This window comes from Xenopus tropicalis, chromosome 6 (assembly GCF_000004195.4).
Source record: "Xenopus tropicalis strain Nigerian chromosome 6, UCB_Xtro_10.0, whole genome shotgun sequence".
NCBI lineage: Eukaryota > Metazoa > Chordata > Amphibia > Anura > Pipidae > Xenopus > Xenopus tropicalis.
Genome location: NC_030682.2, coordinates 102,783,971 through 102,856,059, shown reverse-complemented (window position 1 = coordinate 102,856,059; position 72,089 = coordinate 102,783,971). Strand labels below are relative to the sequence as shown.

Genomic DNA, 72,089 nt, shown 5'->3' with positions numbered 1-72,089 from the left:
AAGCGCTGCAGCTACCCCGGGCTGGTGCTGTTCTCTCTGAACAGGGGCACCAGCCCGGGGTAAAAGGTAGGCGATTTAAGTCATTTGGGGGTGCCTAACATTTTGGCTCCCCCAAGTGACTTAGCCTTTCCTTGTTCCTTAACGCACGATTCACTAAAAGGATACTTGCGTTAATTTAGATGCGATATTGTTTGCGTTATTTAAGTCGCGATGAGTGTTTTTCTTGTGTTATTTTCCGTGCGTGCGTTAATTCCCACTGCACACGATATATTTCGCCGCTTGCTATATTAGTGCACGATGTAACGCACAATTTAACGCACGTAACCATTACGTTTGTAAAACTACTTTTATGAAAATGACCATTTCCCTGAAAACCGGAGGCTGCATCACTCTAGGGCCAACACAGACTTGAAAAATTCCAACTGCAAAGTCCATGTTGTGTTGCCAAAAGCTCACCAACCAGAGCTCCCGCCCCAGGAACAAAGGGTTTTTCTTAGAGAGGAAGTCAGATACCAAAATACATTTATATACAAAAGGAGACAAGAAATCCTGTGTTTCTTTTGATATAGGTTTCTGTGAGTGCTTATGACTGTATTCACATAGACCTTTCTGATAAAAATAAAAACTTAGTAAATAAAACTTAATTTTTATCTTTCCTTCTCCTTTAATTCACTTGTTGTGTAGCATTAAAATCTACTAGCACTGAATTTACTTGGGACAGGGTAGTTGTGGCTATAAATGTAAGCCACCTAGGGAACCTTGAAACTAACACCAGATCCAGGTTGCTGGTAATTCTAGGGTTTCCTTGTACATAACTGTTTGCAATTTTTTAGAGCAGGCTGAGTAAGCGCATTGGTGCTTTCAACAAGATGTCAGGGAACATGTATTGATGAAAGTACCTTTGTAAACAGCACCTAAATAATTTATCCATTCCATCCATTTTAGCACTTTGCACATTGTTTGCTTGTCTTGTAAATTCATTAAAAAAATATAGTGACAGATTCAATTTTCTAACTAATGAAGATGTGCCAGCCCCCAGATCCACTGTCCTGGTGATGGCTCTTTGTTAGTGATGAGCAATCTGCCCCTTTGACACACTGAAGTCAATAGGCGACAAATTGTATGCACGTTTTTGTATCAGTGACATATTTGTCTTGCCGATTTTTTTGTCTCTGCAACATTTTAGTCTTTGGGACATTCTTGTCTTGCTGACTTTTTTGTCATGGCAAATTTTTGCTGCAGTTTTGCAAAAAAAAATTGGCAATTGTGAAATGCACAATTTCGCCGAGAATCTATGCCTGGCAAAAAAAAAATCATTTATCACTACTGGTTTTATCAAAATCTCTGTATTTTTGGATCTCCAGCAGCCAAAATACAGTCCAGCCCCATCGCAGAGCACTAGCTCATTATCACATATAGGAGCTATTTGTGCTCTGTGAAGAACAAGCAAAGGACAGCCTCCCCCCTTCCCGAGCTTGAGGTGGGTTGAGACATTTACTTCTTTCTATGTGTCCTTGTGATTGATAGGGGTAGAGATTTAAATGTCCCAGAGAACAGGTTTAAGGATATTTACAAGGACTTAGGTATAGACAAGAGTGTGCACTTTCAACCTTGTTTCTGTAGAATTCCTGGTTGGGTTAATAGCACTCCATCAATATTTAAGTGGCAGAAAGTAACTTGGCATAAGGGGCAAAAGCAAGCAAGGACAGACTTTAGTAAAATGGCTGACACTAGAGGTGGACAAGAAGGTTCTGACACTAGGGGGCAGATTTATCAAAATGTGAGTTTTGAGCTTAATATTGTACATAAAAACTCACATACGTTCTACACATTCCTAAGGGAATTTTAGAAGTCTGTTTATCAATGGGTGAAAGTAAGAACTCACCATTTGATAAATGTACTTCTAAAAATCCCACAGGAATGAATAGAACATAGGTGTGTTTTTATGTATTAAGCTCTGAACTCACATTTTGATAAATCTGCCCCTAAGGGTAGGCAAGCAAAACATTCACCTTGTGTGCTGTTTTGGGGAGTGAGGGTGCATTCTTTGTCTACAGCCCCTGGTTACTCCTGTCCCTAGCTGGTAGTATACTGAATACTCTTCCTTATGGCTGGCAAGCTTGGTTCCTAGCTTGGCAGAGCCTTCTGTGGCACATGAGGTCTATGGAAGCTATATAAATGCCAGAGCCACCAGGGCAGAGAATGGAAAAGGACAGACAGATGCTGCTTCTAATAGCAATTATGTATACATATAACTAAAAAACTGAGAATGGCACAAAGGAAAAGGTGAACAAAAATCTATTCCACATGGTGAAAAGAGGGAAGAATTGCATATTATATTTAGATATTAACTCTATCTGCAGTAGGTATCCCCCTGCATTCCATATCATGTACCTTAAATGCACACTTTCCAGTACATTTGTAGGCCAAATAGCTGTGTTTTCTAAATACAATGTCACAACTAGTGATGAGTGAATACCGTGAAGTGAGTCCCGTTTCACTTAGCAGACAAATTTGCGAAACAACCAGAAAATTCGCAAAAAGGTGGAAAATCAGTAAATCGTTCCCATTTTGACACGGCCACTCCCATTTTGCTGTGCCTGCTCCCATTCTGCCCCGACCATGCCTATTTTTGACCATGACTTTTTTTGTGGCAAAGTTTTGCGAAACAATTCGCCAATGGCGAAATGCGAAAATTTGCTGCAAATCCATGCCTTATCACTAGTCACAACAGGTATAGGATCTATTATGAAGAATGCTTGGGACCTGGTGTTTTCTGTATAAGGGTTCTTTCCATAATTTGGATTTCTATACCTTAAGTGTATTAAAAAATGAATTTAAACATTAAATAAACCTAATAGGGTTGTTTTGCCCCCAATCAGGATAATTTACGTCTTAGTTGGGATCAAGTACAAGGTACTTTTTAGGATTTGTACATCTAATTTTGTCTGCTTGTTTAATAATCTGACTGAGCAAGTCAGTGGCATTATGTATATATTAAGAACCGCCATGTTTGTGTATGCACCGCAATGTTCTTTTGTGTACATCAGCTATGTAACTGTCAACTCCACAGTGATATTTGTCATAGTTGCGTGAAAGTCTCACATCTTCCTTTCTGATTCTTGTTTCATTATATTATAATGGAAAGAAAAGCTTTTAAAGTTCTTTATGTCTCACAGCTTTATTTTGTTAAAAGTCCCTGGTGACACTAATAAAGAAATAGTAATGATAACAGTTAGGGATGTTACTTGTATGACAAGTTAATAATGTACTGCTAATTACTGAAGCAATTGCACTCTAATATAATTGAATGCTAATGTTATATTCTACCAGATGACTATAGATAGATACTGTGAAAAACATTTTCTGCAAAGCCTGTGAACCTGCTTAAGGCAAAATGGTATTGAAAAAAAACCCAACACATAATTGAAAAATCTCTCATAAATAAACATATAATGCATTCGGACAGCCTCAAAGGAAATACATTTTATTTGAACTTACACAAAACATTCAGTGACAAAGCACTATGTACTGTACAGTATGTTCATTTTCTTTTATCTATGGCTTATTCACCAAATTGAATGGGCCTTGCATTTAGAAAGCACACAAACATAATTCTTATTCTTAGGAATACTTTTTTTCTAGTCAAAAATTCCATCACATTTGTTGCATACTAAAATCTATTTTTAGTCACTGATATTATCACCATCATTTTGCTTTAGTGATGAGCAAATTTTTTCACCAGGTATGGATTTGCAGCAAATTTCCGCATTTCGCCATTGGCGAATTGTCTTGCAAAACTTCAGCAAAAATCCACAGTGGAAAAATTTGCTGCACATCAAAAAAAAGTGTTGGTTTCTTTGAAATGGGCATGGGTGCATCAAAAATAGGTGCGGGCACGTCAAAAAGAGGTGTGGTCGTGTCAAAATAGGCACAGTCACGGCAAAAAAAACCCGTGTGCGACAAAAAATGTGCGCGACAAATGCGTTTCCTGTATTTTTCGCCAAAGCTAATTTTCTTGCTGTTTCACAAATTTTTTGGTGAAGCGAAATGGGACAGATTTGCTCATCACACTGCTCCTGCACATTTTCCTACAGAAGATGGGTTGTATAATCTGGAAAAATTCCGTTTCTACAAAGTTTTGAAGTAAGCAACTAGCCTTAAGTGGTGCTTAATGCTAAGAGAGGGAGCATGGGTAACTAAGGGTGGGTGGGAATGGACACTACAAGGGGCAGTCAGATTTTGGAGTGCAGTCTGCTGGACTGCCTATTTGATTTACTACTGACTCCAGTCCATTTACACATGGACTGATTTAAAAATCTACAGTCATATATTCAGTATTGGTTATTGGGTAGGGAAGAATTCTTCTCAGATGTAACACTGTGCAAAGAGCCTCTAACCTTGCTTTACTGACTTCCTATTGTTTTCATTCTGAAACTCCTGAATCGGTCAGTTTGTATATAATTGATGTGTGTAATGTATACAACCCTCTATTGACCAGAGCTGAAGAATATGCTGGTACTTGATAAATATGTGACAATAATAGCAAAAAGGAACACTGGCATATCTTTTCATTGTTGGGATGACAGATTTAGGTGTTTGTTTATTGAACTGAAATCTAATGTAAAATAACTCCAAAGTGTGAAATAATACCCTGGACTGAAAAGGGCAAGAATCAGCTTGTTTCACCTTTACTTTACAAACCCCAGAGCTCCCCGACTTATTTAACAACTGACAGTTTAGAGCTGACAGTCTCAGTGGGAGGCTGCAAAGTTCTGAGCAGAATTTAAAATTCCTGCATGGTGGAGAACTCCTATCGAGATCATCATTTACAATGGCAAATTCCTCTAATATAACTGTTTGTTATTTACTGTTAAGGGTCAAGAGATTTTATGAATCACTAAAAGCAATACAGGCATCATATTTTTCCGGAGAGGCTCTTTCCAGCCTCCTTGCAGTGCATCCATCATTACCAGCAGTTTAAACTTGGATTTATGGTCATATTTTCTGAAACATCTTTATGTATATCTTTATGTATTCTTGAGAAAGAATAGATGAAAATCTTTTTTACAATTAGAGATTACACTTGGATAATTCCGTTATTCTGCATTATTCTGAATTATTCAGAATGTTTTGATTATCTGTATGTTTGAATGCAATAATGTGTGTATAAATTACCATCAATAAGATAATATCTTTTAATGACCACAATGAAACAGTACAACTTAGCGGCCAAATATTAACTGATTATTTATTAGGGAAGCTAGCTACATGCTAAGGTGAAGGAAGAGGACTTCTACCAGTGGGAGGCATTTCAATAACTAATGTTGAGAAAACAAAGTCAGTAGGATTAAATGATATATACCACACAATAGTCAGGGGCTGCATTAAATCTGCCCATTAATACAGTAAATCTCATTTACGTCTGCAAGCACAGTAAACCAAGTGCAATTTTGAGTAGAGGCACCGTGTTTTTTCCAACAATGCAGCTTTTTTACCTAGAATTCTGCCTTCATTACAGTTACAAAGGATTGATTCTCTTGATGCAATTGCACTGCATCTACCACAGTCACATTTGCCTAAATTTATGCAATTGCATATAGCAAATGGGACACACTTTCATGGAAGTCTGACTGGCATAATTTCCTGTGTTGGATGTGCAAATTAAGTCTGTGCCGATTCTTTTGTTGTCAGTGTGTTGTGCCTATTGACGCTGGGCACAAAGGGGACCCTGGAGGAACTGCCAGGTCAGGAGGCGGCGATAGTTTCAGGGTTTCCCTGCGTCAGAAGGCAGTGAAGAACTGATTGGCAACTGCAACTATAGTGCAAGAATTTGATGGAAGTACCTTTAATGAAATTAGTTTTCTATTGACTGTAGGGAAATTGTAGTGACCGAAACTGTGCTTGTAGATAAAAAAGAGCCCTAGGGTTTTTGTATTTATTGAAAAACTGCACCACATAAATATCAAGAAAACTAAATATTGAGTACTGAATATTTTCACTACAATGCTATCTAAACAATAGTTTCTTTCATTGGCAACTAGAAAATATTTAAATCATCTTAATAAGTTGTAAGCAAAGGACACAGCTGCATAGCCAGAGGTTCCATGGGCTCCCCTTACTCCCTGTTGTGGTTGTGTAATTCATTTATTAATTGCTATGTTTCATATAGATTGTAAGTTGTTTTGGTCAGGGCCCTTTTTGTACCAGTTATCAGTTGCATTTTTGTATGTAATCTGTATGTTCAGTGTATACATCAATTTATTATCAATATGTGTTCATAATAATAAAATATGAATCATCTTATCCTAACACTGTGCAGAGGGATACTTTATTTAATGGATTCCCTGCCAAATACCTTGGTGTAAAGGGATACAAATAGTAAACTTAAGGTGAGCTGCAACCCCTAAGCTCTATGGCCCAAAGGCAGCAATACAGATAAGATATCGTTCCTACATTTAGCAAGAGACCTTTCGTGTAAATGAATTCTAAAGCAATATATCTTTCCTGTGCTGAGTTCCCAATGACTAAAATATAATTTGCTAATCTCCTGTCTGGATGAAAATCCTTGCCAGCAGTCATATTGGCTTTATATGAATATACTTGTCCTTGACTCAACGTATAAACCATGTTTTGATTAACATTTAAAAATGTATTGCATTTATACAATAAAACCTTTCTACTTACTGTATTCCTCCTTTCATTTTCTTTTAAAGGGGTAGTTCAGATTAAAGTTAACTTTCAGTATCCTACAGAACGACTTTTCAATTGGTCTTCATTTTTATCATTTTTGGATGATTTGCTTTTACTCTTTTGCCTCTTCTGTTTCAAATGCTCTGTAAGACTACAATTGTTATTTTTACAAATGTATTGATTATTTTTTTATTCAGGCCCTCTCCTGTTCATCTTCAAATCTGGCATTCAATCCACCATCTCAAATTGCCTAAAATATCAGTCTACATTATACTAAATGTAATTTAATTATTAACTGGTTGTGTATGCAGTTTAGAGCTGAAATACGTTGAATCTGTATGCAACCTGGACTTTTACACAGGCCAAGAATCTGCCTATGTAGTACCTGTATGGCGCTAGCACAAACACTGCTGCTTAGATAAGGGAGGAGTTTTTTTAAGGTAGATAGGGAGTGCTGAACAACTTGCACAAATAGGAAAATATGTTTGTTTGTTTTTTATTAAATCAATAGACAGAATGGAATTTACAAGTTCTACTTAATGGGGCACATTTACTAATCCACGAACGTCCGAAAGCGGGTGAATGCGTTTTTTTCGCAATGATCGGTATTTTGTGCGATTTTTTCGTCGCCGTCGCGATTTTTTCGTATTTTGTGCGACTTTTTCGTCGCCGTTATGACTTTATCGTATATTTTCCGCGACTTTTTCGGCGCCGTCGCGAAAAATTCGGATTGGTTTTTCCGCCGTTTACAATTGCTCAGTACGAAAAAATTGCGATGGTGATGAAAAAATTGTGCAAAATACGATAAAGTCGTTAAGAAAAGTTAAGCAAAATACGAAACAATCGCGACACCGACAAAAAAAAACCCGCAAAATTTTCGTTTCCAATCAGTTTTTTTCTCATTCAGGATTCGGATTCGAGGATTAGTAAATGTGCCCCAATGTGTGCTAAGTTTTTAGATGTATACTATCCCTTTAAGATTAAATTACATTGATTCTTTAAAAAAAAAAAAAACACACAACGAATATTGTTGATTATTTTTGATTCTATCTAATTTTTCTTCCTCGGTTGTACCCTTCTCCTTTCCAAAATACAATGGGGGAGATTTATTAAGGCACAAATGCTCCGAGCGTATTTTCGGCGTTTTTTTCGACGCTTGTGCAACCTTTTCAATCATTCGGTATGAAAATTTCACGACTTTTGAACCGCCAATACGATATTATCGTGACTAATACAATTTTTCGAGCATTTTTGTGATATTTGCTATCTTCAGAAATTATTGTATCCAATCCGAATTTTTCCCATTCGGGATTCGAACTCGTGTTTTAATGAATCGGCCTCTATGTGATAACTATGATTGGAACCACTTACTCCTGTTTATACAATATATTAAAATGAAAAAAATAAATAAAATATGCTTTTTACGTTCTTAGTCACACTTTAATATTTTGTAGCACTAAAAATTGCAGCAGTGATAGCTTTGGGGTAAATATATATGAGCATTGCATTCTGTGTGGGAGTGATTTTAACCCATTTTTTCCAAGCTTAAATTTACTTAGCTGAAATAGCTTTTCTTGCTGGATTTTGCACTATACATTTCCTTCTTTTTTTTTTTTAACAAAATGCCCAGTTCCTGCTAATAAAAAAGCAGCCTCACAGAATGGTGCTAACGCTGTACTTTACTGTAGCTGCAATGTTTTCTGTGTTTGGACAGTGTTATTGCCAAACATATTTCATACGCAACATATTGAACTTGAGAAAAAGTACTTGCTTTCATTTATCTAAAAATCTTTTCTGACATGGCATTGTTACTCTGGTGCTCTTGGTACTGTGGTTGACCCACAAAGAGACATGAAATGTGTTGGAGGTAGAGTGATGGCGTAGGGCCTGATTAGTTGACTAGCAGCCTGTTGCAAATAAGCAAGACAGCAAAGTTTAAAGTGATAATGACACTGAAAAATTACTCTACTAAATATTAATGTACATTAAAATAGGTCATGTTGGTCGTTTTTCACAGATATGACTGCTTTTATTAGTAATTGCTCCTAAACCTGACTGTTTTGCCAACCTGACTGTCCCTTCTCAACCTGTCAGTTATAGCTTCTAATGCCAATGGATTACTGCTGCTCCCTCATAGAGAAACACGAGGGATCAGATAGGGAATGGAAAAGCACCAGGCAAATATTTTTATAGCAAAATTATAAATAGTATGCAAAGACATTGTTATGAGAGATGTAAAAAAATGATTTATTTCTGGTGTCAGTATCTCTTTAAGAAGTGGCTGGGGATGGCAAACTACCAAACCACAGAACCCCTGTCTGAGCATCCAGGCCCGTTTTACGGTTGCAAGGTCTGCTGTATAGGTATTTATGCCACTGAGCAAAACCATTTTTAGCCTGCAAAAGCACTAAAGCTTGGGAGAAAGTTCTTTATTCAGGAGGTCAATAAAGCAAAGCACAAAGCCAGTGACTATAGCAGCTCAATATAATAAGCTGAATTTCCTGTAAAGGTGCAGTCAAGAGAGGTTTTTGAGTGCAAGATATAAACCAGAATTCCCACATAAAAGTATGAAAATATAAAAAGTAGAATAAAGTCTAGTGTTAGTGAGTTAGCGCATTGTACTAAGAAAAGCAAAGGAGGGAAGGAATACAACAGTTACTGCTGTTATTGAGACTATATACAGTACACAGTATCCTGGCTGGAAGATGATGAAAAATGTCACCATCAAATAACCAAAGAAAATATAAAAAAAAAAAATATTTTTCATTTTTGAGTTCCAAACTTCCATTTTACTTGCCATACTTTTTGTTATACAGGTATAGGACCCGTTATCCAAAATTTGGATCTCCATATCTTAAGTCTACTAAAGAATCAATAAAACATTAATTAAACACAATTGGATTGTTTTGCCTCCAATAAGGATTCATTATATATTAGTTGGGATCACCTACAAGGTACTGTTTTATTATTACAGAAAAAAAGGAAATCAGTTTTAAAATTCAGAATTATTTGATTAAAATGGAGTCTATGGGAGACGGGCTTTCCGTAATTTGGAGCTTTCTGGATGACGGGTTTCCGGATAAGGGATCCTATACCTGTATTTGAAAAGGGAGTAACACATTTGTTATTTATTCTCAAGCTGCAGAGTTAATCCAATTTATATGCCACATATGTATTTAGACATATATTAGCCTGTGCAGAAAGGCAGCTCTGCAACAGTGATGATAAACAGTACTTATTCTGTAACTGCTCTATTAAATCTGACTTTATTATTTGTAGAAATTCACTATATGTGATATTTGATTAATTTTCATGCTGCATCTACACCAAATATATCAATGAATTTAAAATTCAGGTATTGGGGATCTCCTTAAACTAAAATTGAAATTTTGAGTTTTGTAAATTGACTTACTTATTATGTAAATCCCCTATAGCATGTACACACAAAATCTGAATTAAAGCTTTTTGACTTCAAAGTTTATTTTCATACAGTGACCTATGCTTTATGAGGCATAGCAGGATTAATGACATGTTTAGCAAAAAGATTGCAGAGACCCTTCCATTTCACTGACTTTATGTTCATACTCAATTGCTGCTATAAGCACTACTGAAGCCAGGCTCATTCCAATCTACTGCAGTTGCCATGCTGTGGTTGGAATAGTGGAATGTCAGGTAGAGGCAATGTAATACAGTTGGTAAATGAACATTTTTGCCAGATATGTAATAATGGCAACATTTTGTGAAGCTGCTGCAAAATTTTGCTGCATATTTTTTTTTCCCCCACAATTCAGCCAAATTTTGGAAGCAAAGTTTTGCATTCCAAACAATTGAATCCAATGGGCTAAAATACATGCAAGTTTTACAATTAGAGTGGGGATAGAATAATTTCTAGCTCTCTGCATTAAAATATACAAAATTGTGCATTATTTTTGTATAACTGCATTTGCAACTGTGATAGTAAATGAGCCATAGATCCATGGGTACGATCAAGCCTTACAAAGTTTTTTACATAGATTTTTACAACAGTATTGCTATTTATCATGTTTTTTAACAAGCTTTCAAAATATTGAATATGTCAAGTCCTGTCAGTAATTATAGATTAAGATTTATATGGAATCATTGAGAATAGTTGATAATTTATGAAGAAATTAAAAGTCACCAACTTTACCCTGCAGCCTCCTGCTTTTATACATGTCATGCAACTTCAGTTTGACTTCCAATATATTTATAAATTTTAGGGGGGGGTTATATTATTCATTATGATTTACAGAATTTGTATGTGGAATGATCACTTTTTCACAATGTTCCACTTCAATCTGTTCCTTCTTTTGTCTTTTTCCTGTTATCTCCAAGCAGTCTGTTCTCCCTTAAGGTCCCCATACATGGGCCGATTATAGCTGCCGATTCGGCAGCTTATCGGCCCGTGTAGGGGCAAAACTGAGTGGCCTGGCCGACCGATATCTGGCCAGATATCGATCGGCCAGGTTAGAAAATCCAGTTGGATCGGGGACCACATCGGCTTGTTGATGCGGTCCCCGAACCGACTGCCCTATTGCCACGTGTAGAATTCGATCATTTGGCCCCAGGGCCAAACGATCGAATTCACCCGCATGCCTCCCCAATATCTCCCACCCGTAGGTGGGGATATAGGGTGAAGATCCGCTCGCTTGGTGACATCGCCAAGCGAGCGGATCTCCCGTGTATGGCCAGCTTTACTGGCAAGTACCTTTTGTTTAACTCTGTTCTGCTTTTTGCTCTCCTTTTGTTCTCACCTCCAGTGATCAGCAGCCATATGGAAAGGGAGCAGCAATACTGGAGGGACAGGGAGCGGGATCAGAAAAGGACTTGGAGGGAGGAGTGGGACTAGTGGTGGAGGAAGCGGGACTGGAGGGGGTGGTAGCAGCAACAAAGGGGGAGCAAGCGGCTTAACGTCAGGAGGGAGTGAGCAGGGACTAGAGGTGGAGTGAAGCCTCCAGGACTCCTGTCTTCTTACAGTGTCCAAGCTTCACTTATGTTGCCTCTCTGCAACTCCTGTAGGTTCTCCTAACCTACACTTGAACACTCTCAAACTTCTATCTGTTACACAATCGCCCCAAATTTTCACGCCGCATTAGGACACAGGCTGTCCTTGCTATTTAACCCTCTTTGGGGCCGATTCACTACAGGTCAATAACGCTTATCGTATGCTTTTTTGCATTAAGTACCAATTAATCAAAGTCATTTTGCATGCATTAATCCGAATATCGCATGCACAAAAAACGCATCATCTCAAAGCGTTATTTCTAATGCATTGCATTAATTAGCGAATAGAATAATACTAACGCATGATTCACAAACACATATGAAGCATTAAACGCGCAAAATATCGATTTAAACTGTACAAATATTAACACCTACTTGGGGTAGGCGGTACTTAAACAACATTGCGGTTCGTGAGTTTTTGGAAACACAAGTCTGTTACGTTTGCTTGTCTCTTCTCTCTTGCACCTCCCACTCCCTTCTGCACCTCTCCTCCAATCTTTGCTGTAATCTGAGCTACCAGCAGCCAGAGCTGCCTTGTGGAAGTTACTAAGACCAAGCTAAAATGGCAGCTGCTATCTTAAACAAATGGAGGGGGCTTCAAAGGCTGTTTACACAGGTATGGTAAAGCTTTCTGCAGAATAAATATAGCGTTCTAGCTTCCACTATTGTGACTAATCTATTGACAATAAAATGCCAAAATGCCTTTCTTCTCCTTTTAAATTTCACCTTCCTACATATGCCCTATTGCGACGGGATATTACAAATCTCAGAAAAGTTCCATGACAATGTATTAGCACAAGGCTCGAGGTCTTTTATAAAAATCATGGAACTCCAAGGTGACTGCTAATATCCTCATGCTTTCCAGCAGGGGGTACATTAGCATCAGAATGCAAAGACAGTAAATCTAAAAAAGAATTTAGCTATTCTGAATTTGTTCAAACTCTTTGATTTCTTTTTTCTTCAGAAAAACAATAACAACTATACTATCTGCAAGTCACAAGCCTCACAATATAGTTTGCTTTACACACTTATTAACCACATTTATCCAATACATTTAATACAGTACAAAATTGATTGCCATGGCCATGGAGCAGTAATGAAATATCCCTTCTCTGGAATCTGCCACTTCATGTGGATGGAAAACATCTGTCAGTGGCAAATACTTCTGGGTAAGTGAATATTAATCAGAAAAGCCTACTTCTATGGTTCTTAGCAGTGTGTGCCTACCAGCATAAGTAGCTGTTGTTCTGATTTAATTGAATGGAAAGTACTTGCACATGAGCATTTTTGTCACCCCTTTTCTCCCTGAAGGGATTATTGAGATTGAAAAGTGCTGTATGCCCAGGGCTAAACATTCAGCACATTCCTGATTTCCTTGTAAGTCATTAATTTTGACTGTAGTATTATGGTCTTTGATAATGGACAATGTCTGCATTGTACTTTTTTTAGTATTACTTTTTTTGTTCTGATGCCTTTTATTTGGTGTTTTATTGACATACATTTAATGTAAGCATTATAATTACAGTACTTTATAACTGATATTAAAAATAATTATTAACCACGTCTATTTACTATAATGACTGTGAGCATTCTTATCACATTGTAGCTGCAAGGGTGTATTGTATGGAGGCTGCTTTCATCCTTACCAAGACAGAGATTATTTTCATTTTATTTGCTGAATAGAGTTCCAACTTTTCTGCTGTTTAATGCTGGATGTGTTTATTAACAACAATTTCTGAGCAGACTCTCAGCTTTTATATTCACAGAGATAGACTATCACAGTACATGGTGCTATATTGGCCCACCAATACAAAACACCACAACTTAGGTATCACACTGATCCCTTCACAGGGACCCTACTGGCTTACACCTGGACACACACCTGAAGTATTCCTTTAAGTTGGGTTTAAAAAAGACCAAAGTCCACGAAGTTCAACCCTTCCAAATGAATCCAGCACACACACAAACCTATACTGACCTATTAGACAGTGCTGACATACCTCATGAAAGCGCTGAGGGACTGTGGAGCCAGCCGGGGCTTAATTCCCTTCAGCACATGAGGAGTTAACTTGCTCAGCTACTGGGCGGGAAAGAAAGACTCATTACTCACCCCCTCCCCTTTTGCCTGTCAGCTCTCTCCGAAGCAGCATCTCACCCCTGCAACATGGAGCAGCATCTCCTTCCCCCCCTCCCTGTTAAAGCGCATTTAGCTAGGGAACTATAGGCCTGTAATTTTGCTCAATTTACATGTTTTATGTTTTCTTTTCAGGTTCTGTTTATTAAAAAAATCAAAAGATTTATATATGTGTATATATAATTTGTCTGTCTTAGCAAAGGGCGGGTGATAGTCCTTGGCCATTTAATTTCTGGTGTTGTTTGGTGGTTTCCCACTGTGTTCGCAGTGGCTGGCATTCGTTATAAAACAGCTAAAAAGTTTGTTGTGATGTTGGTAAAGTTTGAAATACATGGCAAGGACTATTTCTGATGTTGGACTCTTTAATAAAGCTGTGGCCGAACTCCACCCACAAAACGGTTTCAGTGTGTTTTTCTTGTGTCATGTGGTTATATTGGGGGATAAGGTTGGAAGGGATGGAATAAGTCTCCGCAGTCCTATACTCTCACATACATAAACCATATATACCAACATCAATACTAATTGTAGATTTTAGTATCACAATATTGTTTTCTTCAGTCTTGGAATTACACGACCACAACAAGCAGGCTGGTGGTATTTTGTGAACACTGTTATTAAGGAAAGCTTTGTATCATGCCAAAATCTTGTTTATGTGCCAAAATGGGGGAGCTGATGCTTATGCCCATGCACTGGCTACACAGCTACACAATTAGATGGTGAGGAGGAAGGGGGAAAGCGAAATTTATTGTCTGCCCTACCTCTATGCCTAAGGCATAGAGGCAAAGAAGGCAATATATGATTGACAGCTGGGATTTTTAAATGCCTTTATAATGGGTATGGATGTGTTAATAAAAAAAAAGAAATGTGGGTTTCATGCTTAATTTGAAAATACTTGTGTTATACCGCTTTTTATGTCTGGGTGAAGTCCCCTTTAAAAGGTGAATAAGGAGTTGTTACCTGCTGATTGGTTGCTATAGATAATAAGAGCTTGCAAACTTAATAAAAAGTAAGGGTGTGTTCTCAACTATTATGGGCCAAGTACCCATACCCCAAGGAGCATGTTCAAAAAAATGTTCAAGTTATTATAACTATACCCCTGTTTATGTTTACGCCGTGTAAAGTACTGCATACATTTGTGGTGCTATATAAATACATCCAGGGATCTAATTATATTATACCATATGTATCCACATTGATGGGGGGTGAAGGGGGGCACTTGCCTCTTTATGAAGTTATTATTTTATAGCACAATTGTCTCCACATAGACAATGCAAGACATAAACGTTATGTATACAGACAAACATTGGACTAGAATAGATGCACAGTTACCACTGGATATTGTTAGAAGACAGTAGGAAGAGAGTTTTGCTCATAAAAGCTTAAAATTTAAGACAAAGAGGAACTAAGATATATGGTGACGGTAACCAGTGTGGTTGTAGCTTTCCTGTTGGTTAGCACAGTAATGGGGAAGAGTGTAAAAGCAGTAGTTAGTTTGTGTGTGGTTTGTGTGTGTATGTTAAAAGTAAGGTGGTTAATAAAATCAGGACTGCCCCGTGAAAATCTGGACAGTTGGGAGGTATTGAGTAATTATTATTTACACACTTACATTTAAACAGGCCCCTGTCAGTGGTGTTTAACTCCTTGTTATTGTACATAGGCTTAGTCTAGGCAATAGGTTGCTTTTGTTTGCCCCCGCATAGGCAGGTTTTCAATAAGGCTAGGGGAGGCTAAGGCTACCCAAACCTGCTTAGCACATTAGAAAAAAAAACCTCACTATGTACTTGACTTTCTTTGAGTAGGTCCGTGCAAGCTCCGGTTCTGTTCTTATCAGCTGTACTCTGACTGGAGCTTGCTTCTTGTGGCTTCTCCAATTAGAGTGCAGCTCTCTTGACAGACAGTGAAATTGACCAATGAAGCCACAGATGTAGGCAGGACTGGGGAGAGGAGGACAGTGCCGAAATCAAGACTGATAAGAAGGTTGTGCAGGCTGTTAACTTTACCTGAGAACCTCACTAGCTCTGTATATTTGCTGCATATTTTATCCCACTCTCACAGGTACTATGCTGTATCTGCTCTAAAAACTGACTTACTAGCTGAAACTGAATATTTTTATGTAAGTTGACATCTGTAATATCCTTTTAACACTTTTTCCAGTCCTAAATTAACCCTTTCCACCTCAAAAAGCTAATTGTTCTTTTATATTTCTTTTTTGTTTGTTTTTGCACTTGTAGATTTTTTTTAACTTTTATCACTGTTTTGTTCATTTCTAATTAGTTACAGTGGAGCCCTCATGAGACTGTATAGCTGGGAAACAAACCCATGTTAAGTATCAGTGCCAGTGTACCAGTGCCAGGGCCTGAATATCTGCTATCAGGACCCACTGTTTCTCACTGTATATAATTTGCTGGTTTTGTAAATATAGACTGCATTTCACTGTATATAATGTGCCTGGGGTGTCACTACCCACTGCCTTTCTCGCTTTAAAACTAACTAAAACAAATTTAATCTAACTGATCACAAACACAAATGGAAGGAGAACCCCTCACAGAAGTGCATGTATGAATACTTTTATATCCTAAACATTTTAGGGTGAAAAAAGCACTCCCACCCACACTTTTGCACAGTATCCCTGGAAGTCGGTGGGAAACACAAAAGGTAGTTAGGAGGTTCATTTTTACAGCAGCAGCAAATCCACTAAGTCTTACATTAGCCTTAGGTCATTCTATGTATGGCCCATTTTAAGCCTCCCCAAGCAAAAAATTCATCCTCCACCTATGCCCCTTCTGGAAAATTTGCTCCAAAAGTCCAAAAGTGTGATGGGCTTTCTATATTCTTTGAATAATTACATGACATGTAGTCATAAATAAACTGGATTATGTGCGGTATATATGGAATGCATTGCCTGCTCCACTAACATATTATTTTTATATCTCTTTACCATCTTCTGTGTCCAACATTCCAATATCTATTATTGCTATTATTAAGTACAATATTTAATGTTTAATTCATAAAAACAGAATGCTTCTCACAGGATTACACACCATGCACACAAATCAGCTGCTTGGTACTTGAGGTTTTACCCTGATATTAAATGAAATGACGCTCATATTTTTGTTTTGTCAACATGGATTTTTATTTTTAATGATAATTACATGGCATTGTCTTTTACAGCAGAAAAGGCATATTAAGCATAATCTCATATCTATATCTTTTCATCACAAACACTTTATTAGGGACATATTTATACAGAGATTTCATCCCAGGAATGTTTTTACTTGGGGGGAACCTCAGCACACCACCAAAAATATTTCACCATGTGCCATGAAATGACCACACTGTGCATGCCCACCACCAGAAATGACATAATTGCGCATTCAGGCACACTTTTCTTAAGCCTCTGAATGATCGCTGTGTATGTGCACAAGCCCCCACTCGTGTCACTGAATGCTTACTGTGCATGCATGCATTAAACTTAATGGAGAACCTAAGAGAATGACAAAAGGCAAGGAGGCAAGTGGGAGGGGGTCCAAATCAGGTGACTCCCGGTGAAATTGAGTAAGTCAACATGCTTGTGTATATATAGGCACCAAAGGGCCCTTTCCTAGGGTGGCAGATTTAGTGTGGGGGGTGACTCTGGTGCCTATACCTAAAATAAAATTCACCCCTGAGTAAGGAATGGGGGGTATCCTTCTGTTTTGTGACTGGCACATCATTAGTACACAGACTGTACTGTGCATGCCATCAGTCGGAGGCCCTTGTGCCATCCCAGGCACCAGACCTTGGACTCATCCTTGTCCTTTATCAAGCCTATTCATATGTACAATGCAAAGCCTCATGTACCCATTGGTAGAGGAGAAGCCAAATATTACATATAAACAGTGCATACTATTACTAATATTAAAAAATCGCAAAATATATTGAGTTCATATTGTTCTTTTTCTCCTTCACTACCACCGTGGACGACTTATGCTGGATCTAGAGGTTCCAACATTTGGCAGAGACACCAGTCTGGACAGAAAGGAACCAGGGTGTGCCTGCCCCCCCCACTTCTAAACTGTACAGCAGGGCTGCCCCCCTCTGTGTGCCCCCCCACCTGTATGGTTACTGTGACTGTTTACCTTTGTGTAAGATTTAAATGGTATCAGTAATGAGATTAACAGTAACGAGATCCCCTGTATTGTTTAAACATTTAATCCCCTGTGTTGTTCACACCTTTTAGTGCCTGAATTGTTCACCCCCTGCATTGTTTACACCTCAGTGCACATTTTTCACCTGTTCACACCTCAGACTGTAGGAGCAGTGCCAGCATTGTATGTGTGCCATACTGTGCCTTCCCTATGCTGCCTGTGTGTGCCATACTCTCCCTGCCCTATCCTGCCTATGTGTGCCATACTATGCCTACCTATGCTGCCTGTGTGTGCCATACCCTGCTTGCCCTATGCTGCCTGTGTGTGCCATACCCTGCCTGCCCTATGTTGCCTGTGTGTGTCATACTCTGCCTGCCCTATGCTGCCTGTATGTGCCATGCTCTGCCTGCCCTATCCTGCCTATGTGTGCCATACTATGCCTACCTATGCTGCCTGTGTGTGCCATACCCTGCCTGCCCTATGCTGCCTGTGTGTGCCATACTCTGCCTGCCCTATGATGCCTGTGTGTACGATACTCTGCCTGCCCTATGCTGCCTGTGGGAGGTGAACCTGGCAGGGGTTTGTTCTGGAACATTGTTAACATTTGGAAATAGTTCTTATATGGTCCCTAAGGTATATAACAATGTGCTGGGGGTTGCTGTGATACCTACAGGGAGGAGGAGTCATATGGATTCAAGAGTGCGTCTTAATATGACATAATATGATTATTTCACATATGAATGAAGGGTGATATCCCTACACCAACCATTTGGGTTTTTGCTGTGCTACCACCATTAATGTGGTGATGGTCTTAAAGGCTCTTGTGAAAACATGGGTGTGGTTTAAAGTGTGTGCAGTTTAAAAAAAGGATGAGTGGCCAAAACTGGCTTCCATTATCGTCTCTCTACCATGTAGGCCAGAAAAATTCCGGCCCTCGGTACCACAGAAATTGAACAGCACTGCTGTACAGGAATCGCCTTATGCTCTGTAATTCCTTCTTTTACTATCTTCTCCACACATCACCGACATCTTATCCCATAAATTATATAACTGGACCCACATGTACGGTATAGTAATCCTTGGCAGAAATATTTATCCCTGTATGGGGGTGGGTAATATTTGGACCTTTTGTTAAATTGTTGCAGCTGCACATGCCAAACAGGGAGGAGATCCAACTCATGGAGGAAATCGTTGGACCATTTTCCACTGAGGACCTTTGTTTGCCTTGACTTATAAACTTATCATTGTGTGTGTGAGTATGTGTGAGCCCCAGTTTGTAATCGTTTACATTCAAAACCATATGGGGCACATGTCTGCAACACATGCAAGTGTTTCTGTTTTGTTTACTGCCTGTCGCCAACAGCTCTTGAATTGTTATGTCCTCCACTTCACTGAATCTTTTTATTATCAGATATTTGGGGTTAACGCTTTCCATTAACCTCTGTGACATGTCATTCATCCTGGTATTACACTGCTCTCCATTAGATGCAGTACGTTTACCACGCTTAAACTAAGGGAACAGCATGTTACATCCACAAGATGAATATAGACAAAATCTGCAATATACAGATTGGCACAACATTGCTTCCCATTGCTGTACCCCCCGAGTCACTGGGACATGAAAATTTGTTAGGCACACCTAAAAGATTTTCAATGGTTAGAAAACGTTGTACAAGTTGTATCTGTGATAAAATGGCCATCCCTCAGGTATTTCAATCAAAGGGAGGCTTGTATTTTACGCCTGGTCAATGGCAGATGTTAGGTTTAGGGCTGCCTTAAAGGTCTGTAAATTGCACTTCATATTGCACATTTATATTTATAGCGCAACACGAACATCAGTGCTAGGTGCAGAAATCAGTTCTCCTCCAGGTAAATCAGCAGCGTTGCAAAATAATGGAAACGGACAGAGATACTGCTCTCAGTAGCAAGTACACTTACAAACTTCAAACTGTGTACTTACTTTTTAATGAATATACATTGGAAAGTTGTTTAGAATGCCATTTTTCCTCAATTCTTTCATTATGCAAAAACATAATGAATAGCAACAATTATAGAAACACATTATGCTACTAAATCTATTTCAAAGTTTTCATTAAAACATTATTTTTGGTGACATGAAGTGCTTTACTATTACTATTCTAGTCTCTTATATATCTTTTATAAATAAAGATTGGAAGAAAAGTCTGCTATACTGCTCTATGCCTTACTGCACTTCAGTTGTTTTGAGTGACAGGCCCACCTAAATTCATTTCTATTCATGAAGGAGGTATGTGGGGCCAATATAGCATTTGTGTGTGTGGGAAATTAACCCTTAAAACTTGCTTCATATTGGGAGTCTACCGCCATGGGGTGGGGGGGGGGGTAGTCCTGGTGCCTTTTTTGGTGTTAGGGGACCCTGGCCATGCTGCATTTACTTGATTAGCTGCCCCCCCCCCCCTGCTGTCAGTGAGCTGCAGACCTAAAATGGGAGAGCAGGAGCTCCTGTGCCTGCATGTTTCCATACTATGTAGGGGGAAGTCCTGGTAGAGCGCACAGAGAATGGATGGGTGAAGGTCTACTAGCTAATCGGGTATGTGTGACACTGCTGGGGCCCCTTTGTGGGGAAGGTTTGCGACTGGGTTGGGGGCCCCCTGAGGTGACAGCCATGATGGGCCCCAGGCACTGGCAAGTGTGCAAATGAGCAGAGCACAGCGCCAGTAGGCACAAGGAAGCCCTCTCCTTACCACCTGCCATAGTCACCCTGAGCCCACCGGTGCTCACTAACTTGCACGTCTGAATGTACATTCTTCCCCTTCTCCCTTGCCAAATGCAGGGAGACTTATGCTGTATTCATAGGGAAGGCAACCCATTTTGGAGTGCAAAATCATGCAGCTGTTCTGCAAAGTGCAGGAATAACTCATGGTAGTTTGCACCTGTTTTTTGCACTTTGCACCTTGCCTACCACTCTTTAAATGAGGCTTCATATTATTGTAGCAATTAAAATATTTTCCTTTTTTTAAATGTCTTGGTTTAAAGGAAAACTTAAGTTAAAATCACTCAAATGTTATAATCACATACCTGATACCCCGGACAGTGTTCCTGTTAGGAAAAAACCCTGCCTGCCCAGGGTATTTGTGTATAAGCTTATCGGCACGATCTTCCTTCCTATTCTGTCTTCTTTTCTCTGGACTAGGCAAGAGCAAGTGCAGTAGATGGAAGAAGCCAGAAGAACTAAAGAAGATGGCAATAAAGACCTTCTACAGAAATACCCTGGGCCATTGCAGTTTGTTTGAGAACAGAACTACCGGCCTGGGGTATTAGGTAAGCAATTAAAATGACTGGGGGTGTGTCTAACATTTTGGCACCCCCAGTGATTTAAACTTTAGTTCTCCTTTGAAATTCCCTTTGACACATAATAAGTTATGCTTGTTTAATAGAGTTATCATAAGTTATGCTTCATTGTAAACAGGCTGCACTTTTTTGCATTTACTGCAAATAATTTAAAGTTTACCAATAATACAATACAGTGTGCTGAGATTTCATAATTCTCCAATTAAACCATAAAGTGGTAATTTAAATAAAGTATGTAGAAACACTACACAGAACACTACGCTGAATTGTAATTAAAAAAACATGCATATCTTTCTATACAACTGCAATTGATTACTTGATGCAAACGTGACATTTGTGCAATAGTGATGACGCTGCAAACCCTGGTTAGAATTAGTCAGTAAGAAACATATGAATGTGTAAAGTAGCTTGGAAAGCAATTTACCTGCATCTAATGATGCCAATATACTGAAGCAAATTCAAGCAATTAAGCTTTATATCTATAAGGTTATTTTCCAAAGGTTGCCCTGTTTCATTATCAGCTCATATTTATGGATATTAGCAATGCTCTATAAAGCTAAGCTTAAAACATTGGTAGTAGACATTTGCTTTTAAAGGGGTTGTCCCCCTTAGGTTTAGCTTAAGGAAGTTATACAGTGGCCTATTCTAAGCAACTTTTCAATTGGCCTTCATTATTTATTTGATATTGTTTTTGAATTATTTACCTTCTTTTTGTGAGTCTTTTCATCCTTTACATTGGGGTCACTGACCAAAGCAGCCAAAAAACTATTGCTCTGTGAGGCTACTAGTATATTGGTTTTTTTTATTGCTTATCTTTCAATTAATTCTCTTTCCTATTCATATTCCAGTCTCTCATTTAAACAACTCCCTGGTTGCCAAGGTAATTTGGACCATAGCAACCAGATAACTGCTGAACTCCAGACTGGAAAGTTGCTGAAAAGGAAAATAATTAAAAAAGTAAAAGTAATAGAATATTATTCTCAACATTATACTAGACATTAACTCAAAGGCTCAAACTGCCAAGAACATACAATACTGCCGGTGCAAAGAGTCAGGGCCACCAACAACAACCTCAGCAACACGCCACGGGTCTATCATTACAGTCCAACTGCACATATATATACTGTATGTATATATTTTTTTTTTATTCATTTTACTTTTTTTTTTACTTATTTTAACCCAAAATTTATCAGCCTGTTAAGTGGATCAGGTATTTTGACAGATCCATTTTTCATTTTGTGAATTTGCAATTTTTGTTATTTTATTGCATTTTTCATCCCTGCATTATGGTTTATTGGAATTTGTTAGTTTGGAGTAGAAATACATATTTAGCCATTCTAGATTTATCAGAATGTTATTACAAAAAGATTGTTTTTTAAAGGTCTCCATACTGTTATGGGGTCTTATAAGACATAAAATGCAGGCAGAGTGTTTTGTTTGCAGAAGCTGAATTGCCAGCCAAGAAAATTTATATGCACAATTTTTACTCTGAATTCCTCCCTTGGAGAATTAAATTACTTGGGAGACAAATCATTGCAAATCTCCCAGTGTGCCATTACCCTTCATCAGAGATATAAGCAGGGGGCTTTGTAAACACGTGGCACATTTGCCTTGAAACAGAATTTACTGGGGCAAACTAATTCTCCATGACAGTTAGCCAATAAAGGTATCACATTCAGACTGTAGAGACCTATTCCCTCCCTTACCAAAACTTAGCTAACTGAACCAAGCGAAATAAAGAACACCAGGACACATGAGTGGGGTGCAGGTCGGCCACAGCTTTATTAGAAAAAACACACTTCCTCTATAGTCCTTGACATCTGTTTTTCCACATGTACCAAAACATCTTAATGAACTTCTAGCTGTTTTATAACCAAATGCCGGCCACTGCAAACGCAGTGGGCATGTAACAGACATCAATTAACACCAGAACTATCACCCGCCATATGCTGTGACAAGTTTTACGTATAACGAACCGTGGTTGGTAAATTATATATGTATATATATATATAATATATATTTGAGAAAGGCTGTGGATGCAGCCGAAACGTTAGATGTTGATTTGAATAAACACCTCTACATTTTCTGTAAGACCTGTGAGTGCAGACTCTCTCTACAGCTACTCCATCTATTATTTTGGGACTGCACCCAGGCTCCCTTGGACCTACTTATACGTGAGTGCCTGTCTTCTTGCAATATATATATATACACATATATGAGGTCTGTAATGTTCCTTTTTCATATTTTGTAATAAAATTTATCTTTTTTCAAATATTTTAAATCCTGTGAGTGCTGACACTTTTTTGTCTTATCATATATATATACATATATATATATATATATTTTTTTTTTTTATTTATTTATTTTTGTAAACAAACAATTATTGCCAATTTGAGTTCAGAACAGGGTGGGCTCCGGTCTCAGCAGTGTGGGAGAGGAGCCCAGCGCGGGAGAAAACGCCAGGTGGAAGAGGAGGGGCAGGAACAAACAAAAACTATCTTTACTCTGTGCGGAAAAGCTGGGATGGGTGAGTTAACCCCTTATGCGTGGGGGTCATTAGCATATTGCTATCTCCCCAGTCCCTCTGCGCTTTCATTAGTCCTTTCAGCGCTCTCCACACCACTTTTGCTATGCTTCATGTCAAAAGTTTTACCCTGTAACTACAAAAAACTTTATATGGTTCATCCAGTAATGCATGGATTCAAGAAATACACGTAATCTAACTTGGGTTATTTTTCTGATGGCACACCTATGAAACACACAATGCCCACATTGGTATATAGTACCATATTTAAGAATGATGGGTGTTAAAAGGCCCTTGATACAATTGTACGGAAACACAGACAGCATATAGGAAGCCCTGAAGCTATAAACGCAGGGGCTGCATGACAAGGGATCCGAATGACCAGCAGCCAGATTACACTGGTTTATGTTTAAAGATTGAAAAATCAGATGCAGCTGTGATTGGGTGAGAAGCAGTATGTTAAGGAGGGAAAAAGCTGGGCTGGGGGTGGAGAAGGATAGGGATATGATGTCACAAAAGAAGGAGTTCACTTCCTATCTTCTGAACAGGTAGAAACATGAGGCAGAGCTCTCTCTGTAATATAATGTTATTAGCTGCAGTATATACACACTAACTCCTCACTATACTGCTGGCTTTGGGGGTAGGACTATTTGGGCAGACTGTTTGTTAGGCTCTTGCTGTTTGTTTGCAGCTTTACAGCAGTTAATCTCACTGTAGCCACTCAGGCAGCATGGAAGTCAGCCTGGGCCCAAAAATGTACCCTCTCTATTAAATAGGAATACAGGCTGTGACATTGAGCTGCAGCTACTGCAACTCATTACAGTATACAGAGAGCTATAGTTGGAGTATACAGAGAGCTGTAGTTGGAGTATACAGAGAGAGCTATAGTTGGAGTATACAGAGAGCTGTAGTTGGATTATACAGAGAGAGCTATAGTTGGAGTATACAGAGAGAGCTATAGTTGGAGTATACAGAGAGCTGTAGTTGGAGTATACAGAGAGCTGTAGTTGGAGTATACAGAGAGCTATAGCTGGAGTATACAGAGAGCTGTAGTTGGAGTATACAGAGAGCTATAGTCGGAGTATACAGAGAGCTATAGTTGGAGTATACAGAGAGCTGTAGTTGGAGTATACAGAGAGCTATAGTTGGAGTATACAGAGAGCTGTAGTTGGAGTATACAGAGCTGTAGTTGGAGTATACAGAGAGCTACAGTTGGAGTATACAGAGAGAGCTGTAGTTGGAGGTGGGGCTCAGTTGGTAATAAGGCAAAGCCTGAATTCAGTAACTTTCCTGGGCTTTGTTTTACTAACACTACGTATTATACAGTAGTTCTATAGATATAATCATTTGATTCAGCAGCCTGCTGTCAGAGTTTTACCTCTAAATTTACTGGGCCTTATCCAGTTGCGGATGTCATCTATCTATATATTATTAACCCATGCAGAACCTGCCAGATAGCCATCTAGTTATTTGGACAACATTCCTGTAGAGGCTACACTCAGGCTGTGTACCTAGGGCAGAAGTAGTTCTACTGTGTTTCGGCACACACATATATATATATATAGAGAGAGAGAGTGAGGGAGGAGGGGATTACAGTACAATTGCCCCTGTGAGTGTATCATGGATGGACCATGTACAGACCTCTCTCTTTTACATAATGTTATTAGTTGAAGTATATACAAATTTACTCCTCATTATACTACTAGCATTGGGGGTAGAACTATTTGGGCAGGCTGCTCAATAGTCGTTTCCTTGTTGTTGCTACAGCAGTTAATTGCACTGTAGTCACTTGGGCAGCAGGGGAGTCAGCCTTAGTCCTAAAAGGCATCCTCTCTATTAAATATAGAAATCCAGGCTGTGACACTGAGCTGCTGCTACTGCAACTCATCAAAGTACACAGAGAGCAGTAGTTTGAGTTTACAGAGAGGAGCTTAGTCAGGAATAGGGCAAAGCCTGAATATAGTAACTTTCCCAGGCTTTGGTTTAAGAAGTCTGTACATTGCATGGTATTTCTATAGATATAGTTCTCGATTTAGCAGCCTTTAGTAGGATCCTTACCTCTAATTTATTGAGTCACAGATTTCAGGTCATGCTCAGAGGACAATCCGCTGCTACTGCAGACAGAACCTAAATATAGTATAATCCTCTATTAGTACAACTAGTAGGAGTCCAGATACTGATGGGTAAGTATAAAAAACAGAGCCTGCCTATTGTAGCTTAGCTGGGATGCAGCCGACTGTTAGCGAGGCAGGTGCTTGATGGGCTTGGGTCCCACAGGAGTGTTGACAATTGGCTGCCTGGTTACACTTGCCCACCCAACCCTAACGGTTGGGTGGCTGGCATGCCAGGTAGTCCATGAAGGCGGATGGTGGTTTATTACTGGCAAGCATTCCCTCTGAAAAAAGGTTTGTATAAGAAAGCCACAGCGCCTGTGAAAATACCATACGCTTAGCACAATGTCGCTTGCAGTTTCAGGGCACTCAGCTTGCAATTGGGGGGTAGATACAATTTCACCATATCTGTGCAATTATATAGAATTAGCAACCCCAAGATTATATGATAGAGGCCTGCTTACTGTAGATTATATGTGTATATATATATATATATGTATGTATATATATGTATATTTAAACTGATCACATAGCTCCCTGGCACAATGCTAGCCTTTAATTCATAGAACTTATTTTTAAATTTTCTGGGCAGAAAGCAGTTCCCCACTGTCAGTATATGATTTGATCACCTGGGGGGGAGGGCATACAAGCAGGCAAGAAACTAATAGCCCCCATTCTCGACAAGGTTATTATTTCTTTCTTTCTATGGCTAGTTGTCACTACAGTGACTATAATATCAAAGCCTAAGAAAAAGTGGTTGGTTGGCCTTTTTCCCTGAGCTGGGGCCCTTATGAGCTAGGCTTGCAAGGTTGGATGGAGGTCTCTGCACAAAGGGATGGGCTGTGGCAAAAAAGCACAGTAGTCTGTACGGGAGCAGCGACAGGAGCAGTTTGGCCTTACCCTCAAAGCTGGGTATTCACAACGTGGAAGGGCTGCTACGGAAGCAGCATGGTGGAGTGGTTGGTTGGCCTTACCCTCAGAGCTGCGGTAGTGTGTACAGGAACAGCAAGTGTACGGGAGCAGCAACAGGAGCAGTTTGACCTTTTCCTCGAAGCTGGGCATCCACAACGTGGAAGGGCTGCTACGGAAGCAGCATGGTGGAGTGGTTGGTTGGCCTTACCCTCAGAGCTGGGGTCTCTGAGCTGGGTCTCCACATGTGTGGAAGGGCTGCTATGGAAGCAGCATGGTGGAGTGGTGGTTGGCCTTAACCTCAGAGCTGGGGTCTCTGACCTGGGTCTCCACATGTGTGGAAGGGCTGCTATGGAAGCAGCATGGTGGAGTGGTGGTTGGCCTTAACCTCAGAGCTGGGGTCTCTGACCTGGGTCTCCACATGTGTGGAAGGGCTGCTATGGAAGCAGCATGGTGGAGTGGTGGTTGGCCTTACCCTCAGAGCTGGGGTCTCTGAGCTGGGTTTTCACAGTATGGATGGGCAGCTACCGGACCAGTATGGCAAAGTGGTTGGATGACCTTACCCTCTGAGCGAGGCAAGTACAGCCGGAGGGAGGTCTCCACAGAGAGGACAGGCAGCTATGGAGCAGCTTGGTAAGTGGTTGGTTGATCTTACCCTCTGAGCTAGGCGTGTACAGCTGGAGGGCATGGTAAGTGGTTGGTTGACTTGTGCTCCATTGTTATTAACAGAAGTGCAAGTTTGGTATCCAGGATGGAATCAGATTGCCTTTGAAAAGCCGTGTTTGCATCCTAGTCTACCACATGGGCAGAATACATGGTAATTTGCAGCAAAATAATGCTACAAATTTTTAGTCTCTTGGCCAATAGAATGCTCCAGTGGTTTTTGTTTTTTGTGCTCATCAATCCTCTAGTTGAGAACTATTTGGGCTGATATGCCAGGCATCCTAGTGGGAAGTTTTGCCTTGCTGTAACGTGTCCAAAAAATATACATCCATAACTGGCCATATTGGTAATTGCACATGGTCATGGATTTAAAGGTATTTCAATAAAGGAAAGTATTTATTTATGTTTGCATACATATGATATTTAAAAAAAAAAAAAAAAAAAAAATGATTTGTATTTATACCATAGAGCTAATGGCCAATTTTATTCTATCCTGTGGTACAGTATGTGTGATACAAAAAGAAATGTTTTATAACATAGTTAAAAATTTATGGTGGGGACGAACCCAACTGAAGGTTTTCAGTTGGGCTCGTTGTGGCGGTAGGACCTTGCCAGAGTACTGCACAGGAAATTTTAGAAGAGGGAGAAAGGAGCTTCTCTCCTTTGACTGCACGGTGGGTTGATTGATACAGACGCTACTACTGCTTGTGCTAGGTGACAGCCTGCTTGGATTTCCTATCATCGAGGCACTGCAGATTCAGGACCGGCAGCAGGGCTGCTGAACTTCTCTCATGGTGGGAGATGCAGCTCCTGCTGGTAGCAGAGTTTGGGGCCATCCTCTCTGTAGGTAGAGGCAGCCTAATACTCAGTGGTGGATATAATGACATAGTGCTGATCTCAAGTCTTCAGTAAGGAACAGCAGAGCATAGTAGCGATCTCTTATGGAATTCTGGCTTTGAATATTGCCTTGGGGTGAGGCTGGCAAGGTCCTATTTATTTGATAAAATGTAAATAAATGCTGTGGCCTCTTTTTACCCATTTCCGTCTCCTGGTGTTTTATTAATGTATGTAACAATGGGGTTCAGAGGGATGGCTGAAGGCGAAGGGAAATTGAGGAGTCCCCTTGTCAAGGAAGCCCTGAAGCTATAAACGCAGGGGCTGCATGACAAGGGATCCGAATGACCAGCAGCCAGATTACACTGGTTTATGTTTAAAGATTGAAAAATCAGATGCAGCTGTGATTGGGTGAGAAGCAGTATGTTAAGGAGGGAAAAAGCTGGGCTGGGGGTGGAGAAGGATAGGGATATGATGTCACAAAAGAAGGAGTTCACTTCCTATCTTCTGAACAGGTAGAAACATCCCACCCACCCTCCCTCTTTTTTGCATATTTTGTAAAATGCCAGGATATTTTCTTTTTTATGCTCTCATATTATCTGTTAATAACAGAATGTGAATGTTTTCCTATATGCACTGTTATATTGTGGTTTTGGTAACACTATACAGTATGAATGTGAGAGTCTGCATGGTATTATTTATGTTAAATAAAAGTGAAATCCTTGATCCAGGGAATTTTCCGATCGCCAGGTGGGGTCAGGAAGGAATTTTTTCCCTCTTGAGGCATAATTGGCACAGGCTTCAGGCTGGGTTTTTTGCCTTCCTCTGGATCAAAACAGTGGATATATGTTAATGTATTTTAAGTTGTTTCTGTCACAGCAGCAGTAGGACCTTGCCAGAGTACTGCACAGGAAATTTTAGAAGAGGGAGAAAGGAGCTTCTCTCCTTTGACTGCACGGTGGGTTGATTGATACAGACGCTACTACTGCTTGTGCTAGGTGACAGCCTGCTTGGATTTCCTATCATCGAGGCACTGCAGATTCAGGACCGGCAGCAGGGCTGCTGAACTTCTCTCATGGTGGGAGATGCAGCTCCTGCTGGTAGCAGAGTTTGGGGCCATCCTCTCTGTAGGTAGAGGCAGCCTAATACTCAGTGGTGGATATAATGACATAGTGCTGATCTCAAGTCTTCAGTAAGGAACAGCAGAGCATAGTAGCGATCTCTTATGGAATTCTGGCTTTGAATATTGCCTTGGGGTGAGGCTGGCAAGGTCCTATTTATTTGATAAAATGTAAATAAATGCTGTGGCCTCTTTTTACCCATTTCCGTCTCCTGGTGTTTTATTAATGTATGTAACAATGGGGTTCAGAGGGATGGCTGAAGGCGAAGGGAAATTGAGGAGTCCCCTTGTCAAGCAGCAGAACCTTTTTCAACTAATGCCAGCTGTAAGATGCTCTCCATATTAAACATACTATGAAACTCCATGAAAGAAAAATATGTATTGCCTTTAAAATGTAACATCAAGCCCTAAGTTCCTAGTGTGATTGCCTTGTCTTGGGGAAAGAAAAAAGCACAATCATGACAAATGATTGGTATGACTGTAAGAGTCACCGTCCACTGATGCAGAAAAAAATAAAAGAAGAACTGCTGGTGTTTTAGTTCATTTAAATGCACTTATACTTCCAAATATATTGCAAAGCCATGTGATGAAAGGGGCAGGAGTAACTTCCCTCCTGTGAAGTGTCCCTACCACTGTCATTCTGTATTTAGTTATTCCAGGAGCTGACTTAGAAGTGCTGTAAACCTAAAGGTCATCTTGTTACTTTTGTGTGAGCAATTACAAGTATGGATCTTTTCAGGTTATTTGAGCATCATCCACTCTGCTTTCTTCACACCTGCTGTGTAATGTGTTGTTTAACCAGTCATCTGTAACAGGGGAACAGAGTATTGAAAACTGATCCTAAATATATGACATGCCAATAAATAGAGAAACATGTGAGAGAACAAAGAATGATGTGCCTTACTGATCGAATCGTGTATGAAGTGGTGAGAATGAATGATTGCTGATTGATCTGAACGCTAAATACAGTCACATCATCATCCATCAAGTATTAACCATCAAAAACACTTCTGTCGTCATACGCAGCTTGAGTTCAAAAGTAAAAAATAAAAAATGAGTCAAATTCTTGTTGGTATTAAATCATTTTTGTGACTTAAAAATCAAAGTTTTTACATTTACAGCATATTACTTCTACATGTGGTCTGTACTATGTTTGCCTTTGTAGTGTCCTTGCTATACCGAACCAAAGTGTATGGAGATCATAATTATTGCAAAAGACCTTCAAGTTCAACGTTTTATGCCTATATATCCTGCCTAACTGCTAGTTGATCCAGAGGAAGGCAAAAACCCATTCTGAAGCCTCCCTAGTTAAATGCCTCAGAGGGGGGAATAATTCCTTCCTGACTCCAAGATGGCAATCGGACCAGTCCCTGCATAACATGTACTATGAACTATCTCCCATTCCAATGTATTTCTTATTTGCTAAAAAAGCCATTCAACCCTTTCTTAAAGCTATCTAGTGTATCAGCCAGTAAGACTGAGTCAGGGAGAGAATTTTGACAAATTCACAGCTCTCACAGTAAAAAACCCTTTCCGAATATTTAGACGGAACCTCCTTTCTTCTAATCAGAATGGGTGCCCTTGTGTCTGTTGGAAGGACCAACTGGTAAATTGAGCGTTAGACAGATTATTATATGATCCCCTTATAAATTTATACATAGTTACTATATCACCCCTTAAATGCCTCTTCTCCAGTATAAACAACCTCAACTTGGCTAGTCCCTCCCCATAACTGAGACTTTCCATACCTCATACCAGCTTAGTTGCCCTTCTCTGGACCCTCTCTAACCCAATAATATCCTGTTTAAGCACTGGAGACCAAAACTGCACAGCATATTCTAGATGGGGCCTTAAGTCCTCTCTAAAGAGGAAGACTAACCTCCTCCTCCTGCAAAACTATACCCCTTTAAATACATCTTAAAACCTTGTTTGCCCTTGCAGGAGCTGCTTGGCATTGTATGCTAGAGCCAAGTCTATTATCTACAAGGACTCCAAGGTCCTTCTCCATTATGGATTTGCCTAGAGCAATCCCATTAAAGGTATGCATATTTGCACATTTTTACATCCCAGATACCTTGTCTTTATAAACATTAAATCTCATCTGCCACTTAGCTTGCAATATTAGTAATGGGTGAAATGCCAGGAATGGATTTGTGGCGAATTTCTGCGCTTGGGCATTGCTGGATTTTTTCGCAAAACAGGCAAAATTTGCCATGGAAAAAAATTGTTGCTACATGAAAAAAATGTTAAAATGTGCTTTTCTGTAATTCAGGGTCTTTGTTGCCCCAATGTATATTTGTTTTTTTTGCACCAAACATCAAATAAAATAACATTATGCTCACTATTAACCTAGGGTTCAACCACTTGCACATTTGCTGTACGTTCTGAGTTTTTAGAGATCACTAGATCCAGTACAGCATGGTTCCTGGTTGGCTCCTTCTCAACCTGACTAAAAGTTGTCATGCAGCAAGTTTATAAACTTGTTCCCATTTACTGTCCTGACAGTACTATTGCCCCAGTCAATATCAGGGTAATTAAAATCCCCCATTATTATTACTTGCTCCAAACTAACAGCCTTTTCTATTTGCAACAGGAGCTGAGCCTCTTCTTCACTTACATGTCTATAGCATACCCCTACAATTATTTTGCTGGACTCTTTATTTTGGCTTTTAAATGTGATTCAACCACGTTTCAGCAACTCCAGTCACATTTAACACTGGTACCAGCATGATAATTTTGCATATACAACTTATAGCCCCCCCTGTCATTATCAATCTTCCTTTCCTATGCCCATTATCTCATCTAACCTGTTATGCACAGAATTACTCACTGCCCCCCCCCCCCATGCTTAGTTTAAACACTTCTTCAACCCTCTAGCCATTCTCTCCCCTAAAGCAGCTGCTTCCCATCTCTGACAAAGAGCCTTTAGCCAATTGAAAAATCAACCCATTTCTCAAGATCCAAAAGCCCTCCTCCCAACACCAATCTCTCAGCAATGCATTAATCTTCTTAAAGGAAAAATAAAGTCAAAGTCACTTGGGGGTGCCAAAATGTTAGGCACCCCCAAGTGACTTTGACCGCCTACCTTTTACCCCGGGCTGGTGCCCCTGTGAGGAAGGAACAGCACCAGCCCGGGGTAGCTGCCGGCGCTTCCTTTTCCTGATTCGCTGCGCGCGCATGCGCAGTAGAGTGAAAAGCCGAACTTTAAATGTTAAAGTCGGCTTTTCACTCTACTGCGCATGCGCCCACCGCTGGCACTAAGGAAAAGGAAGCGAGGAAGACGGAAGCGCTGCGCTCCAGGTGCCCCGGGCTGGTGCTGTTTTCTCCTAACAGGGGCACCAGCCCGGGGTACGAGGTAAGCGGTTAAAGTCACTTGGGGGTGCCTAACATTTTGGCACCCCCAAGTGACTTTGACTTTCGTTTCCCTTTAAGCTCCTGCTGCTTCCTTAACAACGCACATGGCACAGGTAACACATGTGAGAAAATTACCTTGGAAGTCCTTGCACTCAACCCCCAGGGTGCTCTGAGAGTCAGCATGCACCATACATGTCAGTTCAGAGCTGTCTCCCCAGCACTTTCATCCAAAATAGCAAATCTGAAGGTTTGGACAAGCTGTGGACCAGACCCCCTGCCCCATTCCCTACTCCTGACACAAACCTGTCTTCCTTATTAGCCTCCACTGTCCCTTTTCTCCCCTTACTACACTGGCTCCTGCCATTGGTTGCTCCATGATCCTCTTGTCCTCCCCTATGTTTGCAGTTGCCCTTACTGCTGCAAGTTTCTCCTTTAGAGTCTGCAATTTAGATTCTAAGAGGAAAAGCCACCTGCATCTCTCACTAGTAAATGCTCCATGTAACTCCTGCTCCAGGATCACATACTGTACAAGCAACAAGACACACACCGGCAATCCCACTAAAACTTATATTTGCACTAGCTACGTACAGTCCCCCTAGTGCAATTCCTCATATAATGCCTTTTTTGTTTTAAATGGCTTTTGGTCTGCTTAACTCTACCTCAGATGGGATCAGGATGTGTACTTCTCAAATAGATAATTGGAAGGTGGCAGTTCAGTAGCTGCCTCCTTCATATACACCATATTTTTTAAAATCTCTATACAACAGATTGCATGGTGGGACAGAAAGGGTGTAAGTGAGCTACACTTTTGTCACTTTATACAGTCAGTTTACTCTCATACTATACAGCAGGTTTTAGTCCCATACATGGGTGTATAAACTGCCTACTTGGTTTAAATGGGCCAAACTGGCGGCTTAAATCTGGCCATCTTTAATTCCTATCATATTTACACATACTATGGTTAAAACTCACAAAAGCACAGGGAGAACATACCTGGGGTCATTTAAAAACTTAAGTGCACTAAGCAAAGTTATTCAGACTGCACTCTGTATGTTTGTGAGTCTCAATACAGCGATTTGCCCCAAATATCCAGCACTGTTGTGGTCAAAATGAAATGAAAACAGCGGTGCCAAGAGCAGCTATATGGAAGTGCAAAGACAGTTTTTCTGAGTATTTTGCAAAACCAATTTTACTACAGGTACGGGATCTGTTATCCAGAAAGCTATGAATTATGGGAAGGCCATTTCCCATATACTCCATTTTAATAAAAAAAACACAAAAATTACCCACTTGATCCCAACAAAGATTAAAATTAAAAGTTATCGGAGGCAAAATAATTTTATTAGGTTTAATGTTTAATTGATATTTCTGTAGACTTAAACTATGGAGATCCAAATTACATAAAGTCCTCTTATCCACAAAACCCCAGGTCCTGAGTATTTTGGAAAATACCTTGGTCCTATACCTGTATAAGTTAAACTGTTTATTGTATTTTTCTGCACTTTGCTACTTGACTGCATAGGGGTTACTTTTGTATCTATCCATTTATTTTTAATGCTGTATATATTCATGCCTATTTTTGGACATTTCTAGTAGACTTGATTGCATTTTTGTTGCTCTATATCATTAGTTAATATTTTTTGACAGAAAGTACTCCACTGGACATCTGGTAAGAGAAAACTATTCACCCATAAAATCCCTTACGAATTGTGTCACATACAAGTTCCTTCTCAAAAGGGACACAAAAGCTCTGGGCTGAATATTTAAATGAATATGGGGATGCCTAAAACATCAGAGAACTAAGGCAAAAATACAGTGCAGAATATTGTATCGGATGCTGCTTCTAATTGCTTGTACAGGTATAGGACCCGTTATCCAGAATGCTCCGGACCAAGGGTATTCCGGATAAGGGGTCTTTCCATAATTTGGATCTCCATACCTTAATTCTACTAAAAAATCAATAAAACATTAATTAAACCCAACAGGATTGTTTTGCATCCAATAAGGATAAATTATATCTTAGTTGGGATCAAGTACAAGATTCTGTTTTATTATTACAGAGAAAAAGGAAATCATTTTCAAAATTCTGAATAATTTGATTAATATGGAGTCTTTGGGACAGGCTTTCCGTAATTCGGAGCTTTCTGGATAACGGGTTTCCAGATAAGGGATCCCATTCCTGTATTTGCTTCAAAAAATCCATGTGTGTGATTTTTTGCAGGGGTTCCTCTCCTTTCTTAAGGATCTTTCCCCCTATTTACTCTCTTCATTATTTTTAACTCCTATTTTGTCTTCTCTTTCTTACCCTCTTCTAGGTTTAAATGAAGTCTTCTGAGAAAAGGACGAACACCCTTCTTAGGAAAATAGTGCCATGAGGGAACTTTGTATTGGATTATAGGTCACATGGACCTTGGTCTTCCTGCTAAATCCATCTCTCTCTAACTGTGCATACTGTAGCTCCTTGGAGTCAGTTATTATTATAGAACCAGATTATTATATGGAACCAGATCACATTTTCATTGTTTAGGTCGAAAGTACGTTTTATACTGTAAATGGTGATTTGTTTTCAATTTCATGCTTGTTTAAGAATAGTGATACTAACATGTGACTACTAATTATAAAAATAAGCAGCTTTAGTATTTTTCAGATACCTAAGGTACCTATGCTGTGCGCAGCGGGTTGAAGTATTTATAGTTGATATTTATACTCTGTTGGAGGCTTGCATTGCCCTCAGTGTGACTGATAGATGCAATGCTATTGGGAAGCATGTTAGAGTATACGAAGCAGCAGAAAATACTGTGTCTGGAAGATAACTGAAGAGTGATGCCAGATATTTATATTCATTCTAATAATATATAAAACCTTACATTCAGTCAACATTGCATGAAATGTGTAACAGTATTTATTTATATAGGTAACTGACATTTATATAGAGTATATAGGTCACCTGGCTGTGTTATCAAAGTCTGAACAGGCACTCCAAAAAATCCAACCATGACTTCTGTATTGCAGTTCATCTATTTCCTATTTGGCTATGTCAGACTCAAACCAAGGGAGAGAAATAACAATAATCCTGGCTAGATTTGGAGGTTTTAAAGCTTGTAGGACACATAACTAATAAGTTATTAGACCCTTATCCTGAGTGACATAGAGGATAAAGAAAAGAAACCTACGGCTCAAAATGTAGGTAAGTAATAATTCAGCATTTGCACTGATAATCCAGACAGAAATGAGTTTCAAATGAGTAATTATACCCAACAGGTGCTAAAGATAAAGGACCTCAGCTGGAGAAAAAAAACACTGGTAACGGGTAAGTACAATAACAACCAAGTCTTCATTTTGCAAGCAAGAGACAAGCACATGACTGAATATGAACACAATTCTGAAAAATTATTTTCCTGATGTTATTTTCAAAGACAGTTTGGAACTAACACTGAATGTTTGACTACTGAAAAAAAATTATATTTTCAATTGGAGTGTGGGTACATTTCACTGTAAAAGGTAACACTATCACTGTACAGATATTTCATTAATTACCTTCATTGGGCATTAAATTGATAGCTAAGCCAAAGGAAAAGCTTCAGAATACACTCCCAATACTCTAGACTGCTCTGGTTTATATACTAATTTGAATGTTGCTGTTTAGAGAGAGGAGTTGTGCATGATGAAGTGGTAAAAAGTGCAGTACTGAATCTGCTCTTTAGACCCATACAGATGCACTTACATAATTTTATTGAACAAAGCATGATTAAATAAAGATTAAGTCATGATTAAGCTAAGGCATACATTCCCTTGATTTTTCATTTGATTTTACATGTTTATTACATTCTGCAGGATGAATACCTTACTTTTGCTGTCGTAGGTGATGAAAAACAAGAAAAGGAGTCTAGCCTTTAAAGGAGAACTAAACTTAACTAAAGAAATAGGTTAGAAATGTTGCACATTATGTTTTGGGCTTCTGTACCAGCCCAAGTTGACCATTCCCTTTAGCAGGGAATATCTGTGCCTCCAAAGATGCCCCTAGTTGCTCTCCATCTTCTTTCCACTGCACATGCTCTGTGCTGCTCTCAGTTACTGATCTTAGGGACTGATGCACAATATACTGTCTATATAGAATATAAATGTAACAGTAAATATAACAGGCTGATTAGTAATTCATATATTTGTTTTTAGTTATTTTATCATTTTGTCTTCAGTTTTTCCTCTAAAAACTATTTATTTCACAACATGACCATTGGATCATGTATTCCGATAACCATGTTGTAAAATTTTAAGTTTGTTATTTCATTGATTTACCTAATTGTATTTAATGTTTTAAAACATTTTATTGCAGTTTTACACTTGCATTGCTCTTCGTTGCATTTCTTTTAGCTTTGCCATTTTGTAGTTTGGTGTAGAAAGACGTCTTGTTTCGGATTTGTCAGAATGTGTACTTTTCAAAAATATATGTTATTCTGGGGGTCTCTGTTAGGGATGCACCGAATTCAGGATTCCGTTCAGGATTCAGCCATTTTCGTCAGGATTTGGATTCGGGTCCTGCACTTTGCGGGCAGCGACATTTAACCCTTCTGAAAACTAATTAGCACATGCTAATTAGGATTCGGTTCGGTATTCGTAAAGGATTCGGGGGTTTAGACGAACCTGGATTTGGTGCATCGCTAGTCTCTGCACAATTAGGGGGTGTTACGGTACATAATATGCAATCAGGGGCTCTGTTTGCAGAAGCTGAGTTGGCAGGTGGAAAAATTATATACACTTTTATTTGAGTCCTTACATAACCACATACTTGGGTAAATCTATGCATATTGGGTATCAAACTGTTCAGTAGACCAAAGCAGTGCTTTGGAAAGTTAGTAGTGTACTGCTGGGACCTTTTGACCTATACAAGTGAGAAATTTCTGTGAGATATTGAACATTCCAAATCAGTTGTATTTTCTTCCAAATAATAATTCAGGTTTCTGATATATGCGTTTATATTATGGAAACCATTATTTCTCTTTATTTTTTTATACATTTAGAAGTCAATATCACGTTACAGAAGTGGAATTACACAATAATGCCAGCATATTTTGAAAGCTTAGGTTGTGCCGAAAAAAAAAAATATTATTTAAACTAAAAGTAGCCCCTAGGCAGTACAAGTTCCACTTTGACCAAATCTGCTGGCAGTTTAAGGGTTAAGCAAGTAGTACAGGCAGGTTGCTGAAGTGGTAAACAGAATGGTTCGCTTTGAAGTGCAAGCAAGAGATTTATTTCTCTTCATTATCTTCCACAGTAATGCTTTTTGTTAGCCCTTTTTATGTAAGTAGATGTTTTGCTTCCTTTTACAAAAAGCAGATCATTAGCACAACTGATGACTAGATTTTCTACTTTTATGTTTAATAAATATAGTCCTAACTGACAAAAATGTTTCCAACTGTTTTTAAACATTTTCTTCAAACATGATATATATATATATATATATATATATATATGCCATGTTCTGGAAAGCTAACAGAGTGTATATTTTTGCTGTCAAGCATTAATCTAAGGTGACATTTTGGTCAAGGCTTTATAAACAAGCCATGAGCCTTCATGATGTTTTCTCTCTCTCTCTGTTTTCCATTTGCACATCTAACGTAGAGTTTGTGGCTTCCTTTGTGTTAAAAGATTTCTGCTTCTAAATGAACCACACGGATTCATTTATGTTGTTAAAGTTTTAAAGGTAAGATATGTTTACAAGTTCTACATGAATGTATTTAGCCTTTACTCATTTAAACAGTCATGTTTAACTTAATTGAGGAATTCTCAATGTTTCTCTTTTTTATCTTGCACATACAAGCATTGTAGTGAACAGAATAGTATACTTTTATACTAAAGGAGAACATTTTCTTTAGTATATATTTTCCCTGGACACCTACTTGACCATTTGTCCAGGGACCATTTTATGAAGTAGAATTTGTTTTCAAAGCAGGACTTTCATGTGAGAATTTGAATTAAGAAAGAATTATGAATTTAGGTATTCATTCATGAAGTTTTTAGAGAAACTGTCACTTCTTGTTCTTTAATGGCCTTCAAAGTCACTATATGCAGCAGTATACAAGAATGTTTGTACTGAAGTGGGGCATAAACCTTCATAAAAATCAAAGTAAATGTGTTCTAAGCAATCTCTTGATGTGATTTCTGTTTTTTGCTAATCTTTTGCGGCACCTTTCAACTCTGATACATTTTTCATATATTTACATACATTTCCACGTTTAACAGCTGCAGGGCAGAGAATATGCTAAGCCCTTTAAATAAGTAAGCCCCAGTTCGCAGTAATTTATCTCTCTTTTTTGCAAGTATTTTGTCATGTATTCGGTATATTTGTGAAACTTACATACTTGTATGATCACTCGCCCAGCACCTGATCTGGGAACTGGCACTTATATTGTAGTGTCACCCACTGTGACCTACAGCACTTATATTTGCCTATTTGTGTCTGTAAGTTACCCTCCCATATAGATTGTAAGCTCTACGGGGCAGGGACCTCCTTCCTCTTGTGTCCTCGACTCTTAACTTATTGCAGCTGTGTTTATCTGTATTTATTGTTATACTTTGTATTTATCTATTATTATCTTATTAACACCCTGTTTGTATTAATGTATTCTACTGTACAGCGCTGCGTACATAAGTAGCGCTTTATAAATAAAGATATACATACATACATACATACATACATACATCACTGTGAATCAGTCTGCTTGAGATGGCAGCTTCTCCTATGAGTAAACCAACACCTCAAGCCTTTTGACTGCAAGTAGTAGGGCACCCTACATTTTGCATCAGATAATGCATATGCAATTCTGCTTTCTTTTTATGTTTTCAAAAAACCTTCTTTATATTATAGTTAATTAACTATACAAAACCAACTTCCAAATAAAGTACCCAGCTAAAACATGATATAGAATCAGAAGAGTTCCTAGGGTATGAAAGGTGCCACAGAGTTTACCATGGTGCTTAAAATTAGATTCTCAGCAACAGCAAAAACACTGGAAACCTGGGATCATTTTGCTTAATCATTTTATTTTAAACAAATACATTGCTATGACATTTAAATTCATGGATGTCCACATAGATGGGGGTGGTCACATCCAAAAAAAAGGAGTTTAGGTGGCAGGTGGTTTGTAAAGACTTTCCCTAAACAGACAGTGGAAGGGCAGATATGGTAATCCCCATCCATTAACAGTATATTTTTGTTGCATTTGCGATCATGTTTGTTTTGTTTTTGTGCAAATTATTTTTTCATTAGTAAATTTAGTAACATTGAAACTGAAGGTGACCTTAAAATTTTCTTTTGTGCTAAAGTTTGAAATGTCAGTCGCATTCACCCTTTCAATAAAAATCCAAACATAAGACAAAAAAATGTACTCTATATAATATTGTTAACATGTATTTATAAAGCACCAACATGTTCCGCAGTGCTGTACAATAAATAGGTTTATAAATGAAACATACAGAGTGACATACAAAGCGACCAATAACTCTATATTTTATTTCTATTTTGGTCTCACCTTCTGAGTTCTGATATAATATATATGGCATTGTTTCTTTCCATTTCTTGTTAAATCACTTTTTTTTTTACACTGAATTATACCTTGACTTCTTTAAAAAGACTCCAGGTTTTTACTGCCAAATGTTCACATTTTTGTGTTCTTTTAAATGAATAATTTTCGAAAATTAGAATTCAAAAATATTAACATTCACTTTTTCACTGTGATTTTCTCTAAATGTCCCTTAGACTATATCTAATCATCCTTGACTTCATTGTTTCCTACTGAAATGAAAGATGTGCCATATGCAAGATTTTATTCATAAATTAAATTAAAACAGTTAGCATTTGTATACTATATAATTCATATTAAAGTTTGTGTATAGTTTGGGTCTAGTAACCCATAGCAACCAATTAGCAGGTAGAATTTACTGGTTACCTATTAGAAAGCAAACATCTGATGCTGCTGTGGGTCACTACCCCTTTGTTCTAAATGTGTCACAAAGCTAAACTGCCTTAATAAAGAACACACAAAATGGAATAATACAAAGCCAAATAACAGATATGTTGTGGCATTCACTTTTCTACAAGATATGTTCTGGTAGACTTTGTTAAACTGCACATTAAGGATTTGGGAGCCCCAATATGGCTGTGCTGCTGGCTTGTACTTTGAATATTTTCACCCAGCCTGATCCCCAAGCAGAGACAAAATTGAGCACAATTTCATCATAACCTTCATCTGATTTTAACTTGCATTTTCTTCTTTTCAAGGTCTTAAATAGTTTGTTTAGCCTTCAGAATTTTGTAATAGCTCTATTTTTGTATTCATTACATAACCCATGCCTCATAACAATTTTCTAAATATCCTTTACACATTAATGTAATGTCTAGCCAGTAAACCTATCATTGATTGATTAGGTCAAATGTAGAATGGAATGAATCATTCTGAAATACCTCCCTTATCAGGCATCTACAATAAATCATGTTCCAATATTTTTTCTTTCACATTGGCAGTCCATCTTTTCTTTTTTACTTAATTTATGGCATTCCATTTCAGTCTTCAGTCTGTTTCTCTCTCCAATAGTGTATTCCCCAAGGCAGTTTATTATTTGTTGATTCTACCAGAAGAACTTTTTCAGGCCCCTGATCATATAGAAGAGCTACTTATTTGCAAGAGCATTAGTGATGTTCCTAAACACCACCCCTGGCTCCATTATAGAGCCTTTAAGATGTAAGTACATCTAAAACCCACAGTGACCCCAAAATCAGTACTGATAAAATGTAGATGTATGCATTGCACAAACCAGCGAGCCCACCTATTGTATCTTGCAGCCCACAGTGACACAGGAGGTATCACATGTCTTACATTGGTTTCCATGCATCACAGAGCCCACATTGGCCACTAAATGACTGCTAACATAGCCAATAGTTAAAACCTAATCCATCACATACTGTAACCAAAAAGCATGAAAATTCCTGGTTGTCTGTTTGAATCTTATTGGCTACTAGACTAAAGAAATGTGCAGCTTTTTAACACATTAAAGGAGTTGTCCATCTTTTCTCACTGCTACCCAAAAAAATGATAGATTATGTTCCCCTGAGTATAATATGTACCATGCAAAGACTGTGTATCTATGTGTCTGAATAAGTTGTTTAAGCTGTTTACTGTAATAGCTGCATTTCACACAAAGGCATCCAGAAACATTTTTCAGGGAGGAGGAGCATTTCTTCTCTGCAGTGTGAGTCACATGGGAGCTTCCCCCCCCCTGCTCCCCCATCAGAGGAGAGGCAGGAAGAAAGAGACAGGAAGTAGACATGCACAGTAGCTTTGGAAGCTCCTACTGCCAGTACTCAGCATTACACAGAGCTTCAACACGCTGACAAAGGCTTGTGCAGAAAGGGTTCAGCAACCCCCTCCCACTATTTTCTTAAACAGATACATTACAAATGTTATTAAAATTACTTGCTAATTATCTGCTAAAATAGCTTAATTAATGTGAAGGTAAACCACCCCTTTAACCTATAAAAGTGTTACTGACAGTCTGTGCTTCTCCAGTTATTGAGAGGAGATAGAGAGAGACTCAGGCAGATACACATGCATGCATACACACTAAAGGTCCCCATACACGGGCCGATAGTAGCTGCCGATATCGGTCCCTTGGACTGATTCGGCAGCTAATCGGCCCATGTATGGGCTCTCCCGACGGGCCTGCCCGACCGATATCTGGCCTCAAAGCGGCCAGATCTCGATCGGGCAGGTTAGAAAATCTAGTCAGATCGGGGACAGCATTGGCTCGTTGATGCAGTCCCCGGACCGACCTTTCCTATACCTGCCGTTATAATTTGATCATTTGGCCCCAGGGCCAAATTACCCTGTATTCTCCCGATATCGCCCACCCATAGGTGGGGGATATCGGGAGAAGATCCGCTCGCTTGGCGACATTGCCAAACAAGCGGATCTTATGGTGTATGGGGACCTTTACTCACAGACACAGGACATAAGTCTCACATAAACACACACAAATTTAGAGGGACTTTTGTTGGTTGCATAATCAGGCAATGCAATTTAGCCACATATGAAATATGTAGTATATGATGTACGTATACTTTTTATAATAAAATGCACCATTTCTTTTTTATAACTATTTTTATAAATATTTTACTGAAAAACACAAAGGAGCAATTGCAGCAATCCAGCACAAAAGCTCGCTAGTCAGAAATCATTTCATCAGAAAACAGCACAAACAAAAACACAGAAAAGATATGAATTCCTGCTACTGTCCTAATATAAAGGCTTCCATCTCTGTAGAAAATTCCTCCTACAGGAACCAAGAATGTAGCCACATGAATACAGACTTTTGTTTCTATACCCACAGTCAGGGCTTTACCTTCCAGCTCTCACCTTTCTGCAGACTCCTGCAGAGCCCCGGCTTTCCTCCCAAGCAAAGGTCAGAGATAGAGATGGTACAGCTGATACTAAGGGACTAACAACTCAAAAATCATTACTTTTATCCTGGCAGATAAAATGTATCTGCTCACTTTACAGCCACATCCTTGCAATACGTTCAGATTGAATTTTTCAGATAGCAATTTGCATCACAGAAGAATGTTTTGTTGGTCTTAAAGCAAATATTCGAACAAATACCATAAAAAGACGCTGACACCAGTGAAGAGTAAATATTATCTTTTAGCTCTTTTACAGTTGCATATATGTGATTAAATGCTTTATGGCTTACTGGTTTTAACATTGCTTCCAGGTTTTAGACTGTTGCCAGAGGAAGAAGTGCTTTAGGAAAGGGAAACCTGGGAAATGTAGTCTGTCCTTCACATTGCACCTTGCCTGAGGGAAGTGCCATGATTCCTGCTGCTGTCTTTTGCCCACCAACCTTGTGTACTGCACTTAGTGTCGGATCTCCATTTGGGTGCTACATAAAATGTGAGAGCAGATGCCAGATGCAAGTACTTTTTAAATAAGTTCTAAACTCCAAAGTGCTTATTAAAAAATGACTTGGGTCCATCCACACTTTTGCGCCTCTTAGCACTCTAGCTCTTGTATCTGGGGGTCATAGTAAATGAGCCCTATTGTGTTCAGTCACTAACAGTAATGGCACCCATCTATCACTGCACACACAGGGCAAATGTAGGCCAGGAATTGCACAGCTGAGTAGGGTGGTAGGGGGCTGCATTTTCTCTGTGTTTTTCTGCTGGTGGAGAATATACTCTGTGAGACATTTATGGATACGTGTTATATAGAAAAAGTGTCTGCAGGGCACATCTAATTCATACAGTATGTCGATTTGTTATCAGTCTGTTTTTAAATGGGAAGATCTGGTGGCTCATCAGAATGCTAACAAATCTGCTTATGAAAAATACATTGTGCAAGGGTATGCTGAAATCTGCACAGCCTTACATTTTCCTCTTTCTTTAATCATTCTTTCAATGCTCTAAAAGCTGTCGGCGCAAATAAGGATTTTTTTTGTATATTAAAAGAAAATGTAATCCTAGGCAACTTTGCAACATACATTGATAAAAATGTTTACTTGGTTTTAAAGTTATTTAACCATGAAACTGTATGTGAAAGCAATTTCTGCCTGTTTGTTGCATTTGTCTTGCAAGCAATGTCTCAGATACTGTATTAGTTCTCCTCCTGGTAAGACTTCAGTTTACACAGTGCCTTGTACTCTTTTTGTTATTCTCCTTCTTTACAGGTCTGATTTTCGCAGAACGTGCATGTGGGAATTTGAGTCTTGGTTAGAAAGCAGCCGACTATTGATGCATTTTTCAGTGAAATGGTGAGTCTGGAAAGAGTGAATAGTAAGAAAAATAAGGGGTCATCACAGATTTACAGTGACCCCAAACACAAGTTATTACAGTGCCCATTAGTGCTTATGTAGGAAGCACTTGTGTCCTTGGTCATTGCACCAAATAAAAAACCTGACCCAAGGTGCAGAGCTCAGTTCTGGCTCAATGTATCCCTGTCCTTACCAGTTGCTGTAGGGCATCCAGGACCCACAGGCACTCTGTAACTTGCACCTTTAAATGATGGTAGACCTTTTGTGGCCTCTCACCCCCGAGTGCAAAATGTAGAAAACCTGGCAGCTTGTTTCTGTTGTTATGCACTTTGCCCCTTGCCCCCTCTTAGTGAGAAATAACCCCTATATGGAAACTGTCTTTAGAACAGTTACATTTAAAAGTATCTTAAAAATGTCAGTGCTGTAGATACTTTGGTTAAGGGGATAAATACATTGGTACCAATCTTAAAAAGTGTCATAAAGAAAACTACTTATTCTACCAACCACTGTGTTTTATTGCTTGCATGGCCTCCTACCTCTAGTCAAAGTGCAAATAGATTAAGGACCAACTACATGCCCTAGAACTTCCCTTTAGGGCCAGGACACATGAGCAATTAGTCTCTACGCCTTGTAAAAACTCTGTCAGTACAACTAATTGCATCGATTTAGCTGCCATAGGTTAATATATGAGTTTCTGTGACCAATCGTATGCGCCAATTAGTCTACGCAAATTTTTCAAAAAATTGCAGCAACTAATCTCCCCTGTGTCTTTGCCCTAAGTGATGAGTGAATCTGTTCCCTTTTGCTTTGCCTGAGAAATTCACAAAACACATTGTAGTCAATAGTACTAGAAGTCCTTAGATTTTGGAGTTCTTTCATTTTATTAATACATCATTTGAAAAAGGAAACTATTCTAGGGGTAATTTAGTTATTAATTAGGCATCATTTTATAAAAGGAATATACTTTTATTGCTCATTTATTTTTTTCCATAACATTTTAAGGAAACTTAAGTAAATAATTGCTACTATAAATATGAAAGAATAACATGAGACTAAACCACTTGGGATCTGCAAGGTTAAACAGAAGAAAATTAATGACTTTACTAAAATTGCTTTAGTGCAAGATTATATTACAGAATACAAATTTCATTTAATATCTATCCCCAGTAATATGTGCTGAACCTGTTGGTGTATTGCTATGCTTGCAGAATCAAGGGACATATGTTCATGAAGATTAATGTAAACGATTCATCTTCTTTTGGCTCAGCAGGGAAGCATTGCACAAAATTACCCCTAAGCTGTAGTGTCTCCCTTTGTGATGAATTTGTAGTTTGTGAAGATAAGTTTTATTGATCAGCAATGACTGACTGAAGCCTAGAGCTTACACTTCCTCCTAGCCTAGAAACCTGGAACAGAGAGCAACCAGTGGTCTACTTAGATTGGGTAAAAGTAGATACAATGCCTCATTCCTTGGTTTGCCACATGGTTTCTCTCCATGTAACTGAGCTGAGGCTGCTGCATTCATGGCTTACTGCCTGCAGATTATTTTTCTATACTTTGATATCTTTAACATTTTCAACCTCACCTTCCTAACATTTGACCTAAATTATCTATTGTCAAGTCTGTCGTTTAGTCCAAGTCGGTACATGTGATTTATACTGTGCCAAAAATGTCAGGTACAGGTATGGGATCCCTTATTTATAAACCCTTTATCCAGAAAGCTAAAAATTATGGTAATGCCATCTCCAGTCCACTATGAGAGTCCATTATGAGAAAAACATTCTAATTGGAAAATAATTTGCCTTTTCTCCGTAATAATAAAACTGTACCTTGCTTTTGATGGTAACTAAGATGCATGAATTCATATTGGAGGCAAAACAACCCCACTGGGCTGGGTTTATTTAATGTTTAAATTATTTTTTGCAGACTTAAGGTATTGTAATCCAAATTACAGAAAGATCTCTTATCCGGGAAAACCAATTGTATTCTACAAAGCTTTTCTGTTATTTGGTAGTAAACATGTGCCTTTTTGCCATTTATGTGCATTTTTGCTCATGGTTACACTGCAGCTTATTTATGTAAACTACAGTTATGTTCTAAAGCAAATATGACATTTTTACCAGTGCAGAGTAACAGCATGCATATACAGGTGTGGGGTCCATTAATCGAAAACCTGTTATCCAGAAAGTTCCTAACTGCAGGAAAGTCATCTCCCATAGTCTCCATTATAAGCAAATAATTCTAATTAAAAAAAAAATCCTTTCTTTTTTTCTGTAATAATAAAGCAGTAGCTTGTACTTGATGTTAACTAAGCATAGTATCCAAGGCTATTGTGATACTAATATCTACAGTTAGTATTAATGTTTGTATATAAAGTTTATGTATGTGTTGGTATAGATTGGTAAGTATAGGTTGTGTGTGGTGGGCTTACTTGGAAGGGGTGAATTTGATGGTCTTTTTTTAACCCAATGCAACTATTTAATTATATAATTCATCCTTGATATTCTCAACTCTCCTCATTACAGCAGTGCCCCTGCCTTAGAGTGAGATTTAGGTTGAAGACCTGTTTTTTATCCTAAATATTCTTGAAACTATGGCTGAACAGAGATAACCTCAGTGTTTTTACATAACTGTAACTATGTTATGAGCCATAGGGGGCACTGAACAAATATGAAATGTGAAAGGGGAGCTTAAACCCCAGGAGTCTGAAAACTACAGCTTTAAGGCATAGCCCTATAATGTTAGCTGTTGGTGTAATTTCTAATTCAAGCTTTGCACAACGTAATAATGAATTTAGTCTGTAACTTCCCTCACCTTAGCAAATATTGACATTAAAAGGAAGGTAATGTATGACCAACAAACCCTATCAATATTTGTTTTTTCTGCTTTCCCTAGGAAGTTAGAGTATTCTCTCCACCTTTAGGTAACCTTATCCCTTTCCTGGGATGAATAGTGAGGTGTAAAACAACATATTAATATAGAGACTAGATAACATTTTTGCTGTTTAATATAAGTGGTATAAGACCCCTTAAAATTACCTTGTTTTTAATATACTTTGTAAGGAAAACTGGAATAAGTACTATTTAACAGTGTCAGTTATTTGCTGGGAGAAACATAAAACTGGGAGCACAAAGCATTTTTAATAAAATAAAAATAAATCAAGTCTCTCAAAAGCTTTTACATGAAGTAATTGTGTAAGGCTCATTAAAGCTACTATATCTGAATACGTTACTTAAATGATATAGTGTTTTCAACTATATGCATTTTAAAGGTAATTTTAATACAGAATGCATGTTACAATATCTATACCAATGCATACCGTATAGTATGTTACATTCTACTGTTTATATGATGAAAGCATGAACATTAAATCATGTGTTAAACATGAAATTCAATTTTTTTTTATTGAAGTCATAGGGAGATAAAACAGGCAGAGAATATAATTGGCATATGTTTCAAGAAAAAAGTACCTAAGTGACTAGAACCCACAGAGGGATTTTTTTCTTGGAAACCTGTTAGGAGGCTTAGGTAAAGTGTGGGACTGTTATGATTTCTGCTTTGTTTAATTTTCTGCAAAATAAAAGCTGTACTACGCTAATGTAACTAACATACAATACGTATCTACTCATTCAGATATGTAGGAAACAGGAATAATGAGAGCTGTCTGATACTTTTAAGCAAGGTCTGTTCATTCAGACACCTCAATATGATTCCTAGTGGCAGGGCTGTATTTACAGTTTGTGCTGCCCTAGGCTCTCTTGATTGATGATGCCCCCCTACCCCCCACCCCCTCAGGTTTTACATTGTTTTTGGTATGAACCTGCAGTAAGGTAAGTAGATTTTAATAGAGGAAAATAATTGCAAAATTTTTAGGCCATGCCCACTTTGGGAGGTACGCCCAAATAATTTGAATTCTATTGTTCTTTCAATCGTTTAGCAATCAATTGCGTGCCTCCTTCCTGTGCTAATATTTTGAATTTCCCGCACAGGAAGGAGGCGCACGCAGAGCAGTGCAAGTAAGTGTTTGAACTAAACTGGAAAGAACATTAGGATTCTGGAATATGGGATAGAGCACAATATGTAAAATGAACTATTTTTAAAGCTGTTATGAGCTGATTATTGTTTAGCCTCCAAAAGAGGTTGGAATTATTATGAAATTCCAGAGGAAAGTAAAAGGGCAAGATCCTGATTATGCTTGCACAGAACCGGAGACCGGGACATCCATGGACTCTTTTAATTAGATAGTAAGGGCAGAATATGGTTAAAAGATAGACAGCCCAGTTACATCTTACTAAAGCAGAGCAGCCTGGCTTACATTAGGATATGAGATATATAATCTGTTGATTATTCCTGTCTATTTGAACAGAAAAAAGTGAGATAAATACAATTTAGAGCTGAAGTGGACTTTCTCTGAGAGGATTTCTAGCCTCTAAAGCAGGGATTCCATGAACAACATTCAAATGGAAAAAGTGTTGGATCAACACAAGCAAGAAAAGGTTTCTGGGATGCCAATAAAAGCTGTAATTGCTTATTTAATAGCCTCTATGTGGACTTGCATCCTACGGAAGGCTTTGGCATTACACTGGGTTTTTATGCAATCAAAACTTGCCTCCTAACCAAAACCTCAAAATAACCACCTGCTTTGAGGCCACTGGGAGCAACATCCAAGGGACTTGTGAGCAACATGTTTGATATTTAGTAACTATTGAATAATTATTGAATGCCTTTAGTGAGTGTTTCTAGTTGGTGGGTTGGAGGGGAGAACAGGCAATTTAATATATACAGTACATATATACATAATGTACAGTATATACATTTGTTCCTCCTATATGACTTTTATAGCCACCAACTAAACCTCATTATTACAACTGTTAGAGCTCCCTTCAGAAATTTTAGTGCCTTATATGCCTACTTGGTCACACCCCAGCCATGCCCCCAAAACTGCCAATTTATCATCTGTACATATTTAGCTGATGTCCAGACCCCTTTAAAATGGGTATTTGACAAAACTGCAGGGCTCTTTAACTTTTAGTGGCAATTTTAGGATTGTCTGTGGGGGGAAGATAAGGGAATAGTTATTCAACTCTTATTTCTCCTTTTGCAAATGAGCACTTTAGTTTCTTATGATCCACTAACACCGCAGTCCCAAGAAAGACTTTTTTTTTAACTACAACAAAACTAGCTATGAATACATGGCTAAACGAAGTTCTGCATGATGTTATGAAATGTTTTGAATGTTTTAAATACAGAATCATCTAATATGTTGTGGACTTGTAGCCATAATGTCCTTCCCATAGCAACTCCCATTGTAAGGTTAATGCCATTTAACATTTAAAAGTTTGCACACTTATTCCCCAAGATTTTATTTAGCAGTCAATGCCATACAGTAATAAGTACGTTCTCGCAGTTTTGACTTCTTTTATTTTATTCAAAGTGCTTTAGCATACATATTGAAAATCCCAGCACTATATCTATAGAGTTTAGAAAGCTATAATTAGCAAACAATAATTCGTTTTTTTTCTCTTGTTTTATATTTAAAAAAATGTTGATTAACATTGTAGGTGTAAAAATAATTAGTGTCTTTTAAATTAATTTAATATAAATTCTATTGTTAAAACAAATACGCAAAAGCTCATTAACTTGAATGGTGGTAATTAACGGATATAATCTTTTTTTCTTTGTTTTTTTATATAGCTAAAGGCTAACCTCCGATTCTTTTTTTTATCTTTTTAAGAAATGTAATTGCCATTTACTATGTTATGGACTGGTCTCTTCTACTGTACAGTTTATGTATGTATGAGTTTCCCCATTAATTTGCTCAATATAAAATAATCTCTAATTGTAGTCTTGTCTATTCTTGATAGTGGAATTGCCAGGTTAATTCAAACTAATCTTTGCCTATAATTTGAATGAAAAAGAACAAACATAGTAATAAAATGCTAAATAAAATTATAGAAATACTGTGTGTCTTTTATTTAAAGGGGAAATATATGACCCAAATAAAATAAAAATTAAAAATAAATATTGCAGCATTCGTGTATAGCTGGTTGGTTCACAAAAAAACATATGTTACAATAATAACTTCAAACCTATAACAAATTGTTGTTCACAATATCATAAATGGAATGTTCAAAGGGTTACTGTATATACTCGAGTATAAGCCGAGTTTTTCAGCACCCAAAATGTGCTGAAAAAGTCACCCTCAGTCATACTTGACTCGGGTGCCATGGGTCCCTCCAGACCCCTGCTAGCGATTCCCGTTGCCCCTGACAACCCGACCTGTTAGTGCACTCTTCTGTTCTTCCGCACGTCGCAGTGGCGCCTGGGGCGGAAGTGACGTCATGCACCCCTGCAGTTAATCCCACCCACGTCTTCCAAGGTACCAGTGATAGATATGTCTCTATATATAACGGTTCCCATTACATTAGATACTTATAGTTAATCATAATTGATTGAAGTTAAACACATATCATGTCATATAATCACCCTATCATATCCATAATTATCTATAATTAGTACCTAAGTACAGTATTTACCAGTATTATCAGTACTGATCAGGTATATCCATATCATGGGATCAACGTTGCCAATACAGGTGAATACTGTTAATTATTATTAATTACCGTAATTTAAAATTGAATACATTGTTGATACCATACAAATTTATTATTTAAACTTAGCAGTAGCTGCTGCATTTCCCAACCTAGGCTTATACTCGAGTCAATAATTTTTTCCAGTTTTTTTAGGTAAAATTAGGTACCTTGGCTTATATTCGGATCGGCTTCCACTCGAGTATATATGTTACTCAGAGGCCTTTCCCCATTAGCATGAACTCTTGCCATAACAGCCAGCTACTCTCTCATTACTAATTATCTAGTTTTGTTTGCAATCACTTGCTTGGATCATTCCCTCCTTTGCAGTTCTATGCAGCCTACATTTACTGTCACATATTTACAAAGTTTAATTAGGCTGAAAAAATTAAACTATCCATCAAGTTCAACCCATCAGTGTATCTGCCAGTATCACAGAGCCATATTAGGCAAAAAGAATAACTTTGGTTAAAATTGTGCAGCTTACATTGGATCTCTGAATCACTCTCACCCTAGCTTACATTACTTTGGCAAGATTTAAGCTGGCCATATATGGGCCAATAATATCTGCTCACTTGGCCTCTCTAGACTGAATTAGCAACTTAGTGGCTAATGTATTGGGTGCTCAGGACTGCCTGCCCTATTGTGCAGGTTTGAAACTTTCATTAGAAGAGGGCTGCTTGGGCGCATTGATGCTGTTCTCTTATGGCAGGTCCCTATATTCTTTCAGTATGATCTGAGCATTGACCAAACTTGGCACAGAACACAGGTGGTGAAATTGGGCAGAGAGCCATTTGTTTGGTGACCTTATTATGGGATAATATATTCCTTCCAGTACATTGTTACAGTTTTATAAATCACTAAAATCTAGCTAGAACTTCTTGATACTGACACCACCACCATAATTGAACAGTAGAAGAATTCATTAAAATGATTTAAATCCTGCTGACTAAGTATAGCCCAGGGCCAGACTACCCAATATACATTACAAGATCTATGCAAACCTCCCAGCTAATTAAAGTCCAAGAAATGTCCCCAGTAAATGCTCTTATCTTACAACTGGACAGTAGCTGAAGCAGAAAAAGATGCAGCAATTATCTCCCAGTTTCACTGCTATACATGAAGCCACTCACCTAGAAACTTGTCTTACAAACAAACCCTGAATTGCCTCCTGTGATCTGAGAAAATAAACTGGATTTAAAAGGCAATGCTTTATTCAATGTTTTTTCTGCTCTTCCAATGTGAATCCTAAGAAGGCATTTGAAAAAAATATTGAGTAACTACTGTATATATTCAAAGAGTCTCCCAAAAAATTAAATTCTACTGTAAAATACAAAATGAACTCACACACTACCCCCTTGGACCAAATAAATAAATAAACCCCTGTTTTCTCCTTTCAAACTAACACGTGAAACCCAACATGAATGTCCATTTGGTCTGGTTAATTTTATTTTACCTTTATATATAGAGCCCTTACATCAATGAATATGCCAATCCACAGATCTAACAGTCCTGCACTGCAAAAACTACAACTAAAATATCCATATTCGCTGATGATATACTAATCCTGTGCACAGATCCCACAGCAGCTTTAGCCCCTTTAATGAACGTACTTGATAGATTTGGAAAGTGCTATTTCCATTAAAATCACCTATTGCCATAGACTCTACAAGAGATTCAGTTTTTATTTTGACTGCAAAACAGCATAAAATACCCAGGAAAAAAATCCCATCTGCTTGTAAAACTCATGGGATAAGAATGGGTGTAATAAATACAGTATATTTAAAATAAATGTTAGTTATCCCAAGTCTGTTTTATCTGTTCTGGTAAATTCCAATACACATAGCTACTGTTACAGCATTCATTTTACTGCAAAAAGGTGTGGTAATGATCTGTTTAAATGTAGTATATATATTGAGTAATTTTCACAACTGTGATAAGTTAAAAGTGGCCCCATAGATACCTGCTATGGTATTAAATCCAGAACAGGAAAGCATAGTTTGCGTCACATACAATATTTAATTTGAAATGGTGCTTTACCCATTTATTAGGCTACATAGTGTGAACAAAAGAAAGGGTGGCTTTTCCACATTAAACCTTATTTTTTTATTGTTCACTCTGTGACCAAATGGATAAAGCACCATTCAATATGAAGTGACATGTGAAACTTGGGAAATTATCCGAGTCAAATGGCTACACAAATTTATTTCCATCTGTATAGATAAAATGCTTTGCTGGTATGTATGATTATAAATTCCATGGTGCTTTTGTTCTGTGTAAGTGTTCAGTTCATTCAGAATTAACTGTATCTAGTCATGATTACATTTTTTCACCAGGCATGGATTTGCAGCGTGTTTCCGCATTTGCACCATTGGTGAATTGATTCACGAAACTTCAGTTTGGCGTGCGTAAAAAAAATTTGGCACAGTTGTGTAAAAAAAAAAACACGGATGACAAAAAAAAAAAGTGCAGATGACCAAAAAAGACGCTGGCAACCAAAAAGAGACGCCGGCAACAAAAAAAAAATTGCGTGCCAAGTGCGTTTCGCAAATTTTTTGCCGTTTCGCAAATTTTATGGCAAAGTGAAACGGGACAGATTCGCTCATCACTAATATCCATATGTAACATTGGATTGGGAGTAGGGTCTGAGATTATAATCTAGGACTATACACTGTTAACCTGGTATCTTGCACATTTTTCTTCAACTGTCTGTTGTTAAAATTACTGTATGTATTTTAGTTCCACTGTAACATGCTATTATTTTAACATTTCAGAAAGTTATTTATGATGAAGATGGATATAGCAAATGAAATCGGAAGGCAACACACTGGTATGAAGAATGTGACAATCCTGTCAGTGAACAGCACAAAATGTTCCAGCGTTCATGTTCCAGAGGTGGTGTACCTAACTGTATCTGCTATTGGTCTCCTGGAAAATCTGCTGGTGCTCCTAGCTGTGATAAAAAATAAAAATCTTCACTTGCCCATGTACTTTTTCATTTGTAGTTTGGCAGTCTCCGATATGCTGTTCAGTCTATACAAAATTCTCGAGACCATTATAATAATTTTAGCCAACATTGGTTTCCTGGATAGAAATGGGCCTTTCGAAAAAAAGATGGATGATGTAATGGACTGGATCTTTGTTCTTTCATTACTTGGATCAATCTTTAGCATATCTGCGATTGCAGCTGACAGATACATTACTGTTTTTCATGCACTGCATTACCATAATATCATGACTGTAAAAAGAGCTTCAGTCATATTAGCAGTAATTTGGACATTTTGTGGTGGAAGTGGAATAGCTATAATTATGCTGTTTCATGATACGGCAATGATAATATGTCTCACTGTTATGTTCCTATTATTATTAGTTTTGATAGTTTGCCTTTACATCCATATGTTTCTTCTAGCTCGATCACATGCCAAAAAAATTGCATCTCTATCCGGACAATGGAATTCTGTTCAGCAACGGGCTAACATAAATGGAGCGATTACTTTGACCATTTTACTTGGACTATTCATTTGCTGTTGGTCTCCATTTGTTCTGCATCTTCTGTTATATGTATTATGCCGATATAATCCATATTGTGCCTGTTATTTGTCCATGTTAAATGTGAACGGTACACTTATATTGTTTAGTTCTGTTATTGATCCTTTAATTTATGCTTTTCGCAGCCCCGAGCTACGCAATACCTTCAAAAAAATGTTATGCTGTTGGATGACAATGTAAAAGACAAATGGAAACTGTTTTAAATACACTTAAATCTGCATTAGGTTTGGTGTTTCAGTTTAGGTTTAAGTGTTCTATAGCAGCTTCTCTACTTCTGCAGGAAGGAAAAAATTACTACGTATACAGATATTGATCAGTCATACATTGTAATTTATGTCTTCCTCATTGGATTAAATCAATCATTTTTTCCTTTCACAGATAAAATAATTTCTACAAGTACAAGAAAAACGTTTGTGTCAATATAAAATGATGAAGTAGTTATCCATTTCATCTGTAACACATGAGCACATATTCTGCCTGTACATAAAACAAGAAACTGGATAAACCAAGTTGGAAGCAGATGCATTGAGATAAAATATGTAAATAGGATGGAAAGAATAATTGCATTTAATAACAGTACTTTTAACAAATAAACTGGTTTTGCTTAGTTATCAAGTAATCAATAAGCTTTACGGGGCTCTAAACAGTAACAATTATTTTGGCACCCCTCCTAATTATGTACAAGAGCACGACTATGGTACAGGGGAATATGTTTGCCTTTAATTCATATTTAAGAGTAATCAACAATATAATTACTTTCATATTGTAAAGGCTTACCACAACTGACATCAATTTGTAGTAATGAGGCATTTTTTTACCCAATTAAAACAAAATGCAAGAATAATCTTTATTCATTATGATCAGAGTGGTTTGCTGCTCAAAAACTCTTACATGGGCTACAAATGAACAAAAAATAGTTAAATTGCTTTAATTGTATCCATACATTATCATACATTATGTTGTTGTGCAACAATAAAAGAGCACTGCCTCTATAGGGGTATACCAACCCCAAGCTAGTTAACCAATTGATTTTTGGAAGCTGGACTCCAATGGAACAGCACGGCAACAGCAACAATGGAATTACTATAATTATAAGCAGTATTAACTAACCTAAGCTCCCAATCAGTCAATACATTAGGCTATATACAATAGTAATTTTTTTATTGTATTTAATATTTAATAGGAAATGGTAACTGTGAATAAAAAAGAAATGGTAACATACATGACATGTGTCAGGCCCCTCAGGTGCCCTTTGATTAAAGGCACTTAAGGGGCCTGTAACGTTGTGTATGGCACTTCAGTAAAAGCATTGGGCAACAATTCTTGCTTGTTTAGTACTCCCCCTAACTTGTCTTACTGATCTCCTGCAGAAACAGTCTTTAAAAGTGATTTTCAGATGCTTTGTGATGGTTTATCTGGGGGTGAAAGCCTTTGGACAACATACATGCTTAAAAGGACAATAACTCCCCTTTTTGACATGGGCTCATTCAGACGGGCTTATGTAGATAAGTTGCATAAACACTTTCTGAACTTCCAGGCTTATTAATTTTTTCACACAGACATACCGGATTTCACAGATTGAAAAATGGCTGCTGGTGAAACAAGAGTTTTGAAGCTTCCGTGGGGGCCTCATTAATGCATAATATAAACACATCTGTTAGATGATTTCGACAAATTTTCTAGACTACTGATAATCCTTAAGGATGGAGACTAGCTTTTGTCTAGTCTAGTTATTATCACTTGAGTTCACACAAGGCCTCCATTTTAAACTAGAATTTCTCTGCTAAGACCAGTTTTGACAGTATTACTCTATGGGGTCAGTTACAAAGTACTGCAGCCTAGCTAAGGTAGCAATTAAGGACACAACTCAATAGATAAAAACATAGCTTTTGCCAGGTATTCAAATTCAAATTACATTTTGTTTAACATCCTTTTTTTTTTTACTTTTTTTAATTGTATTGTTGAACATGTTTAGCTATGTCCTGAAACTTGTAGTGAGCAAGCACTGGTAATGTGTTTCCCAAAAACACATGTTTTGTTGAAACATTTGAGGGAGCCGGTTTTGTCGTTGCCTCACAATTAGATCTTTTGAAATGCCTGTTTTGCTGTTTGACAAACAAAGGATTATAAATAATTAAAAAGCATACAAAATACAGTACAGGGTGATGTAAGAACATTGTTTGGAGACTGCATATTAAGCAAATCATGACAATTTCTAAAATGTCTAAACAACTGCAAAAGATCCTCTGCACTCACCCATTATCAATATGTAGAGATAGGACATTCTGTGCATTCAGCTACTAAGAAATGCCCTCCCCCCCAGACCCAAAAGAGGGATTGTTTGTCCATACATTGCACTATACTTCAAGCTGGCCAACTATGTCAAAGTCAGCCCTTCTGGCCAGTCCTACACTGACCTATATAAGTAATTTAAGATTAGTACTGAGCAAAGGGACTAAGTTTTACCTGCAACATACTTGCTTATAAGGTTAAAACTCCCATATGGTTGCCCTTTTATTGGCTCCATTGGGATCACCTGACTGTAGCTGGGAAGAGTGGGAGCTACAACATGGAGCTGGCCACTGCTCCTGTATAAACAATAACACAAGAAAAAGGGAAAGTTGTGCTCAACCACTAAATTGTAAATCATTAGGCGGGGGTGCAATGAGGCTGTGACCACATAATACATATAAACAACCGCAAAAGATCCTTTGCACTCACCCATTATCAATATGTAGAGATAGGACATTAGGACATTCTGTGCATTCCACTACTAAGAAATGCCCTCCCCCCCAGACCCAAAAGAGGGATTGTTTGTCCATACATTGCAATTTCTAAAATGTCCACATCCTTCAACATGAACTTTGCTCATGGGTTCCATAGTTTATTGTCACTTAGCATATAATAGTGAATGGCACAAGGAAAAAAGTATTTATTGAAACCTTGCAAAGTATTTGGGCAACAGAGATCACCCTTTTCATAAGTGCATATGTTTTAGTAATAGTAAAGCACCAAAATAAGTAGCCATTCAGCTCATCTCTACCTGAAACCACTGATTGATATGTAGCGTACAATGGCAAAAAAAGTTTTAATGTTTAAGAAGTTTCAGAAATATTATATCCTACAGGGATCTCTGTCATGAAGACATGATTTAAAGATGCACAATTATGTGATGCACATAGCAATAAAGATAAAGTGCATAAAATATAGTATGCATAATGAAAAAGGACTCATTTGGGACTAACTTTGAGCAAATCATGCATTTTAATTACAACATCCTGACAATCTAAGCAAAATGTGTAGATTAAAGGAATATGAGAGTGTGCATCACTCACATCCAAACATGTAAAAAATGTAAAATCTGCAAATGAGAGTAAATTAAATTACCTAGTTCAGAATTATGTAACAACAATGTTAACTAAATATGAAGGAGAGAATTGGTAATCAAAAAATTGTAAAAGGACTATAAGAATTACATTGTTAGCTTCTTAGAAATTCAGCACTTCCATCCCTGCCCATAGTAAAATATACAGTTTCATATATATAAAAGTATAAAATACTTTATGGGATGTATGATCCATTTTTGCGCAATGGGCAGTTTTTTCAGAATTCCTGAAGTGCAGGCACAAAGTATAAAAGTTTGCATTTATTTGAAACTATTTAAAAGATATGACAATTATGATTTTCATTTATTTTTTGTACAAGAATTTTTTCTGTACACAAAATATGTCTAGGCTGGGAAAATAACTTAATATTAAATGACCTGCCATCATTGTTTAATTTTTTTTTGTATTAAATGAGAAGAAGAGGTAAAAACTAAGTAAGCTTTATCAGAAAGGTCTATGTAAATACAGCCATAAGCACTCACAGAAATGCTGCACTCTTTCAAAAGAAACACAGAATTTCTTGTCTCCTTTTTTGTAAACATGTTCTTAGGGTATCTGACTTTCTCTGAAAAATCCTTGATTTCTGGGGTCAGAGTCTGCGCAGTTCTCCCCTCTCCTGCTCACCCTCCCACAAGAATGCTAAAAACTCCCTCCCCCATCCCTTAGGAATGTGTGATCTGAGCTACCAGCTAGAGCTGTAGCAGGAAGCTACTAAAAATGGCAGCTGCTATCCTAAACAAACAGAGAAAGCTTCTAGGGCTCTTTACTCAGGTATGGCAATACTTTCTGCAGAATAAATATATTATTCTCGGTGGCACTATTGTGACTTTCCTTCTGCTTTAAGCAATTATTCGCAAATTATTTGTAGCTTTTCACGTATTTTAGTGTAAAAAAATGAATATAACTAAATATATTAATGTATTTTCAACAATCAAACAAAACTACTTTGTATAAGGTTTTTTTTTTAATATTTTTAAAAATAAATGTGGAAATGGGATATTCATTGCAATTTAGTTTTTTTCCCACAACTTAGTACAACCAAGCCTTGCCAATAAATTTGCAGCATATTATCAAAAAAAGACTTTTCACAGGGTTAAACCCAGATGGAAAATGCAATGTCTTTAAAGGAACAGTTCAGTTCAACTATGGAACTGGGCAAAATAGATAGACTGCGCAAAATAAAAGATATTCAATATGCTTTTGAATCAGACCTACGTGCTCACAAACTAACTAAATAGTTATGTCCCATGTGTCCCCCCCTTAAGTCACTGACTAACTAAGAGGTTAGAGAGCTAAAAGCAGGAAGTAGAGTTCTGGCTATTATGTTAGACATCTGCCCACTCTAGCCCTTATGGATTACATTTTTGCCTAGCTAACTATATTAGAAATATTTTTTATTTTGCACAGTCTATTTTATCCAGTTTCATTTTTACACTGAACTGTTCCTTTAAAATGCTGCTTAACAAATACATTTCTTAGTATAATTCACTTGTAAGCAAGGAAAGACGTTGCAAAGCAATTGCAAAGCAAAGCCATTATGGTTTGATAGAAAGATTAGCATTAAGGTTGCTAAGAAAAAAATGTGAATTCAAGGCATTTAAGCTAGCTGAAATTTTTATTAGGTACAAGAAGGCCAATAGAGCATGCAAAAAAAAGCAATCATGAAAACCAAAATTGAAAATAAAAAGGGCATTGTTGTATCGTATGCAATATTTTCTCTACAAATTCAGAGATGAAAAGAAATTAAACAAAATGAAAACATTAAGACATAATGCTAGCCACCCATTATGCTGTTTCCTAATATCCAGTTTTATCTCTAAAACCCAGAACTGAAAAGCATTGTCATTATGCAGGTATATGTTTGTTTGTTGAAATATGTATATATATGTTTGTTGAAATATGTATTCATGAGAAATTCATATTAAACATTCAATGTTTCTCATGAAATGCATTATTGCAAAGAGTAAAACAAATCCCACATTATTTTTTTTTATATAAATAAAGGAAAAAAACTGTATGCAAGGGGGTGTGTACCTGATAAAAGTAGATCTATTACCTTGAGATCTGTGGTAGGAATGTTTGGGAGGGGGTAATAAGGCATATGATCTTGTCAAGTTGTTTTGACAAACAGACAAATATAGCCCAGTGTTCATTTTTCAACTTAAGTGGCAAGGATCAATAAAAAGGTCCAAAGTGTAGTTACAGTGCATGGAGCATAAGGTTAAAATTGTATTACTGGTATAACTTAATTAACTGAGCCTACAAAAGAGTTTTTGTGCTTATTTTGGGCACTGGTTTCAGGCAGTTGGCACAGGCTTGATGTTAAAATCCTGGATACAGTGGGGCAGGGCTCCAGTGAGAGTGTCACAGGGTATAGGGCATCAATTGGCTCAGTCAGACATTTATCATAGATGCAGTGAATGTGTGGCTATGACTGAAGTGATGACCTTGAACACTAGCCTCACATGCTTGGTATCAACCAGCGCTTAAGTACTTTGTGTTGTCTTTGTTGGTCTAACTGAATCTGTACAGGTATGTTAATGCATGCACATAAGTAACAGGACTAGGAACAAAGCTGATTCGCCATACCCTACATAAAGCCATTTGGCTCATTTATGTAGTCACTTGTCAAATAGGGTTGCTAATGTATATGTTGTTAACGTGGATTATTTTTTACAAAAACAAGCTCTTGGGGTAAAAAACATTGTTTTTTTAACCAGTTTAAACCCAAAAACCAATAGACTGGAAAAAAAACAATGAGTTCCAGAACTGAGTCACATTTTCTGCCATCAATTTACCCAAAGTCAGCCAGAAATGCACATATTAGTGCACTCATGTTTACAGTAAAACAACTGGCACTAATATAACATGGATACATCTTGGCTAAAGAATGGTGGCAAATCACATGACAGAAGCACAGTTCTTTTATCTCTTTATAAGGCAGAAAATCAGCAGTTTCTGAATAACCTGCATTTCAAATATTTACTTTCTTATTATTGTTATCTCATTATTTGCCATGTGTAAAATATGACGATTATTGCCGCTGAAAAGCTTAGAAGCTTTTTCCTCCAGATGGATGTAATTCTGCTTTTCTTTGATGTTGCACTTAAATGTAGACTGTATCTGTTGGTTCCTTATTTATTTTAAATATTTACAAAGAAGTGCAAGAGGTGTCACAGAAACCTATACTTATAAATCAATGCTTCCATCAGTAATGCAGTAATGTAGATGCTTTTACCATGCCACAGAGCATTGCCAGCTCTTCAGTAATTATTATGCAGCTCTTCAGTGGCTAATATAACCTAAAAAATATTGTTGCAGTCTAAACAGCCATGGACCAGCAAAATAGTTTATAACATGTCATTTGGAAACCATCCTATTTTTTATGATAAAGTATTATAATATAAATATATATGATAAATTCTTGGAAATTTTAATTGGCATGTAAATTTGCTTTGCAAAGGTCCTCTTTAACTGGGAGCCGAATGCCTCCATAAATTTGTTAAGGTCTAAATCTGACCTATAGGACTCTATGGCAGGAGATTGCAGGTACAACGGTGCAACGGTGCAACGGCAGGTACAACGGTGTAAATTAGACTTCACCAATGTTTTTGCAGACAACTAAGCTACTAACTAAAAAAGCTGGCCCCCATTTAAATCAGTGTTAAATGCAAAAACAGAACATAGGCATCAGAACCAGGGGGGCCCTGGCCCCCCAGAATTCCCTCCCCGTTTTTGGAAGTTGCGGCTAAACTGCCACAGACTTGCTGCTGCTTCAGTCTCTACTACTTCAGTGTAGCTACATAACAAAGATGGAAGCAGCAGCGGGCAGTCTGTTCATTTTCAGCACAGCTTGGCACTTGCCTGGAAATCAATCTAGAGTGGCTGCCCAATTAGCATCAGCGGTGCTCTCTCCCCTCCCCTTTTGAGACCTTGGATCCTGAAATCCTACAGCTCAAGAAATTAAGATGCTGGTCACCTGTGACTTAAGTGATTAAGGGGTACACATGGGTAACTGTGAACCTTCTGATAGTTAACTGGCTGCACAATTCAGGAGATGGTGGAGGTAGTGCTAATGTGTGTGGAATATAACTTTAAAAAAAGTTAACTTTAAATGTGTTTTAAAATATTCTATTTTTTCTTCATTTTTTCAATTTTTATTTATTTTTTAATTATTTGCTGCCTTTTTCTGCCTCTTTATGCTTTCAGCGAGGCAGCCAAAAATCTATTAGTCTGAGAGGCTTTTGTTATTCAGTACCATAGCTCACCTGGTTGCTAGTTTAAATATGATGCCAGCAACCAGATATCTACAGAAATACCAAACTGGAGAGCTGTGTGGCAATATTTGTGTGTATAAGGGCTGTTTTGATTTTTTTTTTTTTGCCAGGGCTGCTTTTTACTCCTCTGGCCCTGGAGACGAGCAACTTGGGCCAATTCTGGAGAAAGAGTATGAGAGAGATATAAATAAAAAATGACTAAAAGAAAAGGAAATGTAGGGACAGAGGGGACTACAAGGAGAGAATGAATAAAAGATTCATAGGAGAAAGTAAAGTGGGCTAGTCGATGTAGCTGTGGCTAGGTCTAGAAGGAAACATGGCAGAAACAGAACAAAAGGAAAAGTAACCTTGACAGTGAAGTGGAATAAAAAAGTAAAACAAGGGAGCAAAAGTAAAAGAACTGTCAAAAATGGAACAGAATGAAGAAGAGGCCATTGGATAACAAGGTGAGCCATAAATACATGTGTATGTTATCAGCTCCATGAAGGGATGGCTTTTTATCATGAGAGAAAACAAGGGGTTAAAGATCATCTAAGTATAAAGTTGATCCAGGAACTGGTCCGATTGCCCTCTTGGAGTCAAGAAGGAATATTTTTGAGGCAAATTGGAGAGGCTTTAGGTGGGTTTTCTCCCCTGGATCAACTAGCAATTATGCAGCTTTCACCAACCAAAAGGTTGGATGTGTGTCTTTTTCAACCTAAATTACTATGTTTATGTATAATTGTGGACTTTTAATGCTAATGCAGAAAACCAGCAGAAAAAAGATCAGTGAAGTGAGAAATATTTGCATTTCAGCATTACCAATGCAGGCACTGCAGGGCTTTCCCTCCAACAGGTTGCACTGTGCTCCTGCCGTGCTCACTGCTTCTTATTGTATAATTTATTTTTGGTGGCAATGGCCACTTTGTTTTGTTGTATATTGTGCTTGGTGTGCCAGAATTTGCTGCCTCGTACTGCTTGTGGTGCTGTTATCCATTGGTTATTGTGTATGCACTTGGTGTGCCGGTGCCCCTGCTTATTACTATATAATGTTCTGTAAGGTGCTTGGGGTGCCATAACTTCTCTATTATGTCCTTAGGGGATCAGTACCCACTGCTTCTCTCTGTATATAATGTGCTTGGGGTATCTCACAGCCTCTGCATATAATATACTTTGGTTGCTAGCATTAATTTCTTCTCATGTTATGATGTGCTTGTAGTGCCTGCATTGTCCTAATAATAGCAATAATTTCCTGCATATTGTTAACTTATAATTTTAAAGGGGACTCTCTACATTATAAGAGATGAGAGGGATAACCCCTATCAAACCCCTAATCCACCTTATAAGATGAGACAGACAACCCAAATCAGGTCAGGGCTTTGCCACACGTACCTCACTGTCATCTTCTTACCGTCTGAAGACTCCTCGGGTCTCACTGCTGACACCTAACCTGCTTGCGCATGCGCAGGTGAAGTTTTTGATAATATTTTGTTTATTCTTCCTAGAAACAACCAGAAGAAATAACTACAGAAATTATTGTGGTAAGCGGAAATGTATAATATAATACAATAAAATTGAATTCTTTTCTTTTTAAAGAAATAGTGTCATCTATACTGTTTTAAATACATTTAAAGCAACTGGACTTGTTTAGTAATCATTGAAGACGTTTCACTACTCATCCGAGCAGCTTCTTCAGTTCAACTGACTGGTATGGGAAGTCCTCAGCATATGGACTCTTCCACTAATCCAATCACAATGGCACTTTGAACTGAAGAAGCTGCTCGGATGAGTAGTGAAACGTCTTCAATGATTACTAAACAAGTCCAGTTGCTTTAAATTTATTTATACTAGATATACCATGACCTGGATGAATGAAAATCTTCATAGATATACTGTTTTAAGTTTTCTCTTAACTGAGGCAACCTTATTTATTTTGGAGACAAAAAACTTTTTTTTATTCTTCCCTAGAAACAACCAGATGAAACTGTTGAAGAAGATATTGTGGTAAGCACAGAAATCTAATATATTACAAGTGACTGTTTAGATGTTTAGAGCCAAGTTGCATTCATATCATTGAATGGATTCTAGTTTGCATTTTTTGACAATTTTTTTCTTCAGTAGAAACAACCAGAAGAAATAACTACAGAAATTATTGTGGTAAGAAGAAATGTATAATATAATACAATAAAATGTAATTCTTTTACTTTTGAAGAAATAGTTTTGTCTATACTGTTTCAAGCTTTTTGTTAACAGAGGCATGTGTATTTATTTTGGTGACAAAAAACCTTTTTTGTTTTTCTTCCCTAGAAACTAGTGATGAGTGAATTTTTCGGCAGGCATGAATACGCAGCGAATTTCCGCAATTCACCATTGGTGAATTGTTTCGTGAAACTTCTGTGAAAATTAGCCGCATAAAAATTGGGCGCGGTTGCGTCAAAAAGGGCGTAGTTGCGTCAAAAAAAGGGCGCAGTCGCATCAAATTGGGTGCGGCTGCGTCACAATGGGAGCAGTCGCATCAAAATTGGGCGAGGGCAACAAAAATTAGTGGGGGAGACAAAAAATAGATGCGGGCGACAAAAAAAATAGGCGGGGGCGACAAAAAAACCCGAGTGATGAAAAAAACGGCTAACAAGTGCGTTTCACGAATTTTCTAGCCGTTTCGCGAATTTTATGGCGAAGCGAAACTGGACAGATTCGCTTAAGCACAGAAATATAATACCATAAAATATGATTCTTTTAGTTTTAAAGAGATAGGGCCATTTATATGTTTTGACTATTTTTTAACACAGGGAAATGTGATTTATATATTTGAATGAATTCTGGTTTGTCTATCTGCTTGTTTCTTTCTATAATAAAGTGTTGTTTATTCTTCCCTAGAAACCAATGCCAGAGGTAACTACCGAAGAAATGATTGTGGTAAAGAGAGAAAAAAACAATTTCATAAAATGTGATTTTTTTTGTGCTATTAAATGGATAGTGCCATCTATATATTAGAAGTATATATTTCTTTTTGCAATTTTTTTAACTGTTCTCTAGAAAAAAAACCTATTGATTAAACTACTAAACTACTGAAGAAATGATTATATATATATATATATATTTTTTTTTTTATAAAGAAAGAGGGCTTAATGCAAAAGGAAAAAGTGTTTATTGATTTTTTCAATAAACACTTTTCCCTTTTGCATTAAGCCCCTGTGTGTGCGGTACTCTTTCTTTATATTTTTATATTTAACCTGCACCCAGGGCATCTGGACTTGTGAAGGGTGTGCTCCTCTCTGTCATATATATATATATAAATATACAGATAGCTTAATGTTACTGTTTTCTTAGTTAATAAAATCCCCTTTGCGCTACTGCAATAGGATAGCCCCTTGACCTTATTGCCATTATTTTCAGGATAAATCCCTATAATGATTACTGCCTTTACGTATACATATTAATTATATCTCCTAAAAATATTTGTATACAGTACTCTGGCCTTCAATTTATATAAAACAACATCACCTCTTTATCCCTTAACCAGGCTCAGCAAGAGAATCCTACTGATGAGACCTGCCTGGTAAGCAAAAAAGGAGTTGGTATCATATAGTTATTGTATTTTTATAGCTTATTTTTCAAAGTTGTGTTGATTTTAACTGTTAATAGGTTAAAATAGATTGAAATAGATAGATAGGTTAATTAGATAAAATAGATCAAATATACATTTTTTTTTTAAAAATAGGTAAAATATTTGCTTTATACATGGTGCATTTTAGATATTGTAAGTTACAATAAGTTGATTAGATAACTAGATTTTTCCTCTTAACCAGGAGAAGCCAGAAGAGCCAGACGAAATAAAAACTTGGATCAGAAAATTGTCAGGTAAGCATTAGAGAAGTTACAAATAAAAATTATAAAAATCAAGATCATATTTTAACTTCTTTGTAACAGAAATAGCATAACCTGCAAACCTTTCATCTTTCATCTTTTAATTAGGAGGTACCAGAGAAATTTGACAATGCTACCAGTTCAAAAGAAAAAAAAGTGAGTGTCAACATTAAGCAAGAGGCTCATATTTATGTGGATGATAAGGTTTGGATAAATAACAGACTTTATTGAATACATAACATACGTTTTTTATATGAACCCAGCTAATATTTAAACTCTCACCTTGGTAAACTGACCTTTCCCTGTTCTAAAAATAATAATTGTAGCAATTTCCCTAATAAACGGAGTTAATCTGAAAAAAGCTTTTTCTCTTCCCCAGGAGTATGATACATATCTATTTGCAAAAAGATACCCTGTAAGCAGAAGTTGTAAAACTTTATTTTTGATAAAGCTCAACTTGGTTATTCCAGCCCATTGCCTTCTCCCGTTATACACCACTTTCTTCTTACACTATCTGGGCTTCTCTCATATTGAAAAGGTTTGCATTATATTATTTACTATTTGTATTTATTGTGCTTTCAAATACAATGTTATTTTTTTAGGTGCCTTGGAAATATATATAAGTTGGAAATGCTTTAGGAGAGGGCCAGTTTGGTGTCCTTCATATATATCCAATGTTAAAATGCAATATATAGTATCATGGCTTTGGTGGATTCTGTAATTTTGCCAGTCGGTCAGTTTGCTTCATCACAGACTTGGCCTCTTGTCTGAAACCGACAAGTGACCATAGAAATAATGAAGGACATACAGTTATATGTTATGATATAATTACTACCATTATATAATGTAATTATATAAGTATTTTACTAAAGCCCTTTTACACCTACATAATTATTATTACTAGGAACACTTGTAAATCAGAGATTATCATGCAGCTACTTATATATTGGACCATCAAACACAAACTGGAGAGAGGCAGCTTTATCATAATGTGCCAATGTCATCACCAGTAAAATAAACAAATGTAACACATACTAAAACCTCTGCAAAATGGTGAAAAATTTCCCGTTAAACAGGATTTCAGAAGTAAAAGAAAGAACATTGATCATATTATGTAACTTTTATATAGTAGTATTACAAATATATAATTTTTTATAACTAGAATTGGCAATATGGGACAGAATTTTTTTATCATTACTAGAATTCTAAATAGGTCCCTGTTATTAAACTTAATTTCTTTTGTTTGAAATTAGGATGAAGAAAAAATCTTTAATGAAACAGAAATTCTAGAGAGGGTTTATGGTCATGAGAATATAATGAATCAAATTTCATGGAGCATATTACCTTAAGGCTTCTAGGAGGATAATAACAAATACGGGACTATGGGTAAGGAAGAGTAATTTGATTACACTTTGTGCAACAAGCAATAGCTTGTATACAAGGTAGCATTCTGGATGCAAATATAATCCAGTTGGTAAGAGAGAGTCCGATCCATGTGATCACTTTGTTTATGTTGTGCATAGTATCGCAGTCACACCCAGAATGCTTGTATTCTGAGTTACAGAAACCAAATGAAGAGTCTAAAGCTATTTTGATAATTCAATCAAGTACAGTTTATTATATTATAGTAATTTTAGCAAGCACCTAAGGGTCTTACTTCATCACTATTGCCAAATACACAGTTTAACAATAGCAGAGGTGTCTAATATTTTCTACAGATCTTGAACTATCAAGGAAAATAAATACAGATAAAAGATATAATCATTTGCACATATAAGCAAATATGTGGATCTTGTTACAATTTCATATTGCACAAGGGTTAATAGGGGGAGGCATGCATTCATGCTTTTAATTTTTGCTGGTGTATGATTGGGTATATTCAAAAGTATAGCTGCAGAACAAAAACCTTAGAATTTTCATGTTCAATATCTTCTGGCCATTAAATGTATTTGAAAATCTGGGAAGGGCGTTATAATGCCTGCATCCAACGTGTTAAGCCGATACCCATGCTTCTCAATAAATCACAATTATATATGTTCATATATTATATATATATGTTCTTTGTGTTATAGATTGCTATGGAAATGTGTGCCAGAGGATCTGTATATGACCTAATGGACACCAAAAAGCATTATTCCCTAGGAGAAAGATGGATTTTTTATATTTGCAGAGAAGTGTTTGTCAGGTATGTCACATGTGAGCCTCCTCTGTGCAACTCTGGATATTTGTTTAAAAAATCTATATGTGATTATTTCAAGAGCATGAAAAATAATGATAGTTTCACTTTTGTATTTATTTCCCAGGGCCTTTATCACCTGCAAAATCTAAAAAATATTTATCACAATCTGAAACCTGAAAATCTGATGCTTACTAAATAAGGAGATGTAAAAATAGGTAAGAGGCACTTAGAACTGGACGTAGAATAGATGTTGGAAAGCGCAAGTGAATATGAATGTAATGTGTTTTATTGTTTGGTTTTCTCTGCCCATTTAATCCATCAAAAATCATTTTTTTAAAAAAAAGTTTTCCTTTAGGAACTGTTATAAATTATTAAATAATTAATTGTTTTGCAACAATAGGAGAAAAGAGCGACAGCAGTGCTGGAACAGTATTCTATATGGCACCAGAAGCACTGGGCTTCCTGCATTAGAGTGCTGAATATGACTAAATGGTATAGTGATGTCTTCTCTCTTACTTTCTATTTAAGACCAAATAACATCTTTATTTAAAATATATGAAACCTATACAAGGAACTGCATACAAAGTTTTGCTCACGCACTTTATATACCCCTCTCATAACAGCAAAACCTAAGTTGCAAGTTGATGTTAGCCGTTATCTGAATGATGTGAACTGGACTTGTGTCCTGTGTTTATTCTTCTCTAATTGTTGAATTTTTAATTTCTAGGCCGTTATATGGTCTTTGCGGATCACAGACATCGCAATGGCACAAGGATTTCCCCATAAGTATACCCCAATAATTCTTGCCATGTTTGTGTACCGTAACATATTACAACATTTTTCTAGAAAGGTTAGCTGGCATTTAGGTGCCGTAACATAAAATAATGCTGTGCCCAATGTGAATTAAACACTTATTAGTGAAATGGTATAATCATTAGTCAACAGGTTCTAATATTCTAATATTCTTTTTTTACAACCTTGCATACAGCAAAGAACAGGAAAAGAAAGTCATCAAAATAACATGGGACAGATGGTGAGTTATTTCCAACATACAAACAAAGTGAGGGGGAGATAGGGAAATAGAAAAGAAAGTAAGGGTGGAGAGGTTGGTGATATTGACAAGTGGGTAAAGTGATGTAAAAATGAGAAAGAGATGGGGAAATAGAAAAGGGGGAAATTACAGTGAGGGGTTGGGAAAATAGGAAAAGTAAGTATGGGATAAATAAGAGTAAGTAATGAGGTTGGCGGTGACAAGCAGCATCTCATGCTCAGCTTCAGAGCTTTGTTAGTATCTGGCAAAACATATTTACCAAAAACAGGATGACAGCACCTATATTGCAGATACATGCACCCTAATAGGTTAATAGTAAACAGCAACTGTCAGCAAATAACTTTAACAGGGAGGCTTATGGAATATTCATGGTGCATGGCTGTGCTGATGAGCTCTGAGTCTATGAACTGCCTTTTATTATTATTTATTATATTATAAAACATAAAAAGTAATAATTTTACATCAATTATTTTTTTCAGGAGTGACAAATGCTCTTTTGTTGACAAATGCCTGCAAAAAAAATCCTGCCAAGAGATCAACTGCAGAGAAGCTTTTGTCACATCCTTTCATCACAGATATCAGTGATGTAAAGGGTATAAAATAAAATACATCAAAACATCTGCAGAAAACATGTACAATAATAATGTACAATACTTCTATAACTGAAGCCCCTATAATAAGGGCTTAGATAGTTTTAGGGCAGGGGTCAATATGTATACTAGGCTGGATATAGAAGAGAGGACCCCAGGGTGAGGTGGGGGATGTTGGGTAGTTTTAGTTGACCTTAAATTTTCCAGCAAAATGCATGTCAGATAAACAATTGAGTAAATGCAGGATTATTTAAAATATTTCATGGCTAAAATAAACAATATTACTCACAGCTTTAAATGAAAAATAAAAAAATCCAGTTTATAATGAAAATGTCACCATCAGAAACAGAACAAGAAACCAGGGAAGCCATTGGGGGAAGGACAGGGGCACAACTTTAGGGGCCCCAGCATTGAAACATCTAGTGGGCCCCATTAGGAAACGTTGGTTCCGATGGAAGCCCTCCATGAAACACCTGTGGACAAATTCATCCTTTTCTCAGGTGAGTCAAATGATCTCTTCTTGATAAAAAAACTTTCTATAAGGACTTAGAGTGACAAATTCACTCTAAGAGACAAAGGAAAAAAAATTGGAATTTAGAAGAACACATGAAGCTGTATGTGAGTGCATCTGATGCTAAATCAGGTGTTTAAACTTCATCTGATGAAGGGAGTGCCTTAGATTGACAAAAATATTAACTTTTTTGTAATTTTTTTTCTATCGTTTGACAAAATGATTTTTTGTCTTTTTTAATTTAGCTAAATTTTTTACAAAAATGTATACAGTGTACTTTTAAGGGCAAAGACACCAAGGGCAATTAGTCGCCGCAACTTTTTGAAAAGTCACGGCGACTAATCTGCACAGAGAAAATGGTTTAATTAAAAGTCATGGCGACTAATCACCCCGTGTGTCTTCACCCTAAATGAAATTTTTCATTAGGGAGGCAGAGAAGGGAGGATGGGACCAAGAACAACAATAATTTAACCTAATGGAACTAATTATACTCCTCACAGGGGTGTGTTTATATTTTTAAAATGAAAGGTCCTAGATCTGGGTCCATTTCAGATGATAACCTTGGGGTATAGCACAAATCTGCTGGGACAATGTATTGTAAAGTGTATTGTAACTTGCTGTGTTCTTCTTGTGGATTGTGTCAATAGCTGCAACTTAGATAAGCCAAGTAAATTAAACATTACAGCCATTATTGGTGCTGCATTCATTGGGGGATCTAAAGTGATGGCATCACCAAGTTCCATCCCACAATGTCATAAATCCATTTTATTTACTAAGTGGGCAGGGGGAATGATAGCAAGGGATAAATGGGACTTTAGTAAGTATGGGGCAATAACAAAGGAGTTGCACAGTTGGGCAGAAATATTAAAAAGGAAAATGGATAAAAAATATTGGGAGCTAAATAAATAAATTGTATAACAAACAGAAAGAGACAAAAACAAAGGAAAAGCATAGAAAAGAAACAAAAAATAATATATACAGAAAAACTAGAAGAGAAGAGATCAAAATGGGGAGAGAAAAATAGATATAGAAAAATGAAAGTGTGAGTTAGAAAGGAAACTGCAGTAGAAAAATCGAATGGAGTGCAGAGAAGTGATAAAAGGGTATTGATAAACAGAAGATGAAGGAAGAAATATATTGAAAGAGAGAAAACTTCAAAACCAATTAATTGCACTTGCACTTGTGGAATAGTGAATGAAAAAGATGCAATTAAATAAAAGGGAATTAAGAAAAAAAACAGCATAGCATGGAACCAAAAAAGATATGGTAAGTAGGCTGCATTTTATCTGTAATGTTTATAGTTGTGGGCCTGTGCCTCGGTCTTGGTTCAGTACTGGTGCTTTGGTTGAACTGTACCTTATTTTATAATCTGACCAAGCTGTGCTGACCAACCAGCAGGAGGCAGACAGAAGATTACATTTCCCAACTTGTGCAGTTCTCCCTCCTACCAGTTAGAAAGCAGCAGTACTTTAACTCCAGATACCTTGCTT

General features: G+C 37.5%; 1 protein-coding gene across 1 annotated transcript; it reads left to right on the top strand.

The window, feature by feature from the left end:
* The first annotated feature begins 38,435 nt into the window (after window positions 1–38,435).
* mc2r (melanocortin 2 receptor) lies at window positions 38,436–55,559 on the top strand. Its single transcript, XM_002936072.3, has 3 exons — window positions 38,436–38,522; window positions 44,537–44,620; window positions 53,985–55,559. The coding sequence occupies exon 3, from the start codon at window positions 53,995–53,997 to the stop codon at window positions 54,937–54,939; it is 945 nt and encodes a 314-aa protein (XP_002936118.3). The 5' UTR covers window positions 38,436–38,522; window positions 44,537–44,620; window positions 53,985–53,994; the 3' UTR covers window positions 54,940–55,559.
* Window positions 55,560–72,089: the final 16,530 nt, after the last annotated feature.

Bases quoted from the DNA above. Each gene is read 5' to 3' on its own strand.
- mc2r (XM_002936072.3), top strand. From the start codon at position 53,995: ATGATGAAGATGGATATAGCAAATGAAATCGGAAGGCAACACACTGGT.